General features: G+C 35.6%; 1 protein-coding gene across 2 annotated transcripts; it reads right to left on the bottom strand.

Annotated features, from left to right (window-relative positions):
* Window positions 1–19,958: 19,958 nt before the first annotated feature.
* On the bottom strand, window positions 19,959–53,786 carry LOC125398249 (complement factor H-related protein 4-like). Of its 2 annotated transcripts, XR_015737922.1 has the most exons (8): window positions 53,628–53,786; window positions 46,350–46,523; window positions 42,011–42,205; window positions 27,444–27,623; window positions 26,041–26,217; window positions 23,890–24,072; window positions 22,665–22,980; window positions 20,701–20,821 (listed from the first exon to the last, which is right to left on the bottom strand). XR_015737922.1 is itself a non-coding variant. In XM_048430979.3 (7 exons), the coding sequence occupies exons 1-7, from the start codon at window positions 53,695–53,697 to the stop codon at window positions 20,619–20,621; spliced, it is 1,182 nt and encodes a 393-aa protein (XP_048286936.3). In that variant the 5' UTR covers window positions 53,698–53,786; the 3' UTR covers window positions 19,959–20,618. The 2 variants fall into 2 exon arrangements, 1 of the variants encoding a protein (XP_048286936.3); XM_048430979.3 differs by lacking the exon at window positions 22,665–22,980 and having other exon boundaries at window positions 19,959–20,821.
* Between the last annotated feature and the right edge of the window lie 1,110 nt (window positions 53,787–54,896).

The raw sequence follows: 54,896 nt of genomic DNA, 5'->3' as shown, positions 1-54,896 counted from the left end.
TAAAGACTAAGACAATAAACAACTGTGCAATAAATAAGGACAATGACCTCCAACTGTAAACAATGTATAAGTATTTAGATCAGAGGTAGAAATGTACATTGAAATATAATAAATTATATCAATATATAAAAATGTTTTAAGCAGAGGTAGAGGCATGCATGCATACAATATTCAGTATAATTTAACTTTGTATCAATATACAAGAATCTATACCAATGCACTTGCCTATAAATAATAACTCACAAGTATTCACTCTATTATTCAAGATTATTATTAGTGTGAGTAAGCTCATACCAATCTATTATCCCATCCAATTTAATTCCTCTATTTTTTCCCAGAGATCCCTGAGCCAATAAAAATTTCCCCCCAACCCTCTTTTACCAATTATAACCAACTCCTAAATAATGTCCCTAACCCTGAGGACAAACTTTGCTGGGAAAGGGGACGTCGTCTTCTAGAATTCCTTCCAGCTTTCATGGAGCGACGTTCTTTCCATGGGATCCTGTGAAAGTAAAATGATGGTTAAGTTCCAAGATTAATGTCTGGTATTATTTCAAATAGTCTCGGAGTATTTGGTGGGGGTCTGGCCAAAACATTATAAAAATGTGCACCATTCAGCTAACCAAGTGAAGCTGGTATCCAAAACAGGTCTTGTAGTAGCATTGTCAGCATCATGACATCCTATCAACCAGGTGGAGTTGTTGTTGTGGGGCCCCATCTTCTTCCTGGAAACTTTAAGGTTTACTGCAGGAAAATTCGTTGTTCACTGGGGAAAACTTAAGCATTATTTATATAGACATATATATTCAATGAAAGATACAATAAAGACAAGAGATGTGCTGCATTGGGGAAGGGGTTTTGCTCTTGTTTTTATAGGAGAAGAAAAACTATGGATACCATGAAAATAAATAAAGATTCCAAGGGTATTCTCAGAGGGAGTCCAGATGGCTGCCTTAAATTAGCTGCTCTAGAGCATCAATATTGGACATCTTGAATGCCTAAAATAATGTTTTGTTGTCTGCCTGCCTGTCATTTTGTTTATCTTTCTCTTGCTTGCTACATATTCTTTTATTTGACTTCTTATACTCCGTAAACTCACTCACTCATTTTAGGTAATTCATTGGATTGCATAGAATACTAGATATACAGTGTTTACAAGTAATGATACATGGACTGAGCAGGCTCTATTTAGGGATATGTATGCATATGCACATAGATATAGCCATTTAATAACAAAAAAGTTAGTAAAAAGAGACACCATGAGTTACAGAACGAGAAAGGGCATATGGGACATTTTAGAAGGAGAAACAGAAACAGAGAAATGTTATAATTATTATGTCAAAAAGTTTTAAAAAATAATTGAAAAAAACATTTTCTGTCATTTGGCAGGATGGATTTTCTTTCACTATGTGTCTGCTTTTCCAAGATTCCCACTCAAAGTGAAATGCTGTAGAATAATAATGAGTTTAAATCTCTGAAATATTGCCACAATATTTATTCTAAAATTTGAAAGGGTGAAGGCTAAAACAAAAGTAATTGTTTTGCTCCTATCTTTTCCACTTATGTGAGGACTGAAGGACTATCTAAATAACCCTTAATTATATGTAAACATTAGCAAATGACAAGTAGCGAAATAAAGACTTCATGAAACTAGAGTCAATATTTAAGGTATTGCTTGTGACTTGGGAGCAATGGAATTATAAAACTCTGAGGCAGAGCTGTTATATCCCCTTTAGACACAATGCTAATACCGAGATACCATAATCTTATTTTACACTCACTGCAGAGATCAGAAAAGAATAAATTGTTGGCATTTTAGTGACTTAAATACAAAATGACAATATTCATCATTGTCTTATAAAAGGCATTTCTGTTTACTTAATGATAATTTTATTGAAGTGGGATAAGTTACTCATTTTAATGACTATGAAGTTAAAGCCCTCCAGTCTGTGAAAAAGAAATCAACCCCACACAGGTCCAGAAATGTTTAGGTCTGTTGGGAGTTTTATCCTGGTCAATGGCTTTGCGTAATTTAAGTTGAATTTCATTGAAATTTTATCTTGTTACATTTACTCCTTATGCATTTTAAAGAAGAATTTCTCTTTTTCTCTCTCCAAATTTTGTATATAGGCTGTTAAGTTTTGATGTTTAGAAAACATAGAAAACCCATTATATTCATATTTTCCTTTTAGTAGTTTATTAAAAACAACTTCCATAAATAGACTGTTTTTATCATTGAAAATGTTTTCTACTTTTTCATTAAAAATATTCTTATATTTTATTGTTGATTTCCAATGCTTTTAGATAAAATTTAAAATATTCTCATACACACAACAGATAAATACATTTGACTAGAAAGTGCATATTTCAAAATGTTTCTACTTACTTAGATTTTTGGCAGTAGAAAGCTGTGAGGTTAGGAAAATATTGGCTAAGAGCAACATGCCACACAACCCTGATCAAACCTAAAGCTCTCCAGCAGTGACGGTGCTTCTGGGAATTCTGTCATTAACAGTGCTGTGCATGACTTTGAATTTCAATGTATTACTGGAAGCTAGTTTGGTAAACATCAAAGATCACAGAGGGAGGATCAAAATAAACCAACAATGTCCAATCAGTGTTTCACGTTAATACTCTGAGCCTATCGTTTTACATTTATTAAGCAATATAACATTTGTTTTCTTTGTGCCAATTTCCTAGTCAATAGAATTAAAGTATTTGGGAAGATGAGAGATTAAATTTCTTTTTGCCTTCTTATAGGCATCATAGTCGGATATGAGCATTGACTGCTTCTCTTCTTTGGAGGCTTGCATGGCAACTTCTGGTACCATGAGTGCTAGTCCTCAGAGAAAAGGTTTTGGGGACAGTTCCAGCTCACGAATGTTTGCACCCTGTGTGGAAGTACAGGGTGTCTTCAGCAATAATGCCATACTTTCCACCTCTTGGAGGCAATGAACTGCAATAATAGTAGTCTGTTTGATAAGACAATCATGATCAATAACTCTGAAGGGTTCTCCTCTTGCCTAGTATTGCTGTCTTTGTGGGATGGTCTTTGGTTTGTGGAGAAAGCATTATTAGCCTATAATAGAAAATTGTATTTTAACTATATATGTTTATTCATTCATGGACTTACATGAGTTATAGTTATATAGGGGTGGATAGTTATTGGTTTGTTTTCTTAAGACTTTTCCCTACAACCCTACTATTATTTTACCATTCTTTCTCTTCTTTCTGCGGTTATCTCCTATCTCCCTAATTATAGTAATCTACTTTTATTCTCCTTTCCCTACCAGATCATTTTTACCCTGGTATTCACATTTCCATTTCTTACCCACCCTACTACTCTGGGAATTGTCTGCGTTTACTCTCCTGGTTTTTGCGGTTACTCCAGGATATAGACTTTCATGTGAAGATTTGGAGGTAGGAGTCTCCAATGTGAGAGAACATGTAACATTTATTTTTCTGTGTCTAGATTACCTAACTCAATATCATCTTTTCTAATTCTCTCAATTACCTGAAAAGTTTATGATTTCATTTTTTTACAGCTGAATGGTATTTCACAGTGTATGCCCGGCATCTTCATGACCCATTCATGAGCTGAAGGATATTTTGCTTCTTTTCCTTCACTAACTGTTGAGAATAGGGAAAAGCAATTAAAATGGCTGAGTAATTATGTATGGGTTAAGATGTCAAGTCATTTTAGAATATGCCAAGGCATGATATTGCTATGCTGTGAGATAGATATATTTTAGATGTATTGAGAATTATCGATATTGATATTCATGTGTCTGCACTAGTTTACAATAATGATAACACTGAGTGAGGATTCTCTCTATTTGTAACTCTCCGGCAGGTGTTGCAGTATTTTTCATTGTTATTTATCTTTGCCATTCTGATGAAATAAAATGAAATCTAAAAGTTGTTTTTCTTTACATTGCCTTACTTGCTAGGGTTCATGAAACTTTTTTGAGATATTTCTTAGCCAATTTGTTTTCCTGTTTAGAACTCTCTATGCAGAGCTAGGGCCCATTTCTTGAATGGGTCATTTGTTCTCATTTTGTTGATTCTTTGTTTGCTTTGTTTTCTTTTTTTTGTTTTTTTTTGCCCTTTTATTGAAAATAGATTCTTTCTCACACAAAGATGCAAATTCTAGTTTCCCTTCTATCTAATCCTCCCAGTTCCTTCCCACTTCCACTTCCCCTCCCCTCCTGATCTACTCCCTTTCTTTCTCCCATTACAAAAGAACAGGCTTTTAAGAGATAATAAACAAACATGACAACCCAACAGCACGAAAAGTCCCAAGAGCAGGTATGATAGTGTACATAAGCGACCCAAAAAACTCTACCAAAGAACTCCTACAGCTGATAAACACCTTTAGTAATGTGGCAGGATACAAGATCAACTCCAAAAAATCAGTTTCCCTCCTGTACACAAAGGATAAAGAAGCAGAGAGGAAAATCAGAGAAACTTCACCTTTCACGATAGCCACAAATAGCATAAAATATCTTGGGGTAACTCTAACCAAGGATGTGAAAGACCTATTTGACAAGAACTTTAGGTCTTTGAAGAAAGAAATTGAGGAGGATACCAAAAAATGGAAGGATCTCCCTTGCTCTTGGATTGGGAGGATCAACATAGTAAAAATGGCAATTCTACCAAAAGCAATCTATGGATTCAATGCAATACCCATTAAAATTCCATCAAAATTCTTCACAGACCTTGAGAGACCAATAATCAACTTTATATGGAAAAACAAAAAACCCAGGATAGCCAAAACAATCATATACAATAAAGGAACTTCTGAAGGCATTACCATTCCTGACTTCAAAGTCTATTACAGAGCTACAGTATTGAAAACAGCTTGGTATTGGCATAAGAACAGAGAAGTCCACCTATGGAATTGAATAGAAGACCCGGACATTAACCCACAAACCTATGAACACCTCATTTTCGACAAGGGAGCTAAAAGTATACAATGGAAGAACGAAAGCATCTTTAACAAATGGTGCTGGCATAACTGGATGTCAACCTGTAGAAGAATGAAAGTAGATACATATCTATCACCATGCACAAAACTCAAGTCCAAATGAATTAAAGACCTCAATATTAATCTGACCACATTGAACCAGATAGAAGAGAAACCTGATAGAAGAGAACCTGATAGAAGAGAAAGTGGGAAGTAGTCTACAAGACAAGTCCAAATGGATTAAAGACCTCAATATTAATCTGACCACATTGTACCTGATAGAAGAGAAACCTGATAGAAGAGAACCTGATAGAAGAGAAAGTGGGAAGTAGTCTACAAGACATGGGCACAGGAGACCACTTCCTAGGTAGAACCCCAGTAGCACAGACAATAAGAGAATCAATGAATAAATGGGACCTCCTGAAACTGAGAAGCTTCTGTAAAGCAAAGGACACTGTCACTAAGACAAAAGGGCTACCTTCTGACTGGGAGAAGATCTTCACCAACCCCTCATCAGACAAAGGTCTGATCTCCAAAATATACAAAGAACTCAAGAAACTAGACACTAAAACTCTAATTAACCCAATTAAAAAATGGGGTACTGAACTGAACTGAGAATTCTCAACAGAAGAACTTCGAATGGCCAAAAGACACTTAAGGTCATGCTCAACCTCCTTAGCAATCAGATAAATGCAAATCAAAACAACTTTGAGATACCATCTTACACCTGTCAGACTAGCTAATATCAAAAACACCAATGATAACCTATGATGGAGAGGATGCGGAGTAAGGGGAACACTCATCCATTGTTGGTGGGAATGCAAACTTGTACAGCCACTTTGGAAATCAGTGTGGCAGTTTTTCAGGAAACTGGGAGTAAACGTACCTCAGGACCCAGCAATTCCACTCTTTGGAATATACCCAAGAAATGCCCTATCATACTACAAAAGCATTTGTTCAACGATGTTCATAGCAATACTATTTGTAATAGCCAGAACCTGGAAACAACCTAGGTGCCCCTCAATAGAAGAATGGTTAAAGAAGGTGTGGAACATATACACATAAGAGTTTTATTCAGCGGTAAAAATCAATGACATCTTGAATTTTGCATGCAAATGGATGGAAATAGGAAACGCTTTACTGAGTGAGGTAACCCAGATCCAAATACATGAATATGGTATGTACTCACTCATAAGTCGATTCTAGCCATAGTTAAAGGTCTTTGAGTCTATAATTCGTGATCCTAGAGAAGCTCAATAAGAAGGTGAACCTGAAGAAAATCATATAGTTATCCTCCTGGATATTGGAAGTAGACAAGATTGCCAGGCGAACCTGGGTGCACGCGGGGGGAGGGAGTGGATGTAAGGGGAGATGGGTAGAGAGAAGGGAGAAGGGGAGGATTCAGGAAAGCTTGGGGGAATGGGATGGGTGGGATGGAGGAAGGGTGGATATGGGAGGAGGGAAGTAAATATCTTAATTAAGGGAGCCATTTTAGGGTTTGCAAGAGACTTGATTCTAGAGGGGGTTCCCAGGTCCAAGGATAGGTCCCCAGATTTTTCCTTGGGCAGCAGAGGAGAGGGTGCCTGAACTGGCCTTGTCCCATAGCCATATTGATGAATATCTTGCATATCACCATAGAACCTTCATCTGGCGATGGATGGAAATAGAGACAGAGACCCACATTGGAGCGCTGGACTTAGCTCCCTAGGTCCAAATGAGGAGCAGAAGACGGAGAACATGAGCTAGGAAATCAGAATCACGAGGGGTTCACCAACCCACTGAGATGGTGGGACTGATATAATGGGACCTCACCAAGGCCAGCTGGACTGGGAGTGACGGAGCATGTGATCAAAATGAACACTCTGAATGTGGCTGGCAATGAAGGCTGACTGAGAAGCCAAGAACAATGGCAATGGGTTTTGATTCTACTGCATGGACTGACTTTGTGGGAGCCTGATTTGTTTGAATGCTCACCTTTATAGACCTTTATGGAGGGGGGAGGACCTTGGACTTCCCATGGAGCAGGGAACTCTACTGCTCTTAGGACTAGAGAGGGAGGGGAAGGGGTGGAGGGGGAGGGAAAAAGGAGGCTGGGAAGAGGTGGAAATTTTTAATAAATAAATAAATTTTAAAAAAAGTGTAAGAGAACCACTCATTCTTACACTTGGGTTTACCAGAAAAGTATTAAACTCAAAGCTGTAATACACACATAGAGGGCCTGGTGTGGAATTATGCAGGCACTATGGTTGCTGCTTCACTCTCTGTGAGTTCATATGCATCTTGCTGAGTTGATTCAGAGGGCCTTGTTCTCCAGGTGTCCTCTATTCCTTATGACTCTCATATTCCTTGATGGAGACATCTCATTTAGAACTGTATTTCAAAGACTCAATTCCACATACTGTCTGGCTGTGGGTCTCTGCATCTCTTTCCTTCTGCTGCAGGAGGAGCCTCTCTGATGATGACTGAATAAAGGCACTGATCTCTGAGCATTACAGAATATCATTAGGAGTCATTTTATTGATACTTTTTTATTGATATTTTATTGTGCTCTATATTTTTCTCTGCTCCACTCCCTACATCTCCCCTCCACTTCAACCCTCCCCCAAGGTCCCCATGCTCCCAATTTACTCAGGAGATCTTTTTCTGCTTCCCATGTAGGTTAGATACCTTTTTTTTTTTTTAAAAGATTGATAGTGTTTCGTTTTACTTAAGATCTCTGTGCTATGGAGCAATGGAGGAGTGTTCTCCTTGTTCCACATCCTCTCAAACAAAGCTATCACTTGCTGATCATAGCCATTCTTACAGTTGCAAGATGGAATCTCAAATTAGTTTTGATTTGCATTTCCGTGATGACTAATAATGTTGAACATTTCATTAAGTTCATTGGCCTTTTGAAATTCCTCTGTTGGGAATTCTCTATTTAGATCTGTATTCCATTTTTAATTGAATTTTTTTGGTTTGTTAATGACTATAGTTTCTTTAGTTCTTTATACATTTTGCTTATTAGCCCTCTGTCAAATTTGGGGTTGCTGAAAATCCTTTCCCGTTCTGTATGTGCCATTTTGTTCTTATGGTAGTATCCTTATCCTTTGCCATATAGAAGATTTTAAATTTCATGAGGTCCAATTTATTATTTGTTGATCTTAGTGCCTGTGCTATTGTTCTATTCAGAAAGTCATCTTCTGCACTTTCTCCCACTTTTTCTTTTACCAGGATCAGTGTATCTGGTTTTGTTTTGAGATCTTTGATCCACTTGGAATTGAGTTTTGTGCAGGGTGAGAAATATGGATCTATTTGCATTGTCTACATAGCAACATCATGTTACACCAGAAGCAGAAGCATTTGTTAAAGATGCTGTATTTTTTTTACAATGTGTAATTCTGGCTTTATTATCAAATATTGGGTGTCCATATGTGTGTAGATTTATGTCTGTGTCTTCAGTTCAAGTCCATTGAACACTATGTATGGATTTTTTTTTTTGGTTTGTTTGCAAAGGCCATGACATTTTTGTTAGTACAGCTCTATAATACAGCTTGACATCAGGGATGATGTTACTTCCAGCAGTTATTTTATTTTTCAGGATTGTTTGACTACCCTGGAATTTTTGTTTCTGCATACAAAGTTGAGAATTCTCCTTTCAAGGTTGTAAAGAATTGTGTTGTAATTTTGATGGGTATTGCATTGAATTTATAGATTGCTTTTGGTGAGATTGCCATTTTTACCGTTAATCCTACCAAACCATGAGCATGGAAGATTTTTCCAACTTCTGATATCTTACTCAATTTCTTTCTTCAAAACACTTGAGGATTTTAGCATATATATCTTAATTACTCCAAGATGTTTTATATTATTTTAGGTTATTGTGAAAGGTGTTGTTTCCTTGATTTCTTTCTAAGTCTGTTAGTCATTCATTTATAGGAGGTCTACTTGTTTGCCTGTTTGTTTGGTTTTTAGTTAATCTTGTATCCAGCCACTATATTGAAATTGTTTATCAGTTGTAGGCATTTTCTGGCAAAATTTTTAGGGTCACTTATCTAAACTATCATATCAACTGCAAATAATAATACTTTGAATTATTCCTTTCCAATATGTATCTTCTTGATCTCCTTCAGTTGTCTTATTGCATTAGCTAAAATTTGAAGTACTACGTTGAATGCATATTGAGAAATTAGAAAACATCAGCCTAATCATAATGTCTATCCCCTTCTATGGATATCCATGTATTCCTTCTAGACCTCTCCTCTATATCTAACATCTGTGAGTCTACAGATTATAATTTAGTTATCATTTACCTAAAAGCTAACATCCTCTTGTAAGTGAATACAACTATATTTGTCTCTGTAGATCTGGATTACCTCATTCAGGATGATTTTTTTCTAGTTCCATCCATTTGACTGCAATGTTCATGGCATCATTTATTTTAAACAGCTGAGTAATATTACATTGTGTAAATGTACCAAACAAAAACAGCTGGTAAGATTGAGGGGCACTTTTAGGGCGATGTGGAAATCTAATTCAGGTGAAAACTTCCTGGAACCTATGAATCTGGTCCTAATGAGGATTCCTAGTAAGGGAGGAGATGGAGTCTCAACTGGTCATCTTTTGTAGTCAGACAAGGCTTCCAGTGGCATGTCTGGGTTGTGTTTGATTGAGTCATTGGAAAGGGGGTCCTATGGAAATTCCCAAATAACCTAGGCTGATGTTAAAGGCTTGCTTTCTGCAGATTGACTGCAGGGCCCCATTTGAGAAAACAATACCCACAGAACTCTTTGAATATGGAGAAGTCCAGCTGGTGCCTACATGGAGTCTCACCCTTATGTTCTAGTCTCTTTGTTGTAAGAAAGAACTCTGCAGACTACTGAAAGAGAAGCGTGCCATAACACCTTTGACCTACAACCTGTCCTGCTTTCAAAATAAGCTAGGGCAATGGTGGCACAGAATTTGTTGGAGTAACCAAATAATGTCTGATTTTACTTAAGCCATACACCATGAGATGAAACCCATATCTACTTGTAAACCCAAGAACCAGAAACTAGATAACCCAAAGACCTAGGTAAAAGCAAACATGACTAGTCCAATTATAAATTGGACCTCAAGAAAATAAAAAAGTTTCTGTGAGGCAAAGAACACAGAGGTAGCCTACAGAACAGGAAGCTTACTAATTCTACCTTTGAGAAAGGCCTAGTAACCAAAACATAAAGAAATCAAAGAACTAGATACCAAAAAGACCAAATAATTGAATTGAAAAATGGGACACAGATCTAAACAGAATTCTCAGCAGAGGAATCTTGAATGACTGAGAAACACTCAAAAAATTTTCTACATCCTTACTCATTAGGGAAATGCAAATCAAAACTACCTTCTTGGGATATATACGTATATACATATATGTATATACATATATGATATAGAGATGAATAATTTTCATTGCTATAAATCTTGATTTATTGATGCAAGTTTAAGGTCAATTTTGTTATATGTATATACATATTTCTAATCTTGATTAAGGTATTGTGATTGTGTAGTTCCTTTAAAAATGTAATGTATAATTAAGAAATATAGGTTGTTAATGGATAATCATCAATAATAGTAAAGCTTGTAATCATGTTAGAGTTTCTAAATATGTAGAGATATATTTCAGTTAGATAGACATTCTTCATATCTTTCAAAGACTACAGAATATGGCATTTAAATGTTTTAATAACTTAGGGCTCTTCATGGCAATGAGACATGTCTGCTGCTGGCAGCACCAATCTACTACAAAAGGAAGATGGGCATCGAAGAGTTTGATAGCCATTTGGGCAAGAAACTGCTCTTGCCTGGACTGTTGCATAAACTGGACATAAAGAACTCATAGAGAGAGGACTACTAAATTTGCCAAAAGGTGAGATGATCCTTTGGGGTTCCTGTTTCATAAAAGAATTTGCAAGACATTCTGCAGGACACAGAAAAAGTGACTGAACTGTCTTTGAATTTTCCTGCTTTATAGAAATGTCTGCTGGATACTATGGGCCTAAAGGTCGAATACGGATGCCCCAACAGTACAAAAAAATCTTTGGGTGACTGTCCAGGCAGCGAGATGTCTCTGTCATTTCTAGAGTTTTGGAAGTTGCTTACTTCTTGTTTACTTAGGTAATTTTATATCCTTCTGGAGTCTTTGATGGAGTTGAAGAATAGATAGATGGTTATAGTTTTCCATTGTTAAGATAAAAGATAAAATAGATATAAAATGTGTTACTTTCATTGGTTAAATAAAGAAGCTACCTTGGTCTTTTGATAGGCCAGCCCTTAGGCAGGTGGAGTAGATGAAACAGAATTCTGGGAGAAAGAAAGCAGAGTCAGGCAGATGCCGTGGCTCTTCTCTCCGAGATGGATGCTGGTTAGACTCATGCTGGTAAGCCGCAGTCAAGTGGCGATACACATTATTAGAAATGGGTTGAATCGGTATGTGAGAGTTAGTCAATAAGAGGCTAGATCTAATGGGCTAGGCAGTGTTTCAATGAATATAGAATCCATGTAATTATTTCGGGTATAAACTAGCCGGGAACTGGGCAGCGAGAATGCAGCCAGCCCACCGCTCCTCAATACAACACACACACACACACACACACACACACACACACACACACACACACACATATGTATATATATATATATATATATATATATATATATATATATATATATATATATATAAAATCTGTGGGCTTTCTTTTAATCCCATTCTTTGTTTCTTTAGCTGTGAAGAAGTTTTCAGGCTTTATAAAATCCTGCTTGTCAATTGTTGGCATTAATTTTTGTACAAACGGAGTCCTGTTCAGAAAGTCCTCTTCTACATATATATCATGTAGGATACTAACTATGTTTTCTTCTTGAAGTTTCTGTTTCAGATTTCACGTTTAAATATTTTATTCATCTGGACTTACGGACTTAGTGTTTGAGCAAGGTGTGAGATATGGGTCTCTTGCATATGGATATCCAATTTCCTCATCACCATTTGTTCAAAAGGTTTTCTTTTCACCAGAATATGTTTTACACATATCTCTGAAGTATTTAACACATGGCTGAAGTTAAATGTGTTTATGCTTGGGTATATCATTTTGTTCCACTAGTCTACATATTTGTTTTTGTGCTTATAACATAGTATCATGTAATATTTCATAGTTTTCTTCCTTGTAGCAAAGCTATGGAGGAACTTAGTACACATGAGATTTAAGAGTTAATATTCTGAAAATGAATGCTATACCAAAAACTATTTACAAATTTAGTAAAATACCATCAAAATCCTAGTCTCATTCTTCATAGGAATAGAAAAAAAAGCTATCCTAAATTCCACCTCCAAAAAATCTTGAGTAAAGATAACAAACAACTCTGGAGGATTACCATTCCAGATCTTAAGATATTACAATGTCAAAGTAATAAAAATAAGAGCCTCTCTCACTGTTTGTTCATCAGCATCTGTAGTAAGATTACTGGCATCTTCCTCAGTGAAGCCTGCTGAAGTTGTCCCAACCACACTATCTCCTATGGTAGAGAATTTGCTCTGCCGGGAAACAGTATGGATGTGTTGATTCCTGCTTTCTCTGTCATTATTCTTGGTCTCTTTACCAAAAGGTATTTTTGTGTCTCCTTTTAATCTCTCTTGGACTTTCATAGCATGCGTAGAAACAGGGTATTTACCAACACCAGTGTCTCAGGGAGCAAAAGTCCTTCTTTAGATAAACACATTGTCAATGAAAGGGAAAAAAGTGTAAGAGGATATTGTTGGATCTTAATAATAATAGGGTCATGTAGGAGAAGGTACCATGTGCATTTTGTACCACTTAAAAAAAATCCAATGAAAAATTTTGTTTTTTCACTGATGGCTTCCAGTGTCTATGTGGTTCTAAGTTTCAGAGTGAGTGTCCTTGTATTTAGAATTATAATATCCTCTAGTTGGTTTTTCCCTTTAAGAAGACTATAGTACCCTTTCCTATGTCTCCTGTTTAGTCTTGGTTTGAAGTCTATTTTGCCAGATATTAAAGTGGTTGCACCAGCTTTTTCCTCAGAATAGCTTTTTAAAAATTCTTTTACTTTGAGGTGGTATATATTCTTGATGTTAAGGTGTGGTGGTTTTATTTTTGTTGTTGTTTTGTTTTGTGTTTTTTTTTGATGTAGCAGAAGAATGGAACCTGTTATTTCATCCATTCTGCTAGTTTGTATCTTTTTTTTGGGTAATTGAGAACATTTATATTGAGAATTGTAAAATAGCAGTGTGTATAGATTCCTATTATTTTATTTGTTATTGTTATTGTGTTTGTTCCCTCCTTTGATTTCTGGTTTGAGATTGTTTATTTCGTGTGTGTGTGTGTGTGTGTGTGTGTTTAAGGGTGAAGTTAACCTCTTCAGGTAATTTTTTTCTAGAGCCTTTGGTAGACCTGGATTTGTAATTAGGTACTGCCTAAATTTTTTTTTTTAAATCAAAGAATACTTTTTTCCCCCCATTTTGTTGTGATTGAAAGTTTTGCTGGGTATAGTATATATGAAGTGAAAACCCACAACAGTCTTTTTAATAATTTATTAAGGGTACAGTGGATAAACAAACTCATGGATACAGAACAAAGTAGATGCCTCTGCTGATCCAGCTGCCTTTATCCAGTTGTTCAGCCCAAGGATGAAGAGGACCAGTCGCAGGCAGCTTCTTGCTTTGGCTCTGGCCACTCAAGAGAGAGCCAGTCAATACAACTCCCTTCTCAGTTTTATTCTGCCATGTATTCAGAGAAAACCACACTCTAGGTCTACGCACCCCAAATGTGATTGACCATTGGTGGATCAAACTCTCACAATAAATATGGGCTGTAGTCTCCTAGAGTTTCTAGAATATCTGTCCAGGCCCCTCTGTCTTTTCGAAGCTCCATTGAGAAATCAGGAGTTATTTTAATGGGTCTGCTTTTATATTTTCCTTGGTCTCTCCCCTACACATCTTTAAATAATCTTTGTACATTTAGTGTTCTGATCATTTTGTGCTGTGGGTTTTTTTTTTCTGCTCCAGTCTATTTGGCATTCTGTATGCATATTTTACCTTGATAGATACCTTCTCTTTTAGGTAAGGGAAATTTTGTTCTACAATTTTGTTGAAAATATTTTGGGTTTCTTGTCCTCTCTTAAGGATGGAGGGGGAGGGAGGAGGGTGTGTAGGGGAGCGGGAGGGGAATGGGAGGAGGGGAGGAAATGTAAATTTTTGAATGGGAAAATAAAAATAAAAATAAAAAAATCACAAAACGGGGGGCAAATAAGAACTTTGCCTACCAACTGTAAACCTACAGGTAGCAGCTTGTATCAATATGTGCCCCTTAGTTTGTGATCATAAACAGCTGACAGCATTTGGTGTAAGATGTTTGGAACTAGAAGGATCACACCGCTTCAGAAGCAGTTGGAGCCAGTCATTCAAACCTTAGAGCTTGAAGCCCAGCTTTTGGTGTACGTCTCATATAGTTTCTTTTGATTTAATGCTTAGAAAAGTTATGTGCATGATTGCTGTGGGGACTCCTTAGCCAATAGCCCTTAAGATATCAACCCACTTTGGGCATGGTCTCATGTATATATATACAGACAGACAGACAGACAGACAAAAAGCATGCACAGGCCTCTTGACTGCTGAATTTGGTTTCAGTTCCCAGTGCATGCAGCATGCAGAGGACTGTGGGTTGCAACTCTTTCTATGAGTTTATCCCCAAATAAATAAACCTTTGTCATATATATATATATATATATATATATGTGTGTGTGTGTGTGTGTGTGTGTGTGTGTGTGTATGTATGTATATATTTATGTATGTATGCATTGTTCCCTTGACTTGTTTTTTTCTCTTTATTTAAATTGTTTGTTCTTGCCATAACGTCTCAGATTTTATTAACATTTTATGTCTGGATTTTTAAAGATTTTACATTTTCTTTGTCTAAAATATCTCTTTCTGCTATGTGTTCTTGAATGCCTGAAATTCTCTCTTCCATCTCTTGCACTCAGTTAAAGAGGCTCACCTCTGAGCTTTTTGTTTGACTTCCTAATTTTTTCATTTTTAGTTTTATCTCAGTTTGAGTGTTCTTTAGCAGTTACATTTCTTTTATGTCTTAAACTACTTTAATCATTTTATTCCACTATTTGTGTTTTCACAGATCTTACGACTGGATTTATTCATATCCTCCTTAAGGTCCCTGACAACATTCATAGTAGTTATTTTCAAGTCCTTGTCTTGTGCTTCAGCTATATTGCATTTCTCAGAATCACTTGTAGAAGGGTTGCTGGTTTCTGGCGGCACATTGTCTTGAGTGTTAATGATTGTGTTTTTGTATTGGGATGATTGTGATTTCTAGGTATTGATATTATGTCTTGTGCTTTTGGGTGGGTGTCCAATTCCTAGGTTTCTGTTGCTGTATCTAGATCCTAGGAACACATATTAGCTGTTATTACCTGATAGGTCCTTACGGGTATCTCCAATGGGAGTACAAGGGAGAATGCAGTTTTGGGTACTAATGGTTGACACTAAGGAATGACAGCTGAAACAGTCAATAAAAGGAGGAATGCAGGTTTTTCCAGAAGGTTCAGTAGAGTCCCCAGTGAGTGGAGTCAAAAAATGAAGACAGCTCATTGCAAGTAAATAGCTGGGAATGAGACTCCCAATTCTCCCTTTCTTTCTACCTTTATTTTTATTTTGAGATAGGGTGTCTCTTTGTAGTCCTGCCTATCTTGGAACTCACTCTGTAGACTAGGCTGGCCTCAAACTCAGAGACATGCCTACGTTTACCTCTAAAGTGCTGGGATATGTCACGACCAATTGACATACCTGTTTTCTAATTCCATCAATTAGTCTGTATCTATTGATTGAGTACCTGAGACCAAGGATATTGTAAGTTATTACTAAGCAGTGTTTATTGATTCCTGATATTTTGTTGTAGTGTTGATTTACTGTTCTGTGATTATTTATCCTTTGTGTATTCTTGGTGTAGTTAGCCTTCTTTTAAAGACTGATTTTTTTTCCCTTCTAGTGTCTTCTGTAAAGATTTGGTGGTAGACAAAAAGTCCTTAAATTTGGTTTTATTGCGCATGTTTTTCTTTTTCTATTGATTTTGATTGATAGTTTTACTGCATGCAGTCTGGATCAGCAGCTGTGGTGTCTCAGAGTTTCCCAATATCTATCAATATTCTTCTGGCTTTCAGAGTCTCTATTGAAAAGTCAGGTGTCATTTTAATGTGCGCCTTTATGTTTGACTTGGTCTTTATCTGTTTTAACTTTTAAATACTTTATTGTGCACATTTAGTATTTTGATTATCATGTGCCATGGGGATTTTCTTTTCTGGTTTTTACCTATTTCCTTTTCTATGTGTCTTTTATACCTTGAAAGCATCATTTTTTAGATTAAGGTACATTTTCTTCTATGTTTTGTTAAAATTACTTTCTATGCCTTTTATCTGTTTTTTTCCCTTTCCTCTATTTATTGGTCTTTTTATAGAGTCAAAGATTTTCTTAGTATTTGGTACCTGAATTTCATTCCTTTATATTCCTTCCTTTCTTTATTATCATTCTTTCCTTTGTCTTCCTTCCTTCCTTCCTTCCTTCCTTCCTTCCTTCCTTTCTTATTTTCTTCCTTCCCTTCTTCCTTCCTCCCTTTCTTCCTTTCTTCCTTTTTTAATATTTCTTTTGACTGAACTATCCATTTTTCTTTTATCATATCTTCAAGACTTAATTCTCTATTTTTTATTCAGTAGTTTGGAAAGCTTTTCCTCTGAGTTTTTGTTTGGATTTTATTTTGAGTTTTAGTTCAGTTTAGCATTTCTTTTCTTAATTTCTTTTTTTTTAAATTTTTATTTATTTATTTATTAAAAATTTTCACCTCCTCCCCTCCTCCCATTAACCTCCCACTCCCCCCACTCCCCCTCCCTCTCACTCTCCAGTACAAAGAGAAGTCAGGGTGCCCTGCCCTGTGGAAAGTCCAAGGCCACCCCTCCATCCAGGACTATAAAGGTGTGCATCCAAACAGACTAGGCTCTTACAAAGCCAGTCTATGCAGTAGAATCAAAATCCAGTGTCATTATCACTGGCTTCTCAGTTCACCCTCATTGTCAGCCACATTTAGAGAGTCCAATTTGATCACATGCTTTAAAAGAATTTAACCTATGCTGGAGAGGATGTGGAGTAAGGGGAACACTCATCCATTGCTGGTGGGAATGCAAACTTGTGCAACCACTTTGGAAATCAGTGTGGCAGTTTCTCAGGAAACTGGGAGTAAACTTACCTCAGGATCCAGGAATTCCACTCTTGGTAATATACCCAAGAAATGCCCAAACATACTACAAAAGCATTTGTTCAACTATGTTCATAGCAGCACTATTTGTAATAGCCAGAACCTGGAAACAACCTAGGTGCCCCTCAATAGAAGAATGGATAAAGAAAGTATGGCACATATACACATTAGAGGTCTACGCAGAGGTAAAAAACAATGACATCTTGAATTTTGCATGCAAATGGATGGAAATAGAAAACACTATCCTGAGTGAGGTAACCCAGACCCAAAAAGATGAATATGGTATGTACTCACTTGTGGAGATTTGGAGACTGTGTTATAAAATGCAGGGATCGTGCCACCCATGCCAGGGTAGGTGTTGAGTACTGCCTTGGAATCTAAAAGAAGTTCCATGGAATGCTATGGGACATTTTCGAGTGACAAGTCCTCTGACCTTTAATATTGAGAACAAGTATCACATACCCTGTGATTTGTGGAAGTGGCTGCCCTGAGGCCGCAGTCTCAGCTTGAAGCAGCTGTTCTGCTCACTGAAGGAAGTCTTAGAATAGATTGGGACAGTGAGATAATGTCTCTGGAGGCCCTTGTTTAAAATAGGCTAGGATGTTTTGCAAGCCCCCAGACCACCCTTGTTACATTAAGCTGCTTTGTGTGCATAATCTAAATAAGTCCTTGGTTAACTCATGATCTATAGTTCCTCTTTAAACTGTTGACTAAAGCAATTGTTTCCAAAGCATATAAAAGGATTACTTAATAAACACACAGCATGCAGATGCAAATGCTGTTTTCTGCGCTGCATCCCCTGTGTCCTGGTTTGTTCAACACTCTTACCCAGGGACCCCCCCAATGCTCTAGACATCAACACTCACTCATAAGTGGATTCTAGCCATAATTAAAGGACATTGAGCCTATAATTCATGATCCTAGAGAAACTAAATAAGAAGGTGAACTCAAAGAAAAACATATAGTTATCCTACTGGATGTTGAAAGTAGATAAGATTGCCAGGCAAAAGTTGGAAGATTGGGGGTGGGAGTGGAGTGGGAGTAAAGAGAAAGGGGAGAGAGAAGTGAGAAGGGGAAGATGGGAAGAGCTTGGGGAAATGAGATGGTTGGGATGGAGGAAGGGTGGATATGGGAGCAGGGAAGTATATATCTTAATTAAGGGAGCTATTTTAGGGTTGGCAAGAGACTGAACTCTAGAGGGGTTCCCAGGTGTCCAAGGGGATGTTTCCAACTAGGTCCTTGGGCAGCAGAGGAGAGGGTGCCTGAACTGGCCTTGTCCCATAGACACATTGATGAATATCTCGAATCCTCATAGAACCTTTATCCAGCGAGAGATGGAGATAGAGACACAGACCCTCATGGGAGCACTGGACTGAGTTCCCAAGGTCCAGATGAAGAGCAGAAGGAGGGAGAAGATGAGCAAGGCAGGCAGGACCGTAAGGGGTGCGTCCACTACTGAGATGGTGTGATTGATCTAATGGGAGCTCACCAAGGCCTGCTGGACTGGGACTGATGGAGCATGTGATCAAATCAGACTCTCCTGAATATGGCTGACAACAGGGGCTGACTAAGAAGTCAATGATAATGGCACTGGGATGTGATTCTACTGCATGTAACTGGCTTTTTGGGAGCCTAGTCTGTTTGGATGCTCACCTTTCTAGGCCTGGATGGAGTGGGGAGGGCCATGGACTTCCCATAGGGCAGGGTGCCCTGACTTCTCTTAGGACTGGAGAGGGAGGGGGAGGTAAGTGGGAGGAGGGGAGGATGTGGAAATTTTTAATAAAGAAAGAAAGAAAGAAAGAAAAAAAGAAAGAATTTTTTCATTTTACATACCAATCCCAGTTCCTTCTTCCTCCCTTCTCTCTGTTCTTCCCACCTTCCTGCCCTCCTAACCCCCTACCACTCCTTGGAGAGGGTGAGGCCTCCCATGGGGAGTCAACAAAGTCTGTCACATCACTTGAGGCAGGACCAAGGCCCTATGCCTGTGTGTAGGTGGATCAAGGTATTCTCCATAGGGAATGGACTCCAAAAATCAGTTCATGCATTAGGGAGAAATACAAGTTCCACTGCCAGTGTCCCCACAAACTGCCCAAAAGTTTGGCAATTCTTTAGTGATTTCATTTTGTTATTGTTGTCTCCTTTCATATCTGGATTTTTTTTCATTATTTCATTCAACCGTTTCTGTGTTGTTTTCACTGCCTTCATTTAGTATTTATTGGTAATCTTTTTAAGTTTCTCCAACACATTCACAGTTGCTCCTGCGAAGTGCTTGCTTTATTGCTTTTCTCATGGCATGCTACAATGGGGCCTCTGGCTTCTGGAGAAGGCATATTACCTTGTTTATTCAGGCTTGTGTTTTGTGCTAGGATCTATGTTATGCCATTTGACATTCTCCTCGCAGCAAATATTTCATCTGACCTTTTTTGAATGGGACTTTCGCACTTGAATTACTGTTGCCCACTCTGAACTTTAGCCATGTGTAGTGACTCTAGGATCTCTGAGTTCCAGACATGTGTGCTGGTGGGAAAAAAAAAACTGTGCAGTAGGTCTAAAAGGAGTCACAAAAGGGTGGAACATGGCTAGAAGAAATGGATAGAAGCTAATAACTAGAAGAATTAGGGGGAAACATCGTGAGGCCAAGTCCCAAGGGGATGGAGGGAGGCTGGGAGGAAAGGCAGTACCTTGCAACACTGCCATTTATTAAGACAAACTTGAGTTTTATGTTTATTATATTTAACATCATTTTTTCTTTATTGTTTTGGGGGCAAAACTTGTCTGTTTACATGTCACACAAAATTTTTATTGGTTTTTAACGTCAATATTGTGATAGTCAATGCACTCTTATACCCAATTAAAATTTTAGTCTTTTGTATAATTACTTGAATAGTTAAAATTATAAAAGTAGTATATTTAGAAGTTAATTCACAAAATTCTTCCTATTTATTAATTAGCAACAAAAGCAAAAATGCACAAATTACTAATATTCATTAGTAATATAAAGTATGACATTTTGTTCTTTCAGATTTATGAAATGTTACATTTTTGAAGACTGAGACACTACCGTGTTCACTGTGAATCAGAACTGTATATAAGAAAGTATAGAAGAAGCTTTGGGAAAGTGGTGGATAGAGAAAGATGGGGGAGCAATTGCATCTGTTCTAAGATACATCGTGTTCTGGGAACTTTGAATAAACTGCTTGTGCCTTGTGTCAGCACTCTCTGCTGCCAGATTAATCACAATATAATAATACAAGTTTATACTTAATGGATAAATTTAGTTAAGCAATACTTCAAAAGTAAAATTAAAACTATTGATAATATGCACGCACCTTAACTGAGCAAAGGCATGTGACTAAATTCTACTAACGCTTTTACTGTGATTTTGTGCACGTGGGGTAATTGATGTGACCTTCGATGCAAAATGTCTGGAGTCGTTGAGATGTTGCCCGATGATATCCACTTTTACACTTGAACTCTTGCATCTCCCCTGATTTGTAATACCGCTTTTGTTTTTCTTTCCATCGGAAAATTATGTTATGTTTTTTCATAATTTCTTCTGATACTATGCATGGATCTAAAAGAAAAAATTATCATAAAATTTCAATACATATTTCTACAGAGATTTAGTTTTCACATAGAAAGTATTATGTTTAAGGTATTTTTTGCTAAGCTGTTTTTATTTTTTTTGTTTTTTTGAGACAGGTTTTTTTTTTCTTTCTTTTTTTTTTTTTGTATAACCATGCTGGCTGTCCTGAAACTTGTTTTGTAGACTAGGCTGGCATCAAACTCACTGATACCTGCCTGCCTCTGCCTCCCAAGTGCTGGGATTATATAGGTGTGTGTCACTGGAACCCGACTGATAAATTCTTAAAAACTATGAAAGGAACACATAAAGTTAAGTAAATAGAGAATATTACATAATGTAAAAGTTATAGATTTAACATAATAACTAGATTCACCACCAAGTGCTCCTAACATCTGTAACTTGCATTTCAGGATATTTATATTTGTTTTTCTTGACTTAGGTATTGGGCAAAGTCATACAATTTGAGCCATGACATGTATGATAATCAAATCTAATGTTCAGTGATTTGACAATCATTAAAAATACTGTGAATATTCTGCTGATGTCCATAGCTCCTTATTGATAGTGTAGCAGGAGCCCGACCAATAGTTCATAGCAATGAACTCTTAAAAGTAATGATGAATGGACTAAAGAATAAACTGTGTGGTTCACTGGGTCACATTACAACTTCCATGATGAGATGTTTTTCCTTATTTTTTGTTTGTTTAGTTTTATTTTTGGTTTTTCTTTTAGATTTTGTTTTATTTTGTAGTGATGGGGGAGGTTGCAAGGGTGGAGAGCAGATGTGAGGAGACAGGGAGATACATGGTATCAGGAAGCATGATATGAAATCCACAAAGAATCAATAAGAGTTAAAAGAATTTTAAAAATACTGTGACTAGAAAGCCTAATCATAATTGCCTTCACAATATTCATCATATATTCACAAAGCAGTAACGATGAATGTATCATGAATTTTATTTTGAAAGTTCCTTTTTTAAAGAACTTTCTATTTATCTATTGAATAACCAAACTGTACAAGTGGCAATCCTGGTTGAAATCAGATTACCAACCACTATCTTGGACCCTGGGCTTACATCATAGAAGAATACCATGTTGTCGTTCGGCATTCAACAATTGATAGGAATGTAACAAATTTCCCATCTTAGGATCTGTGAAATAGTATGTGCATTTAACATATACTTGAAGACTGAGTAGGTTGATTTCATTTCTATGGGCATATATCAAAGAAGGGGTATAGGAATAATATATGGTAGGTTTATTTTCAAATTTTAAGCAGCCTCCATAATGTTCTCCATAGTAACTGCACAAAATCACATTTCTAGCATCAGATTAAGAGGTTCTTTCCCTCTATACAGTCATGAGCATTTGTTATTTTAAGGAATCCTTTTTGTGTTACTGCTCTAACTGGTATCTCATTGTGACTTTGATTGGCAGTGCCATGAAAAGTATGGTATTAAGCATTATTTCTCTCACCGTCATGCATATTTATTCTTTGGTAAATGTCTGCTCATTTTTCCCAGTTTTGGTAGATTCACTTATCTTTTAAAATTTATTTAAATTGTTTCATGTATCTTTTACATAGGAAACCCTTATACTACAGATGTAAACCACAGACCATGAATGGCGGACAATCTTTTTTTTAGAGTCTGTGTAATAATTGTCTTGATCATGATCTTTACTATACAGAGTTATTTGGATGTCGTATACTCCATTGCCTAAGGTTTGCTTTTGCGTCTTGTGTTTTGGGATCCCATCCAAAATTTAGTGATTAAACTCACTTCTGTGTTTTTCCATTGTTTGTGTTGTACTTTCAGTGTTTTGTACTTACTTTTGATTTTTTATTTTTAATTTGGAGTTGATTTTCTCCCAGAATGAGGGACAGAAAACAAATTTCAATCATCTCCATGTGGATCTCAATTTTCCTTGCATCATTTACTGAAGATTCTCTCATTTTTCCAATATATGTTATTAGAATTCTATCCAAGTCAATTAACTATAGATGCAGAGATAAGTTCTCAGATATATATTCTCTTTCTGTGCATCAGTTGTTATCCAAATATAATGTTTTAGTTGCTGTGAATCTTGGAACAAGATTTTATAGTATTCCATATTTTTCTTTGTTTGAACTTCTTTTTATTGAATGTCTATAAAAAATTTAAAATTATTTCTCATACCTATGTGAAGAATGTTGCCCATGTTTTAATGGAGTTTCATAGAGTCTTATAATTGCTTTGGGAAACATGGAAATTTTAATATTAATTCTTCCAACCCACTAATATATGAAATTTCTCCATTATCTTCTTTTATTTTATTTTTATTTTTTTTATTAAATTATAAAAGTTTCCATTTCAGCCCCTCCTCCCAACACCCTCCCACTCCCCCCACTCCCTCTCCTCCTCCCTCTCCATCCCCTAGAGCAGTCAGGGTTTCCTGCCCTGTGGGAAGTTCAAGTTCCTCCCGCCTCCCTCCAGGTCCAGGAAAGGTGAGAGTCCAAACAGACTGGAGCGCCAAAATCCAGTATATGCAGAGGAAGCAAGTCCCAGTGTCATTGTCAATGGCTTTTCAAAAAGGCTCCGGGCCAGCCACATTCAGAGAATCTGGTTGGATCACGACCTCATTCAGTCCCAGTCCAACAGGCCTTGGTGAACTCTCATTATATCAGTTCCCTTGTATCAGTGGGTGCTCGCATCCCTCGCAGTCCTGATTACTTTTTTTTTATGAGATATTTTTCGTCAATTAACTTCAGAATTCAGAAGTCATTCAATTCTGTTAAATTCATTGCTAGATACTTTTTTAAGTTACTGTGAATGATATTGCTTTTATTGTTACTTCTCATAAAAATGGGATTGGCATATAAAAAAAACACTGATTTTTTTTTTGTATAATGATACTCACACTGTTTCTTAATCATATTTGTTTTCAGTTCTTACATTTGGGTGCCTCTTCAGGATTTACCACATAGGACAATATATACTTTGAGATAAAATGAGTTGACTCCAATCTTTATATTTGGATACTGACTTTCCTAGGATCTCTGAAAACATGGTACTCACCCAAACACTTTGGCTTCTCCGACCACTCTCCATCTCTACATGTTATTTTCTTGTTTCCCTGCAGTTGGTACAAGGACTGGCACTGATATTCAACTGAAGATAATGGTGCATATACTGGTAAGGGGAAGGAGGTGATGTCTCCATTGTCAATATGTGGAGGAGGCCCGCATGTCTTTGTTGAATCTAAGAACACACATTTGAGTGTCTGAGAGATCAAGTCAAAGTACAGGCTCAAGAAAAAACTAAGAAAAGTGAAGTGGTAAACATAATATTAAGTTTTGGTGATTTTTGGTTACAGAAATGATTGTTTAAGGAAATTTTAATCATATAAATGGAGAGTTAAAGGGCAATTTCTTCCTTCTTTCTCACCTAAAGCACTTACTGAATTAGAGCAAGCATGTCTGCTCTGAAACCTTTCAGTGCTACTAAGAACAGCGCTGAACAGACAGATGTCAATGCAGACAGACAGAGTTTGTTTTCAAGACACTGTTCCTGTATCCACATATTCTTGATTTTCATCATAACTTTGTAGAAAGACACATTTATTGACAAGAGGTAGATAAGGCTTACTGGTTTCCTGATAGGGTCAAGGTGAGTGTAGGTATCTGTAAGTTACATTTTTCTGCTAACTGCCTGGGAGAGGCTGGCACCGGCACAGCTCCTGGGTCGATCTTTAGATCAACTGAATCACATGGAAAAGACATTTTCCAGTCTATTGAGCTGCCAGAAACGGTGCAGTGTAATTCATGACCCAGATTTTGCGAGTGTCACCTATGCTGGGGCGGGGAGTGCTTTGGTGATACAACCTTCTTTGAGTCATTTCTACTCCTGTAAGTCAAATTTTACTTATATTTCTTTAAGTAACTTCACTAAAACTCATGGTTCACCAAGTTTGTCTTTGGTGTTATCTGTACATTGTTCTCTCTGGTCTTATCTGGGGCAAGTAAGTAGCTGCCTGTCATCTGCACAGGAAAAGTTTTGTCATGCAACAAAACTGTACATATAAATAATTTCATATTATTTTTCATCTTATTTTTATAGATGGCCCTAAGGCCATGGTTTAGCCAAGTGTTGTCCCAATGAATTAAGTTCTATTAAGTTCTACCCTTGCATTCTATGTTAGCATTGTTTTAAAGAAAGCCATGATTCCATAATCTTGAACTGCTTGTAGTCAGAGAGAAATTAGTGAGCATCATTTGTTTAGTTTGATTTTTATTTATTTTGGGGTCATAGGTTTCTTCTTGTTTGTTTGTGATAAGTTTTCAAAGAAAGACCAAACTTGTCTAGAATTCAAGACACTCATGCTTCTGTCTCCCAAGTTCTACAATTACAGGTGTGTGCTACTTTGCCAGATATTGGCATCCTTAACGAATTAAATTTGAATGGGCCCTTGGGCTGAGAATCAAGTTTCTCAGTCTGTTGCTATCCTTTCAAATTTTCTACTCTGTTATTGTCCTTCATCTTCCCTCACATGGTTCAAGTTTGAATGACCCTGCTTCCTACTACAAATCATTATTTTGATAATCTAGACATACTTTTAATAAGCACTGACATTTATGATAATAAAACAATTACATTCTAATCACAGATATAGGATATACACAGGTCAGACACACGAGTCATTATTTTAATATTTTGTTCATTTGTTTTTGGAAACAGATTCATTATGTAGGCCAACACGTTCTCAAATTTAAAACATCTTGCTCCAAGGCCCTAACTGCTAGAATCAAAATATGTGCTATCACACCTGCTGAATGTCCTATGAGAAAAAACAGATTATCGGCTAATGAGAAGGCTTAGCCACTGAGAGTGCTTGCCTCTAAGCCTTGCGACCTATGTTCAATCCCAATGGCTTACTTGGTGAAAAGAGTGAGCTAACTCTCATAGGCATGGGACATTTACATGTGCAATGTGGCCTGCATACATCCATTAACACCCACACACATGCAAATACACAGGAGAAATAAATTAATGTGATGAAATAATAAAAATAAAATTACTCGTCTTTGGACTTCCAAATAGTTTTTTTTCTCTCTTAGTTTACATTAAATCACAAGGGAAATTTTAGGAAATTCAATTTCTTAAAGTAAAACATAAATCTTTATTTTTTTTTTTTGTGAACAGAAAAGTCCCAGAGACAATAGTACTCACCGTGACATGAGGGAACAGCAGACCATCCATCATCATTACATATTATGGAGTCTCTGGTACGGTTATGTTTGTTTACATATCCAACATCGCATTCATAGTCCAATTCATCATTGAGTTTAAACAATGTGCTATTATTTTCAGTTCCAGCATTCTCAAATACAGGCCTATCACAAGACTCTAATGCAAAATAAAATTCAGGATTTAATTTGTAATATGTGAATGGATAATCTCAGTAATTTTCACAACAAGAACAAAAGGCCTTATAATAATATATGGTAACAGATTAAATACTGTATAAAAACATCTAAGAAAACCAACAATAGATAATTTTACTAAAACATTTATTAAAATGCAAAATAGTTTTTTACATAACATTTATCTCCTCACTTAAGATTTTCCAAATTAATATTTTAAAAATCATTTCACAACTCAATTTTCCTTATATTTATGACTTTACAAATAAATAGACAAGTGCAGAAGTATTTTTAGGAATGTATAATAGTATTTTGTGAATTAAGGTTTCATATTTAGTAGTTAATATGAAACAGAATTTGGAAAAGTAGATTAGCTGAATTTAAAATTGATATATTCATTGTATTATATCAAAGATTTTCTCTTAACAATATGAAAATCTAATGTAGGCTTATTAATTATAATTTAATTTAATATAAATGAATATTATATGGGAATAATTTTAATTGTTTTTTCTTTAACTAGATTCTGCAAAGTACAATGAGTAGAGAAAATAGAAATTAAAAAAGTAATGAATATTAGAAAGAGCCCTTTCATTTAAGGTATGTTTAACATTTCTTGTAAAACATTATTGCTGTTTTTCTGATAAATAAGATAAGATGAACTAATTAGTCTCAGAAAAACCTCATTAGTTGTAGGTCCTATAACAAGGGAAATTTCAAGACAGCAAAGTGTGTTACACATGGAGGCATTTCTTTCTTTCCAATATCAAGATATTCGGAAAGATTTTCTTTGCGGGAGACATTCCAAAATGGACTTTAACTGACAGTGTCAAATATATATTATAAAGGTTTTCATATATTCTGGGATTTCAAATGTGAACATATATCTTCACTAAAAAATTTTACCATTGCATATGGGAACAAAGGCTTGTATATGCAAGGCAGAACATCTTTAAAATTTCAGTGTTTCAAATAATTCTTCACTAGATTTAAAATTATATGATATTTTAAATCATTTAAAAGGGAAATGAACTGATATCCTACAATATAGCAATGAGTCCAAAAGGAAAGCCAAATAATCGTGTAAATTGTTTTCTAAAGTTTAAAACTCATCTTTCAAATGAAATGACGACAGTCACCTCAAAGAAGAATAATGTTAAACTCTTATACATCACCAGTATAATGGCAGCAATACAACAAAGTACTCACTAATGCACGAGGGTTGAGGGGACCATCCGTTCTGTAGGCAGGTAATTGATCCTGACATTTTTCCATTTGATGTTACATATCCTGGTTTACACCTATACTGTGTTGTTTTATTTAATGAATATATATAATGAGTTTCAGAAAGAAACCCATTCTCAAGCTCTATATTCTTTGAACATATTTCTAAAAGGAAAAAAAATAAGAAAAATATGAATGCGTGCTCAGTAGCTAAAAGATCTACAATATGAAACTGTGCTAAGAATAACCATTCATCATTATACACGAAGACCTGGAATAATCAAAATATTTTCATTACTAACAAATCTTATGTTTAAAGACAAACCATAATCCTCTGTGAATGTTTTCCAACAAAGCAAGATTTAAATCTTCTAAATCATATTCTTTTCTAAAATATATTAAACTTTTTCTTGGTCCAAGTTTGTTCATAATCCAATGGAATATCAGAACTCTGGACAATACACATTTTTTTCTTGCACTTTTTTTGACCAGAAAGTAAATTAATTATCGTAGGAAACTAGACTCATTTATCTAATTAGAATTTTAGGGGTTGGGTGATGATCTCAGAAAATGTATTTACGTAATTGATACAGACAGCAGTATCAAAGATTCAAAATGTCACCATAACTGCATACCTAAAATGCAGTAGATGTTCAAGTTCAAAGAAGATCAGAAGAGAGAGTAAGTTTATTTGATCTTCTTATGCCGAGATCACGTTTCCTCAGCTACTCTGCAGCTGAGAGCGAAAGTGCAGAATAAATCTCTTAATTTTATTTTTCTTATAAGCTGAATAATATTTCATTGAGAAATGTACCATATTAAGGTATATTGCATGAAAATTCAATTTAAAAAAGAAATAAAAGTATGCTTCTTCTAGTTATTAATTTTTCTCAGTACACATATTTGCTTGTTTATGGATAAGCTGAAAATCAAAGAAGAAAATTTTATATATTTTATATAAATGCCAATGAAAACATTACATAGAACACTGGCAGGAAACACAAAGTAGTGAAGAGACAGGAACACCATCAAACAGTTGGAAAAGAATAAAAGAATAAAGAATAAAATTCAATAAATATTTTCATGTTGTTAGCTTGAAATACGAAGCAAATGCTAACACAAACATAAGTTGTGACAACCTAAAATGATGAACAGAGGGAGGGACCAAGTACATGCCAAATAAGGGAAAGGAAATCAGTTGTGATTTTTGTAAAGGAATGGAAGAAATTGTAAAGAAAAGAAAAACAGAGTGCCAGACACCAGCAAGGAGGGAACAGAGAAATAAATTTGAAAATTACCAATGCCTGTTATTAGAAGGCAAAGAGCACCAGACTAGAATTCCAGAGTAGCGATAGATTAATGAAGCCCCTTATCAACTACAGATGGAGGGATTTTTACAGAAAATAGCACAGGAAGAAAGATGTCAACCGGAAAAAAGTGAATATGTTACTGAACTTAAACAACAAAAGTTACTGCTGTCAATGACATTGGAATTAATGGAAGCTGCGGCACAGAAAAGCAGAGAAGAGATAACATTAGAGTTCTCCAATTTCCGCAATCATCCTTTAGCTTCTCTGTCCAGATGCCAGTATGTCCCACAGTACAAGGCTGTGATGCCAAGAGACATGAGAAGAAAAAATACCCCAAATAGTAAGACAGAGGTTCCCAGCACACCAACAATGTGCAATATTCAAATTGAAAGAGTAGAAGTATTCCTTTGAATCACCATGATCGTTTAGAAAGTCCACAAGAAGAAGTTTATAGATATTCTGAACACACTAGTTGCATAAAAAAATCTCTCCAAACAAGTCTAATAAAATGTCATCGGGAACAAAATGATTACTCAAAATAAATCTTCCTATCCTGCAGGTTTCCTGTCCCAAGCCCTGGCAGCAGGAGTTCCAACAAAGTGATGCTGCTCTCTTCAAAGAATTGTTGTAAAGGTGAAAGAAAAATATATTTGTGGCAACATTTTATTTCCCTCTCTCCCCAAATCCCAGAAAGATATCTAGTAAATGCCCACCTACCATTCAAGTGTCAGTGGGTAACAAAATACACAAATCCATGGGATAACGACTAAGAACATAGAAGAATTTTGTTGCATGCGACATATACATTGTAAGGAACATAGTCCCACATGCACAAACTGAGGATCCCTCATGATATTAGAAAAGAGCAGAAATGAGGGAGGGCAGTGGAGAATCATGTCCAGAACTGAAATAACAAAGCAGAAAAGTAAAAGACACTACATATGTAAGACACTGACACACTCTTATAATAAAATGAACTTCAAACTTTGATAGCAGAAAAATTCTTAAGTTAATACATTTTTTAGCAGACTTATTTGATAAAAAGCAGAGTTTGCACAGATTACCAATATCAGCAATGATGGCTCTCTTGCCTATTTTAAAGGAACAATTGGGAACTGTTTTGGACACTCGTGTCAATTAATTTGACAAATTGATAACTAATGGAGTTAGTAAAAGCCACAGACTATACAACTTACAGAAATAGAGAAAGGTAAAAGTCCAGAGGCAAGAGATAGATAGCATAATTTAAATTAGGAAAATCTGGCTAGAAACAAGCTAACGTAAGACTGGTCATTCATAAGAAAAGATAAGGCTCTGTGAGTGATTATTTGGGCGTTTGGTGGTAGGCTGCCAAATGAGCAAAGTAAAAATCAACCAGTTACATTTTGCAGCCCAACATGGGCTCTGAACCTGTAGGTAACAGTTTGGCCACACCGGCCACAGCCAGGTAGTAATTCTGTTCCCTTTGGGAACTAGCTTTACCATAGGTACTAAAGGGAGCTTTATCTTGATCTCTATCCATCTGTAGAACTCAGGACTCAAAGGTTGAGGAGAAATTCTTCTTGCACTAAGAGGCTAAATAGCAAACAGCTAACCTTTTCTAGCTCGCATTTCTTGAAAAAACTGGTCATCCTTCTCCTCAGCCCCACATAATAACCATAGCTACACATGATTCCTTCCCATCACTTCCTGTCAATTAGTTGCTGACTCAGCCTATTGATCCTAGGTTAATTTTATTTAATCAAACAAAGGTAATATGTCTTTGCATCATTAAACAAATAATCAACAGCATAAACTAATGTAACACATCTTCAATTAATATTCCACAGCAGTCAAAAAATGTTAAATCTAAAGAATTGCTGACACAAAACATCCAAGAAATCTGGGACACTATGAAAAGACCAAACCCAAGAACAATAGTAATAGAAGAAGAAAAACATACCAGCTCAAAGGCCAAGAAACTGTTTTTTTTTAACAAAATCATAAAAGAAAAATTTCTAATTTAAAGAAGAAGATGCCTATAAAGGTAAAAGAAGCATACAGAACACAAAACAGAAGCAAACAGAACACCAAATAGATAGGGCCAGAAAAGGCAATCTTGTCAACACATAAAAATCAAAACACTAACCATACAAAACAAAGAAAGAGTATTAAAATATGCAAGGGCAAAAGAGCAAGTAACATATAAAGGGAGACCTATGAGAATTACACCTGATTTCTCAATGGAGACTTTAAAAGCCAGAAGGGTCTGGATAGATATCTTGCAGACTCTCAGAGACCAGAGATACAAACCCCAAATACTATAACCAGCAAAACTCTTAATAACCATAGAAGAAAAAAACACTATATTCCATAATGTCAAATTTAACCAATACCTACCTACAAATCCAACCCCACAGAAGGTAATAGAAGGAGATTAACTCTACCCATTAAAATACAGGAAATAGATAATCCTATACCACTAAAACTAAGAAAAGGAAAGCACACACATACACATATCTCAACACCACCAACAACAAAGTAATGGGAATTAACAATCATTATTGTTTTTGATATCTCTAAATATCAGTGGACCCAACTCCCTGGACTAACAAATGTAAAGCTCGATTAATAAAATCTCAGAGAGAAAAATTGGGGTTTAAGCTGAAGATCTAAAAAACAGAGCAGCCAGCCACTTTTACCTCAACCACATTCTGAAATGGTGATCCTGTTTCTAGGAATCTCAGAATGAGACTGTGACTGAGAACTGTCTGCTCCCATTTCATAATCTTCTCTAGGACTGGGATTAAATCTGGGCATCACTGGGATTAAAGGCATGTGCCACCCAGTTTCTATGGCAACCAGTGTGCCTACTGGTATTAAAGGTCATTTTGGGTATTGGGATTAAAGGTGTGTGTTACCATTAACTGGTCTGTATGGCTGACTAGTGGGGCCAGTATACTCTCAGATCTTCAGGCAAGCTTAATTATTAAAATGCCACTACAAGAATGTATGTGAAAAGAGAATCCTTTCTTCTGCTGCAAACAAGAAACATACCTCAACATCAAAAATAGACATTATCTCAGAGTAAAGGGTTGGAAAAATATTTTCCAAGTAAACGAACCTAAGAAGTACACTGTCATAGCCATTCTCATATCTAACAAAGCAGACATTAAACAAAAATTAATTAAAAGAGACAGTGAAGGGCACTTCTTAGTCATCAAAGGAAAAATTTACCAAGACAACATTTCAGTTCTTATTATCTGTGCCCCAAATCCACCCCCACACACCAACACAAAGGCATTCACATTTGTAAAGAAAGCATTACTAAAACTTAAAACACATTGACCCTACACATTGATGGTGGGAGACTTCAATACCACTTTCTAACCAACGGACAGGCAATCCAAACAAAACTAAATAGAGAAGCAGAGATATACTGGAGCTAAAACACACGGTAGACAAGACTGACCTAACAGATATCTACAGAACTTTTCACCCAGATAGAAAAAAACATACCTTCTTGTAAGCACCTTAGCAAACTTTCTCCAAAACTGACCATATACCCAGTCATAAAACAAGTCTCAACAGATACAAGCAAATTGAAATAACTATATACACCCTATTAGACCACCAAGGATTACAGCCAGGTTTCAACAACAGAAACAACAGAAAGCCTACAAACTCATGGAAACTGAACATGTCTGTACTGAATAATAACTGAATAAAGACATAAATTAAAGACTTTGTAGAATTCATTGAAAATAAATAGACAACATACTCAAACTTGTGGGACATCAGGGAAGCAGTGACAAGAGGAAAGTTCATGGTATTAATTACCTATATTAAGAAATTGGAGAGATTTCATACCAACAACCAAAAGCACACTTGAAAGCTCGAGAAGAAAAACAAGCACATCCAAGAGGAATAGATGGCAGGAAATAATCAAACTGAGGGCTGAATCCAATCAAATAGAAACAAAGAAAACAATACAAAGCATCAATGAAACAAAGAGTTGGTTCTTAGAGAAAATGAACAAGATAAACACACCCTTACCAAAACTAACTAAAAGACAAAGACAGAATATCCAAATTAACAAATTCAGAAATGAAAAGAGGGACATAACAACAGACACTGAGAAAATCCAAAGATTCATTAGATCATAGATTAAAAACATGTCCTTTACAAAAATGGAAAACTTTAAAGAAATGGACAGTTTTATTGATAGATACCACTTACTAAAGTTAAATAAAGACCATATAAACAATTAAAATAGACCTATAACCTCCTAGTGAAATAAAAGTCACTGAAAGTCTCACAAACAAACAAACAAAAAGCCCATTGTCACAGTGTTTTATTGCAGAATTCTACCATATTTTCTTTTTTTCTTTATTTTACGACATATTCTGACTGTAGCCTCCAATCCCTCCACTTCTCCCAGTTCTCCTCAATAACCTGCCCTCTCCCCCAGATAATCTGCTCCTTTAGTTTCTTTCTGAAAAGGCCAAGCCTCAAATGAACTCGGCAGGCATAATAAGCAACAGTAAGACTAGGCACAAACCTTCATATCAATGCTGAGACAAAGTTATCCAGTTGGAGGTCAAGGGTCTCAAGCAGTGAAAAAAGAGTTAGAGATACACCATTGCTACTGTTAGGAGTTCCTCAAAAACCATAATAAAATCAAAGTAGGCACTGGACAGTAAAAAATACCCTAAAGGACATTTGAAAAATACTTCAATAAATATAAAGATGGCTTTGCCAACTAAACTGAAGAGAAACCAGACGGAAGAATTCAGGGGTTAAGTGAAACAGGCACAAATAAAAACAATATGTGGCTTCAAGGTGACTATTGAACTCATGACCTACTTAAATAGTCTTTTTTTGAGGGCCAGAAAACAGCATTTTCTTTTATTCTTTAAAAATATGCTTTTAATTTAGACATAATTATATCATTCCCCCCTTTTGACATGCCAACTTTTGTTATGTTTTTCTTTTTTTCAATTGATTTTGTTGAGCTATAAAGTTTTCTCTGTTCCCCTCCTCTCCCCTTCAACCCTCTCCCATGGTCCCCACACTCCCAATTTACTCAGGAGATCTTGTCTTTTTCTATCATGTAGATACATCTATGTATGCAAATATTCTTACATGGGTATTATGTCTATTTTGTAAATTTTATAAAGAAAAAAGTTAATTTAGAAAACTATTCACATAGCACCAGGAGGTGGTTTGTTTGAACTGCATGTTTTGTGACTTTCTGGTTAAAGTATAATTTCTGTGCCAACATTGAATTAGGAAATGAGGTGCTCTGAGTATTGGAACTCAATATTGTCTGGAATGAGGTTTGGTTGCTTTGAAAATAAATCTATGGAGAAGCATTTTCTAAAGCTCATTACACTGTCATATGCTCTTGCAAAATAAGAGGAAATGAAACAAAACAAGAATGAAAAACTATGTATATTTAAAACAGAATCAAAAATAAAAATAGTCATTAGAAAAAAGCAGAAATTAAAATCATTTTGTAAAATGGGGGTGGGCATCATCATGTCCTGAACTGGAATCATGAAGCAGAATAAATTTTAAAAGTACATAATAACCAACACATTCTTGCATAAAATTAATTTTTAATATTGAGAATAGAAAATATTCCTAAATTAATAAATGCTTAGATAAATTTGCCTGAAAGAATGTAGAGATGTCACAAATTACCAATATTAATCATGATGACAATTTTATCTTTTTTTTAAAAAAACTACTTTGGAAGAACAAATAAAAATTAACTGAGTTGGTAAAAGCCAGAGCTATATCACTCAAGAAAAATAGATAAAATGAATGCAATTGCTTCCATATGAGAAACATGCATTAGCTCTTCACCTACTGAAAGCATAGAGGGGTTTTCTGCTGCTTACTGTAGAAGAGATCTATAGGAAATCAAAGTTGTAACTAAATACACAGATATATCATTCTCTGGAATAAGAAAATTCAATAATTTTGTATAGATTGTCTCTAAATATATCTAAGAAAAACATTTTACATACCTGAGCAAGCTAATAAGTCATATGTCAAGGGACCACAACAACCAAACAGTTTTACAAAGTACTCATGGGACTGGATATTTGAAAAAGAATGTAAATATTATACAATGGGTTGATTACTAGAATCACTGCACTTCTGCTTCCCCACTGCAGTTTCCCCTCATTCCTCTCCTCCCACTCCCTCTCTCATTTGTCCTCTGCACCCACCACAACCCACTCCTCGGTTTTTTTTCAGAACGCAGCAGGCTTCCCAAGGATGTCAACAAAGAATGGAATATAATTGAGATAGAACTAAACTACCCACGTTGTATTAAGACTGAGCAAGGAAGCCCAGTATGAAGAATACGTTTTCAAAAGCCAGCCCAAGCCTTAGGGACAGGTCCTGTTCACACTGCTTGGAGTCTCACAAGCTACATAACTGTCACACATACGCAGAGGGCATAGTTCGGTCCCATGCAGGCTCCATAGCTATTGGTCCAGAGTCTGTGAGGTCCTGTGAACCCAGGTTCGGTGTTTCTGTGGGTTCCTTTGAGATGACTTTGACTTCCCTGGTTCTTACCATATTTCCTCTCTTCAGCAGGATTCCCTGGGCTGTGCTAGATGATAGTTGTGTGTGTGTGTGTGTGTGTGTGTGTGTGTGTGTGTGTGTGTGTGTCTGCATCTGTTTTCATCAGTTACTGGATGACAGCTCTCTGAGGATAATTAGGGAAGTCACCATCTATAGGAGATGGCCAGTTCAGGTATCATTTCTGTTCTTACTAGGAGTCTTACCTGGGGTCATCCTTGTGGATTCCTGGGATTATCCCTGTTATCAGGTTTCTCCCTGACCCAAAAATACTCCAATCAAGACAAATCTTTAATTACCTTCCCACTCCATTTCTCCCCAAACATGTACCAACCTGTTCCCTTACGTTCTCAACCCTCAGCCACTCTCTCCATCACAAATTTACAGAGGAAATCTCTTCTATTTCCAGTTCCGAGGGAAATACATGGACCCCTCTTAGGGCCTCCTTTTTTACATAGCCTCTATGGGTCTGCAAATTATAATATGATTTTCCTTTACTTTTAAGCTAATAGCTACTTATGAGTGAGTACTACCATGTTCATCTTTCTAGGTCTGGGTCTCTAGGAATGATTTTTTTTCTAGTTGGTGAGAGTGGGGTGTTGAAGTCTCACACTGTTAATATGTGAATTGGATGCGTGATTTAAGTTTTAGTGATTTATTTTACAAATGTTTCTAATTGAGTCTACATATTGATTCATTTTTCCTTTGGTGAATAGGAAACGTCTTCCTCTGTGCTGTTTGATTAATATTTTTTGAAGTCCATTTTGTTAGATATTAGGAGAGCTAAGCAGCTTGATTGCTAGTTCTATTTGATTGGGAAATCTTTTCCCAACCCTTTTTTTTCTGAAAGGTAATGTCTGTTTCTAAAGCTGGGATGTATTTCTTGTATGCAACAAAAGGGCAGATCCCATTTTTGCATCTATTCTGTCAGCCTGTGTCTTTTTTATAGGTGAATTGAGTCAATTGATATTAAGAAATATTTATGACCAATGATTGTTTTTTTAAAGTAAATTTTATTAAATTATAAAAGTTTCCATTTCCGCCCCTCTTCCCAACACCCTCCCACTCCCCCCACTCCCACTCCTCCTCCCTCTTCGTCCCTTAGGGCAGTCAGGGTTTCCTGCCCTGTGGGAAGTTCAAGTTCCTCCCCCCTCCCTCCAGGTCCAGTAAGGTGAGTATCCAAACAGACTGGATCCCCAAAATCCAGTATATGCAGAGGAACCAAGTCCCAGTATCATAGTCAACGGCTTTTCAGAAAGACTTCGGGCCAGCCACATTCAGAGAATCCGGCCAAATTCCGAAAATCTGGTTAGATCACGTCCTCGTTCAGTCCCAGTCCAACTGGCCTTGGTAAACTCTCATTAGATCCGTTCCCTTGTATCAGTGGGTGATAGCATCCCTCGCAGTCTGACCAATGATTGTTAATTCCTGCTATTTTTTTTTATTTTGGTGGTGGTGGTACTGTGTATTTATGTGTATGAGTTATCTTTGAACTTTGCTGGTGTGAGTTATCTATTGCCTGTATTTTCATGGGTGCAGTTAACTTCTTTGGGTTGAAATTTTACTTCTAATACTTTCTGTAGGGCTGGATTTGTGATAGGTATTGCTTCAAACTAGTTTTGTCATGAAATATCGTATTTTCTGTCTATGATGATAGAAAATTTTAAAGTTTTGGCTGGCATCTGTGGTTGCTTATTGTCGGCAAAACATCTGTCTAGGCCCTTCTGGCTTTTAGAGTCTCTGATGTGAATTCGGGTATAATTCTGATAGGTCTGCTTTAATATGTTTCTTGACCTTTTTCCTTGCAGCTCTTAATATTCTGTCCTTATTCTGTATGTTTAGTGTTTTGATTATTATGTGGTGAGGGTTTTTTTTGGTTCAGAGTGGGTCTTCAGAAAATATTCTATACATTTAACAACATAATTGAAGATTTGATAATATTTGCAAATAACACCTCAGCTAGGAGTGAGGCCTTGTGCCTACCTTCCCTCTCAATGCTGGGATTTATCTGACTTGAGTTTCTGAAGGTCCTGGGCATGTGGTAATGAGGAGCAGACATCACACAGAGAGGCCTGATCATGCTACAGTGGATGAACACACATCCAGAAGTAGACGGGCAGCACAATTTGGATTTGGTATTTTTTAAGAACACAAGTTGGATGGGCAAGGACAAGGGGACAGATATGGAAGGAGTTAACCAACAGAAGCAAAGGAGGTGAATGCAGTCAAAATATGTTGTGTGAAATTATCAAAGTACTAATAAAAAGGAGGATGGTAAAAAGTAAACATTTGCATGTGAGAGATCAAGAAAATGTAAGTGTGACTGTATTTACATTTGGTGAGAAAATACTTGTGAAGAAGACTTGCCTATAGAAGGCTGACAGAATCAATATACTAACTAGTCTCAAAATTCATTAGGATCAAACAAACAGCAAAGGTAAAGTGGGAAACGCTTTGAAGAATCTTGTTCAGTGAAGATGTGCAGACAGCAAATGAGAAGAAGAAAGCATGCTCTTTGGTTTTGTTCCCTCAGGACTGAGATACCACCACTAAAGTCTTACCGTCACAATTCCAGGAAACAACTACTTTTCCAGAGTCTACATATGTGAATATAGAGGGTACTGACACAGAAAGCTAATTTACACCTACAAATGATCCAGGATATCAATTTGCCAAGGGAGAAAATCTAGCCCTACCCAGGTGTACATCTTATCAACCACAGCTATGACCAGCAAGGCTAGATATTCTTAGTTGTGCAATAGTGGAATATATCATTATTCTTATATGTACACAATATGGGTCTTTTATATATTTATATGTATATATGGTATTCAAAAGGTATGTATGTATAGCATTTATATATGTATCAATACATATATTGTATATATATGTGGTATATGTGTGTATGTGTCTATCTATTTATATCTATATCTATTTCAACATCTATGTATGTAGACATATATCCCTATCATCAAGAGGCAATTTGTGAAAACCAAAGCAAGTAAATTAAGAAAAATTTATTACTACCACTTTATAAAAAAATATACAATTTCTAAGGGCATTGTGAATACTTATTTTTGTATACACAGATATGTTCTGCTCCTACCCCACAAAAAGGAAACTTTACTTTTTGTGGTAAATGGAGGAATCTACAACTGGTCAAAATGCAGAGAACACTGACTATTTGTTGAATAATCCAAATAATTCATCTTTAGGACAACCTCTACACCAAAGGCTTGAAGATCAAAATGGAAAAAGGAACAGAAAGACTAGGAGCCAGAGACCCAGGATGTCTGTTGTGAGATATTGGCTTCTACTTATGAGTACAGGGAGACTGTACTCATAAAAAATCTCAAAAATATTATGATCTAAATGAGTCCAGCACAATACCAGTTGACATACAACACATGTAGAAAAATTTTTCACAATCACTATTTCTAGAAGAAGAACTATATGCAATTAATGTTTGCTGGAAGACGAAAATCAATTCTCCATAAGAATGAGCGAGGCCCTGATAAGTTATCCAGTCTCAGGTAATTTTGTATTAAAACATTTAACACTTGTACATTTAAGCAGCACTAAAGGGACTCAGTAGGTTATGTGTGCATGTGTATGTGTGTGGGGTTCCATGTGTATTGATTAAACAATCATAGATAAAGAAGACGAGGTCATGAATTTGAGAGGTGGGGGAAAGGGGTGGTATCAGTGGGAGGAGAGAGATGATGAAGGGATGTAAATACAGTACTCATGGACGAGAGATGCACTTTTAGTAAATTAACACATCTATCAGCTCTCACCAGAGACACTTCTATTTGTTCATTTGAAACTAATATTTAAAAGTGATCAACATGCAGAAAGTAAGAGACCGAAATGTTCATACCTTTATGGGATATCTTTATCTCATGCTCTCCTACCAAGTCTCAAGAAGCACTAAAGAAGAAAGGGCAGGATGGGTAGAAGAGTCAGAAAAGGTACATGACTACCCGGAAGTAATATTTTCCAGAAACATCAAGGAAGATGCATATATGAATTTTGAGTAGTTGTAAGAGCACGCACAAGGCCTGCACATGTGTGAGTTAGGCCACTTCCCATCACAGAGGGGGGTGGCAAATCAAACATTCTCCAGTATAATACCACAAAATAAAAATTGGAAAAATTTGGCTTCTTGATCAATGGAAAATGAGGAGCACAGTTATTTGGGTGGCTAGTAGAAGGGGCATATACCTGGGAGTAGTTGATTCTACAAATATGATCTAAACACATAAACACATGGTGTTAAATTTTCAAATAATAAAAAGAACATACTCAAAAATTAAAATTATTTTTAGGTGTCCTATATAAGCAAAAATAATTCACAAGTATTTCTTGGGCCTCACTGATTGTTATAATACACAGACTGGAAATAACAATTAGAAACTCATAAGATGAGCCATGTCATAAAAAATTCACAGATTTACTAAAGGAGTCACTTCCTAGATATGTAAAGAACTGTAAAATAAAATTGAAAAGAAATATTTAATTAAAATGTTTTTTAGGTTATTGTTTTTATTAGACAACCATGAATATAAAACTAAAGTAAGAACTACTCCCTTTGCTGATTCATTTAGAATCTAAATTGTGACTCTCAGGATTTTTAGAGGAAAACAAAGCAACTTGTTCATTGTTGTCATTGGTGCAAAATATTCACACATCCTGAAAATCCACATGTTAGCTTCTTACAGAGTGAATTATATACCTGACATAGTACTCATCTCAGGTTTAGATATTTATCTAAGAAATACTTTATAATTTGAAAACAATGGCTTATCTTCAAATCTTCATAAATGTCTTAAAATTTTCCATAATTTAAAATAGCCTTTATGTTCCTGAAAATGGTATAAAAAGCCAAGTTAGTATATCTCTATGTGAAAAGAAATAAAGCTAAAGAAATTCACAGGGATAACACTGAAATAATATCTTAAAAAGCACAGAAATATGAAAAAGTTGTATCCTCATATAGATCAGGTCAACTAACAAAGTCCACAGAAAGAATCTGTAAAATTAAGAACATAAGCAAAACTAGCATGAAGGAAAGACTATCAAATAAATATTTAGTTTAAATTTTAAACAGGTCACTAATATTCATCATATAAAAATTTAAATAACTAAAGACAAAAAATTCCTAAAGATCAAAAAATTATGGAAATGTATCATAAAAATAATACTAATAAAAGTTTCTCATGAGTAAAATGGTATAATAGAAGGTAACTGACATACATTTAAACTGATTAAACTTTTAAAGATGTATCACATTCATAAATATGAAGATTCAATATTGTGATTGATTGTTTCAAAGTCATCCTGAAAGATCATGATAATATCATAATATATCAAATCAAGATTATTTTAAGAAGTTGGTGATCCAAAGTAAACAACACACTTATGATACATGTAACTCAAAGATACTAGACTTTTTAATATTCCAAGAAAAAAATCACAATAATATAAATTAGAAAAAGACTGAATTTCAAAATTAATATAAATAACTACAAAATTTCTTGGGATTATATTTTAAACTTTAAAATGTTAACAAAAAGGAATACATATAAACACTATTATACTGTAATATTTATAGACTTTTATTTTAAAGATAAAGTGTGATACCACACAGTCATCAGCAAGGGCATAGAAGAAGAAGAAACCAACGACACAAATGAATATTGCAACAGAAATTGGAAAAAAACATGAAAACTAGACAATGTTCAATGTCCTGGAATTTCCTTCCCAATTGCACATCTCAAAAGATTTAGAGACAATTAGCATTTCTGTAAAATGTGTTACTTCTTGAATATATGAATGTGTATAGCTATTATCATATCTGTTCAATTAAGCTATTCTTTTATAATTGTCATGAATCAAATGACAAAGTGGGTTCAAAATATATACTGTTTTGAATTAAACAAAAATGTATGAAATGCCTTGTTGTGCTGTGGCCTAATATCTGTTAGGTGTGTTCTTTTTGATATATACCAATATTCATATATTTCACACTTGAAAAGAAGCATTTTGGCACAGTTAATATAGATGGGACAGGGAATCAAGAGCATCTTGTGATCTCGGAGCCCATTACTTACTGACATGGATGCATTTGGGCTAAGGAAACCAGTCATTCTCTATACATGTAACTGTGTCCTGACCATTTGGAAGACTGTAGTCAGAGTAACAGTGGACTCTTACAGACTGATCCTGAACATAGTTTCCTTTTTGTTGTAGAAACTCACCATACTCCACATAGTGGAAACTACATTACCCTAAGGATTATAAATTTACCATAAATGTTAAAAAAAACTGATTTGTTTTTTTAAAACTAAACTTTATCTTTATAATAGTTAAATGAGCACTGTGTCATTCAAGAATAAAACCAAAAGAAAATGTTTGAAGAAGTAGCATTTATCTTTAGTTTTTATAAATAAAATATGCAAACAAAAGAGACATTCTTGTAGTTCCATTTTTGTCATTCATTTCACTAAGATCTGCTCATAGGAGGAACTGGTCTTTTTCGCTCACAAAGTCTTCTGTTGGTCTTTTTTTTTTTTTGTCATGAGAGACTTAACTGTAATTATGTATGTGCTCATCTTTTTGATCTTTGATAGAATTAAACATGACTTAATACAGACATTGACTTACTGCGGCATGGGACTGCAGGCTTCCACCCTTGTGTGGTGCAGCGAATGCTGTGCCAACGTCTGTTTGAAGGAGTGACAAATCCTCTGTTGCAATAATAAATGTAATGTTTTCCAATAGCTACTGGGAAGTAGGGTCTGAACATTTCTTTATAAACTAGACCTCCATTGTTGATTTGTGGAAAATCACAAGGTTTCACTTGCAATAAAAAACAAAACAAAACAAAATAAAAAAACAGAAAAGCACTCATATCATACATAGACTACTTGCTTAGTAAATTATTTTTAAAATATTAAGTCAACTAAATGTCTAGCAAATGTCTGGGAGAAGGAGACAAACTGAATTCAGATTGCTAAGGTATACGAGAATGTTTTTCTTCATGAAATCAAGTTACACTTTACAGCTTACCAGAGAACTGAGACAGGACTACATATTCAGTATGATACCTGCTTATTCATAATTTGAATCAGAACTGAAATCTAACATGATTACATCAAACTGACCTATATTTGTACCTTCATATTGAGGTACTATATTGTTGATCATATTAATGAGTTTATATGGAATTATGCCATTAAATTTTTCTCTTCATGTTCTTATTTATAAATAATTGGTACTTTTAATATCAGAATAGTGTGAATTTTTTGAGGAAGTATTATTCTACTTCAGGTAACCTCAGGCAATATGGGAAAAGAATTCCAACAAACACAACTGACAAAAGGACACAAATTTATTTTTTTAATTAAAATCTTTTTTACATGAAGATTTTCTGTCCTTTCTTATATTCAAATTTTCTCACTTATGAATTGAGGCTGTTGGGCTTTGAGGTCCTGTCTATTCCATATTCTGGTTTATGTATATCCTTTCCCCAGGAAATACTGCATTTAAATTCCATTTAAGATAATTCACGACAAAACCTCATTGGGCTGACACAAATTTCTTAAAGCTTCCTTGTTCATTTTGTTTTGTAAGAGAAAATTTTCAAAATTTTATTGTACATTTGGTACATAGTTTATAAATGTATAAGTTTTCTATCCTACGCTTTTGTCTTCAACAAATTTGAGAATTATACTTTTCATAGAGCATATTTAAGTAAGGTTAGCTCATTGAAATTTCTCTTAAAAGAGTACCAACAAGACACGTGGTTTCAAAGAAGAATATCATTACTACCACAGTCCAGCTCTTGGGTAATCTTCCTTCTCATATGGGCGTAGGATAATCTGTCTTTGTCTACTTTAGTGGCAATTCCTTAAAATATACCTAGTATTCCTTAAAGTGCATGGTCAAGAGAGGTGGATCGTACTTAAAATAGGCCCACCTGACATCTTACACTTTTCCAGATGCAGGCTGTGGCCCCATCAGCAGTGATGGTTGGTTTATCCCAAGGCTGATTCGGGCTACTCACAACACTGAAGAATATATTTGCTATTTTTACAACTGTTCTAAATAAGTACTAGCACAGCTCATTTTTGATTTATCCCAGGGTTTTAGTTATTATTGGCAAATTTCATCCCACTTCAGATCCACTATGGCACAAATGATAAATTTGTAGAATCTCCTAATGTAGGCTCATGATCATCATCCCCTGCATTGTCCCAGCAGTGAAGTCTTATTGTGCTTTCCTCTAAACAGCAAACCATCTGATAAAAGAAATATGTAATTGAACAGATCTGAGAAGGGAGCACTATACCTTTTAAGTAGAACAAAGTTATTTAATGAAACTATGGAGAGACTTGTCATCTTTATCTTATGCAAGAAAACATCAGATATTCAAGAGTGAAATAATTTAAATTCAGATAAATTTAGGCCACAGACAGTCCAGATATGTTTACTCAGATCTATGTTATAGATCTACATTGTAGAATAAAAGGGTTTGAGGCCCACCACACTACACTGATTTCATAATTGTGCTTTTGGACCTACCTACCCAAAAGCCATGACAGGTATGTGTAGAGGGGGAGGTAATTAATTCTGGTATTGAGAAAATTTTACATAATATTGAATAATTTCCTAAAATATGTTTGTATTTATAGACAACACTCTCAACATTACACAGAAGCCTTTCTATTCCAGTAACTATCATGAAGGCAGAGATTTATTAAAACTCAAAGTACTGGGAATAGTGAGTGTGTGATCGCTGTAAAACATGACATTACACCATCCCATCCAAAATTTAAGGAATATGTGGAAAGTTCACGAATATATAAGAGCTACAGTGCAGTGATAATAACTGTGAAATATCTTCTAGACTATACAGTCACTATAATCGCAAACTCTCCATGACTACATTCACCGCGATGAGTCTGCATAAGAAGGGGCTGCCAGCATCCCGGAATGAAAGTAGTCAGGTCTTAGGGAAGCATGGCCCTCACTGCTGAACTGTTTCATGCTGATAGATTCAGGAAAAAATGGAGTCAGTGCCTTCGGGTATCAACCACCAGTGTCTAAAACAGATACCACAAAACAGTTCTAATTCAATGTTATGCATGTGTCCTGGATCCAATTAAGTACACTACATATCAAAACTCAAACTTATAAATCCAGGAAAAGAACAGACAAGGATGAGGTGTTGTTGATAGAGTTGGAGGGATGTGAAAGAAGGTAAGGAGGTAGACTATCCAGAATATGTTATATACATATAAGAAATTATCAAAGAACTAAATGTATATATACAGTTTGCATACAGTTCTCATTTCTTACTAAAAATAGCTTCTTCTGTTCTTAAATTATTTGGATCTCATATATTTTCTAAAATCTCATGTCAGTTAGAAGGTTGGTTCCTCACTGCTGCTTCTATTGGGAGATAGTATAAAGTTCAGGAGCTGCTGATCTGGTTGAAACAATTCAGGTCACTGGGGCTATGTCTTTGTGAAGGGGTATTGGGATGTTGCCATTTTTTTCTAGCTTTGTTTCCTGGTGGACAGGAGGCAACAGCTTTGGCTTACAGCTCACTCCTTGACACAATACTCTATCTGTCACAGGCTTAAAATGATGGCACTAGTTGACAATAAATTCAAGTCACGGAAACTGTAAGATACTTACTTCAGTTAAATTGATACAAAGAAAGAAAGAAGACAAGAAGAGATCTTTGGGCACTCATTTGTCTTTTTATTTTTTTGCTTAGCGTTAAGTATGAGTATTAGGTTTAAGTATGAAAAATATTTACCATGGACTGAACTGCTAGATAGAAATTAAGAAAAGAAAATGGATGCAGTTAAGTAAAAACCTGGAAAGAATGAAGGGGGTATCCCAGAAATAAAATACTCTTGACTCAAATGACACTGTGCTGTGAAGCCACTGATATCCTTGAAAACAACTACCTCCAAAGAGGGAAACATATTTTCCTTCTGGGATAGTTGGACTTAGTATATGAGAAACAGCCATGCTAGGAACAACTGTGTGTGATTGGATCATAGCCAGGTTCTGGTGCCCCGTTGTCTGTCACTGGTGAGCAGCTCTGGAGCAAGTTTGCTGTCATCAGTCAACCTATGCAGAAGCGTATCTGATAGGGAACTGAGGCCTCTTACCAAAGCCACGTGAGTGTGACATGTTGGATATAGAGCACAAGCCCAGCAGCAGCTCCTGATGATTGACAGCCATGGCAGTCTCTGACAGTATCACAGTGATACAGAGCCAGGAGCCAAGCCATCCTCAAATCTGGATCACACTGGGGATACCAGAAAAGTTCATTATGAAACAAGTATATTTTATGGATATTTGCTACAATTTGGTGAAAATAAATATAACTAATTCTCTGACAGTATTCTTACCTGATAATCTGCTAAAAATCTTTGAAAGGCTTTTTTAATACAAAAATATAAGAAGACTTTATTAATTGTTTATCAATAAAAAATCGGAAGTCAGATATTGAAGTAAGAACCTGAATGATCAGAAAAGCAGGGGAGCAGATACCAGTCACCTCTTGTTTCTTCCATTTCTTCCTCCAAAAAGCCTGAGATTCTCTCTCAGTCCCACCTTACTACTTCCTGTCTCCTGTCTGTCTGCAGTCCTCTGAACCTCAGTGGTTTATTTTGGTCAGCTAGTGGCTAGCTCTGCCTCTGACTCCAAGCAAGCTTTGTCAGAACACAATCAAACTGTCACACAACACATATACCAAAATTTGAGTGGACATAAATTCTAAATTTTTGTTTTCTAAAATGTGACCATAATATTTCTTGAAATCTTAAATTTTAGTATTACTTCAAAACAATATATTGCATAAAATATTGCTTGAAAATGTAGAGTGTTTCTAAAGGTTGTACACAGAAAAAGTCAAATATTTGCTAGTAATGTATCCCTATAATTTCAGGATTATAGGGATTAAAGATCTGCATAAACTTACAGATACATCTCGGAGCAGGGATCCAGCCAGTACTTGTACACTTTACAACAGTTTCCCGGGTGGCAGGATAGAAGCCATCTTTACATCTGTAGCTGATTTCATCATCAGCTCTGTGTTTAATCCTGTGTGGTATGTAGTCACCATTTTCAATAGAAGGAGGACTGCATGTCATTTCTGAAAAGAAGGATATATAAATAAGGAAAAAATTTAATCTCATTATGATTAAGAATGTGAAAACTGACTGATACTATTATTTGTACTGAAAGCTATACAATGACATTAAATGAGCTCATCTCTATGTTTGCCATATCAGTCAGGTTTCTGATAAGTGCTGCAGCTCTGGAGGGAAAAGTAAACCAATAAGCAGCCAGGCTATACCTACAGGTCTGTTCTGGTGGGGAATGTTTTCCCCACAGCAGTAATGCAGTTCTGGTCTTCTCTGGGAGAGCCATTTCAGCTCTGTTCTGCTCTGTTCTGCTCTGCTCTTAGGGACTTTTCCAGCCGAAATGCAGCAGCTTTGCTCCTGCTCTGGTGAGAGTTATTTCTCTGTCCAGCTCCACTTTGGCAAAGAAGGTTGTCACCTAAACCTCATTCAAGGGATTTATTAGCTAGCAGGGAGGAATCCTGGAGAGTGGCTGTCTCTGCCAGGGTGTAAAAAGGCAGCTTCAAACTGAACAGGTACAGAACTTATATAGTTTTCCTTAGCAGTAGAGTTTTCCAGAATGAAGATTTTCAGAGTGAGAACTGGTTACATTTCAATCCTTGAGCTCAGAGAAGCTCAGAAATGGGCTGGATTTCAAGCTCAGTGATTGGATGGATTTTTGGTCATTTGTTTAAAGGCAGGGTGTGTTTCACTGGATCTGGTTTCAGGGCCATGGTGCATTTCTTTCACTGTCCCTTTTTAACCTGTTGGCCCTCGTTTCAGGTCCAGTGAATTAGTTCTGGTGTTAGCATTGTTGCGTGTTTCTTTGACTGTGGTTTCAAGGTTCATGTTTCTTTGACTTGCTCTTTTACCCTTCACTTTCTAACCTCCTGATATTTTTGTGCCTCTCTGATTTTAATTTTTCTCTCTTGAAGCCATTCTATATATATAATGCTTCATGATTTTACAACTGTCAATAATTTCACCATATATCAGGTTAGTAAATCCTTTCACTTCTAATTCTTTAATTTATGTTGCTGGTTTGGACTCTTATTGGATCTATTTATTAATATTCACAGGCTCTTCATCAAAATATATTGAAGATTATATATTCCTTCCTCTTTGAAGTAAATGTGTCTGTTGATTCACATGAGACAACTTATTGAAAAACTAAACTATATCTTTCACCTTACAGAAAAACAGAGCACAATTTTTTCACTTCGAAAACAAACAAAAACAACCCACATAATAGACAAAGCACTTTATCAGTTCCTTTCTATTAATTACAATAACTATGTCTAGAGACTGTCCAGGAGAATGAGACAATAGAATCCAGACTGCTGTGGTATATGAGAATGTCTTTCCTCATGAAATAATGTTATGCCTTGCAGCTTAACAGAGTAGTGGACCAAGAATATTTAGTAATATCCAATATAATAACTGCTTATTTCTAATTTTAATCAGAAATGAAATCTAAAATGATTACATCATATTGAACTATTTTTGTATCTTCACATTAAAGTACTATGTTGTTGATTGTATTAATAAGTTTATATGTACTATTTCATTAAAATTATCCCTTCATGTCCTTATTTATAAATAATTAGTACTTTTAAAATCATAATAGTATGAATTCTTAAGAAGTATGATTCTATGCAATATGTTAAAAGAATTCCAACAATACCACTAACAAAAACACAAATTTTCTATGGCTTCCTTGTACATTTTTGTTTTTTTGTGTAAGAGAAATTTTTCAAGGTTTTTCTATATATTTGGTACATGTTTAGAGATGTATATTCTTTCTATTAAGTTTTCTTCAATAAATTTGAGAATCATACTTTTCATAAGACATTAATAACTTAAGTTAGCTCACTGAGATTTTTTTAATGGGTACCAAAAGAGGCATGATTTCAAATAGGAATATCATTTTTAGCACTGTCCAGCTTTTAGGTAATCTTCATTCTCATAAAAGCATAGGATAATCTGTCTTTGCCCACTTTATTGTCACCTCCTCAAAACAAACCTAATATTTCTTAAAATGCGTAATCAACTGAGGTGGTCAGAGTGGTCAGCACTTACCGCAATCCCATTTGACATCTTATTCCCATCAAGATGCAGGTTGTTGGTCCATCACACTGTTGATTAAGGCTACTAACAAAATTGATTAACATATTTGCTAATTTTTCAGCTGTTCTAAATAACTACTAGCACAGTTCATTTTATTATCTATCTCAGAATCTTTTAGTAATTATTGTTAAATTTTATCCCACCACAGATTCAGCATGGCACAAGTGAAAAAGTTGTAGATTCTCCTAATGTATAACCATCATCCTGTTGTGAATTTTTACTGTGCTTTTCTCCAAAAAAAGTATTGGAGATAACTGACATTCTAAACCAAATGGACCTAATAGATATTTAAAATCATTTTCCACAAAAACAAAAGAATATACTTTCTTCTAAGTTCCTTATGGAACCTTCCCTAAGTTTTACCACATCCTCAGACTCAAAGCAGTTCTCACAGATACAAGAAAACTAAAATAAGCCTCTGCACACTACCGGATCATGAGCGGAAAGCTAGGTATCAATAACAACAGAAACACACTCATGAAAACTGAGCAACTCTCCACTGAATGAAAAATGGGTCAAGATACTAATTATGAAAGAAAATACTTTCTACAACTGAATGAAAATAAATCACAATATATGGAAATTTATTGGACACAGTGAAAGCATTTCTAAGAAGCAAGTTCAAGGCACTAAGATTCTACAAAAATAAATCTGGAGATCTCATACTACCAACTTAAGGACACATGTGAAAGCTGTAGAACAAAACAGGAGAAATCACATCCAAAAGTGGTAGACAGGAAGAAATAATCAAACTCTGGATTAAATCAATAATAGAGAAACAAACAAACAATTCAAACCAATGAAACAAAGATTTGGTTCATTGAGAAAATCAAAAGAATTTTCTTATTCCTTATCTAAATTAAAAGTAGAGAAAATATGCAAATTACCAAAATCATAAATGAAGAAGGGGACAGAAAAACAGACATTGATGAAATCCAGGGTATCTCCCAGCTCCCCTCCCCCCCAAAAAAACCCCACAGCCAAATGGTTTTAGCACAGAATTTTGCCATCTTTTCAGGGCAGAGTTATTGTCAAAAATCCTTAAATTATTCCAAAAATAGAGGGAGAAGAAACTTTTCCAAAGTCATTTTATAATGCTACAGTTACCCTGATACCCGAAGCATATAAATGACAACCAAAAATTTGATTAACAAACTAATTTCCCTTATGAACAGAGATGCAAAAGACTCAATAAAATCTTGCAAACTGAATCCACAAACACATCAGAAATCATCCACCATGATTAAGGAAGTTTCATCCCATAGCTTAGTATACAAATATCAATAAATGGAATCCTTCATATAAACAAACTGAAAGAAAAAACCCACAGAATCATCTCATTAGATGAAGAAAAGACCTTTGACAAAAAGCAAACACCCATTCATGATAAAATCATGGAGAGATTAGGAATACAACTTAATATAATAAAGGTATTTTATAGCAAACACATTGTCAACATCAATATAAATGGAGAGAAACTCAAAGCACTTCTAATAAAATTAGGAAAAGACAAGGCTGCCCATTCTTTCTATATATTCAATATAGTACTATTCAATATAGCGCTTGAAGCCTTAGCTAGAACAATAAAACAACTGAAGAAGGTCAAGGGAATGCACATTGAAAGAGGAATCAAATTATCTTTATTTGTAGGTGATAGGATTTTATACATAAAGATGTATAAGATTGTATGCACAAGTAACCCTAAAAATTCCACCACAAACACCTATAGCTGATAAGCACTTTCAGCAAAGTATCTGGATACAAAATTAACTCCAAACATCAGTAGCATTCATATACAGAAATGACAAAAAGGACTGAGAAAGAGATCAGGGAAACAGTACCTTTCACAATAGCATCAAATAATATAAAATATCTTGGAACAACTCTAACCAAGAAAGTGAAAGACATAATAAAAATTGATTAGTTGATTCTGTATGCTGTATTCTTGAGGTGTTTTTTATCCCTGTGGTTCCACAATCCTTCCTTCCTCTTTTCTGCCGGATTCTCTAAGCTTTTTCTAATGTCTGAATGTGGGACTCTGTGTCTGCTTCCATCAGTTGCTGGATGAAGCCTCTCTGATGATGGTTATGCTAAGTTCTGGTCTATGAGTATAATAGAATAGCATTAGTAATCATTTCATTGACATTTTTTTCTTCTGGGTCAGTCATGTTTGGTTCTATCCTAGGTCTCTAAGCTATCAAGTATTTGGCTCCTGGTCACTGACTCTTTTGCCTGCCATTGTTACCCTTTTCCTCCTACTGGGTTGCCTCATCCAGCCTTAATATGAGGGGGCGTGGTTCGCCTTAGTGTAAGTTAGTATGCTATGTATGGCGGTTTGAATGCAATTGTCCCACATAAGCTCATAGGGAGTGGCATTATTAGGAGGTGTGGCTTTGATGAAGTATGTATGGCCTTGCTGAAGGGAGTGAGTTTTGAGGTCTCCTATCCACAAGCTACATTTATAATTTTTCATTTATCTGCAGATCAAGATGTGCTAATTTTCAGCTTCTTTTTCAGCACCCATGTTTGCCTGCACTCCACCATGTTCCGTCATTATGATGATAATGGACTAAACCACTGAAACTATAACCTACGCCAATCAAAGGTTTTCTTTTATAAGGGTTTCTACTCCCGTTGTATCTCTTCATAGTAATATAAACACTAAGACAGAAATTGGAGGCAGAGACAGGGGCATTCCTGTGATAAGCCTGATCATGCTTTTGTTTTAGAGGAATTTGAACTTCGGGAGTTTAGTTTAGGAAAGCAGTGGGATGATTTAGGCACTGCTTAATGGGACATACTGCTATGAGGGAGCCATGTTCCAGTTTACAGAAACTGAAATGCTTCAATAACACAAGAGACACTGTCAATTGGAGGAAATGGCAACCTACAAAATGGGAAAAGATTTTTACATTTGAGATAGACAAAATGAGAGGCAGAAAGGTAGCTAGGCAGACAGACAACAAAACTGATAGGAAAACTTTGTTAAGTCGACTCCAGAACATAACCTGAAGACATTAATGAGGCAAGCCATTGATTGCAGCCAGCTGGGGTTCCAAAGGACACATAGTGTCCCATTACATGAGGCTTCCAAGTAAAAAAAATAAAACTAATGGAAAGGTAATACCATCAAATTCTCTTGCAGATATCCAGAATACACTGAGGAAGCACGTGTAAGGTTAGCCAGCTGGAGTTTCCCATCTGGATTCCCAGAAAAAGCAGAGAAAACAGTGAAAGATGAGCCCTGGCAAGTTCATCTGTGGGGGTGGGGAGGGGAGGGAGGAATCAATCGGGAACTCCAGTTTACTGCTTCAGCTGTTCCAGTAAGTTCCTGCTGGCATGTTCGTGTGATCTGTCTGTTGCTATTCGCTTTTTTCTCAGGATTTTCATCCAAGAGGACTCTCAAAGTGGAAGTTCAGATACCTGCCATAAATTAGTCACCTTAGTGGATCAATGCTTAATATCTTGAGGGCCTGAAATACCGTCTTACTGTCTGCCTGCCTGCTTACCTGCCTGTTTTTCATGTATTTATCTACCTCTTACTTACTATGTATTCTTCTACTTTTGTTGCTGCATACTTAGTGACTTAAAAGTAAATTTAAAAGGGAAATTATGAGTATTTTAGGTCATTCTTCAGTCTGTACAGAATACCAAACTGTATTTACAAATACTTTTGTATAGACTGAGCATGTATGTATACACATATACACATGTATTCCATGCACATAAACATATATGTATACATATATACACATACATTCCATATAAATATATACACATACAGACACATAAATATATACACATGAATGCAATAAAAATTAGTGAATGAAGAGGCCCTGAGAAAGAGAAAAGTGAAGGATATGTGGGACAGTTTGAAATGAAGAAAGAAGGGAGAAATGTGATTATATCGATCTTAAATACTATAAAACTGTAAAAAATTTAGAGTAAACATCTTCTGTTCTTTGACAGGATTGATTTTTCTCTCATTAGGTGACTGCTTTCCCACAATCAAAGTGAAATGTCATAGCATAATAAAATTTTTAAGATCTCTGAAATAATGGTATAAATTTGGTTAAAAATGTAAAAGGGTGAATTTTTTAAAAGTTTGAAATTATCTTGATCCTAGCTTTTTCACATAAGTGACGTCTGACAAGTTACATGCATTACCCTACCATGTGTAAGCATGAGCAAACAACAAATAACACAACATAGAGTACCTAAAACCAGAGTCAAGCATAGTGACGAAATTCCAGAACCCTATACCTGTTTAAGGCATTGTTTGAAATTCCTTAGATATGATGGCATTCTGAAACACTGAAAGACAGATGTAAAACCCTGGTAAAGCACAAAGTGTTAATACAGAGGAGACATAATCTCCTACTTTCTACGTTCATTGGAGATCAGAAAGAGCCAGTTGTTGGCACTTTGGTGCCTTACATTCACAATATAAATAGTGTTCATTGACTTATTAAAAGACATTTATATCTGATGAATGATAATTTGGTTTAAATGGGAAAAGTTACTCATTTTAGTGACTATGACATTAAAACTTGTACAACCTGAAAAAATAAAATCAATCCCACACAGACACAGGGATATTTAAAGTCTGTTGGGTGTTTTGTCTTGTTTAGTGGCTTTTTAAAATTTAAGTTGATGAATAGCATTTTGAAAATTGATCTTGCTATATTTATTATTTACACATTAAAAAGAGCTTATTTTGTCTCTCAAAATTATATTTAGAAGCCATTCATACTTTGAGGGTTAGAGAACAGAAAAAAAACCCATTTTATTAAAAATTTTCTCCATAATTGCTCATCAGAAACTCTGTAAGTTGATCAGTTTTTATTATTTAAAAATTTTTCTAATTTTTCACTTAAAGCTTTTTTATAGTTTATTTTCTATGGCCAATATTTTATAATAAAGTTTAAAATTAACTAAAAATATCCCATACACACAACAGATAAATACATTTGATTAGAAAGTATATTTTTTAAATTGTCTCCACTTACCTTCTCCTTTTGCAGTAGAAAGCCATAGGGTTAGAACAATGGCTAAGAATAACATGTTAGACCACCCCATCTACTAAAACCTAATGTTCTCCAGCAGCGGTGGTGCTTGTAAGAATCCTGTCATTAACAGTACTGTGTGTGGCTTTGATTTTTAGTGCATTACTGGAAGCTAGTTCAGTAAATATCAAAGTTCACAGAAAGACGGATAAAATAAACAGTATTCAAACATTGTTTTCACAATATTCAAACATTGTTTTCACAATAGTAAATTTAGTAAATTAGTAAATTAGTCATTTTACCTTTGTTAAACAATAAAAATCATCCAATTTCCCAAGCACTTAGAAGGCAGAGGCAAGCAGATCTCTGTAAGTTCAAGGCCAGCGTGGTTTATACTACAAAGTGTGTTCTAGGACAACCAGAGCTGTTACAGAGAAACCCTGTCCTGAAAACAAAACAAACAAACAAATAAAAACAACAAAAAAAAGAAAAGCAAGCATCCAATTTCTTTATGCCAGTCCTAGACAATCAAACAAGAATTCAGAAAGGAAGACAAGAGATTAAATTTCTTTTAAATTTTTTTTAATTTAAATTTATTTACTTTTTAAAAAACTTTTATTACTTTTTGTTTGTTTTTGCATCCCAACCAAGTTTCCCTTCCTGTCCTCTTCTCAATTCCTGTCCCCTCCCCACCTACTCCACTTTCTTTCTTTCTCTTCAGATACAGGCAGGCCCTCTATGGATAACAAAGCTGGATGGGGCAATCTGTTAGGAGTAATGGGTCCTATAATCAGGCTGGAGTTTCAGAGACAGCCCCTGATCTCACTGTTAGGAGTTTAGTATGAAGATCAAGTCACACAATTGAAACATATATGTAGAGGACCTAGATCATGCAGGCTCCCTGGTTGTCAGTTTGGTTTCTGTGAGTTGCTATGAGCCCCTGTTAGTTGGCTTTGTGGGTGTGTTTGTGGTGCCCTTGACACCCCTAGGTCCTAGAGTCCTTTCTCCCCATCTTCCACAATATTTTCGGAGCTCCACCTAATGTTTGACTGTGCATCTGTTTCCAACAGTTTCTGGGTGAAGCTTCCCTGATAACATTTATGTTAGGCATCAATCTATGAGTATGGCAGAATATCATTAGTGGGTACTGGGAGAGACAACTGGAATCTGGGGGCATCTCTGGAATGAACTAGAAACCTAAAGCAATGGAATCTATCAGGGTCAGTTTACACAAGACTTCTTGCAATGGGGGATGTAGAGCCTAAACTTATC

The sequence above is a fragment of the Myodes glareolus genome, chromosome 5, assembly GCF_982192425.1.
Source record: "Myodes glareolus chromosome 5, mMyoGla1.1, whole genome shotgun sequence".
NCBI lineage: Eukaryota > Metazoa > Chordata > Mammalia > Rodentia > Cricetidae > Myodes > Myodes glareolus.
Note: the sequence above shows the minus strand (reverse complement) of the source record. Positions and strands in the feature narration are given on the sequence as shown.

What these genes read in the sequence shown, in the direction of transcription:
- LOC125398249 (XM_048430979.3), bottom strand. Translation starts at nt 53,697, where the DNA reads ATGGGGTGGTCTAACATGTTATTCTTAGCCATTGTTCTAACCCTATGG. An exon ending in TTCTACTGCAAAAGGAGAAG is followed by an intron (nt 46,524 to 53,627) that starts GTAAGTGGAGAC and finishes CCTTCTTTTCAG; the next exon opens with AAATGACATGCAGTCCTCCT. An exon ending in CCCTCAACCCTCGTGCATTA is followed by an intron (nt 26,218 to 27,443) that starts GTGAGTACTTTG and finishes ATTTTGCATTAG; the next exon opens with AGTCTTGTGATAGGCCTGTA.